Genomic DNA, 72,089 nt, shown 5'->3' with positions numbered 1-72,089 from the left:
AGTAATGGAGCACATTGAGGAGTTCCAAAAATTGAACATAAGGGTAAAAGATATTCCAGAGGAGCATAGGATTGATGTGTTCATAGGGTCTTTAAAGGATAATATCCAACATGATGTTCGCCTTTGGGAACCTGATTCATTAGAGAAGGCATTTAGGTTAGCAAGAAAAATGGAAAGAAAAATTATGGCAACCAGGAAGCATGCCACTCACAACTATAAAGACGGAAGTGTTGTTGCCCCTAGTCTTCCACAACCTATAAGGTTGACACCACAACAATTGGAAGAAAAAAGAGCAAAAGGGCTTTGTTATAGTTGTGATAGCAAATACACTAAAGGTCATAAGTGTGCTGAGAAGAAATTATTCTACATAGATTGTGAAGAGGAAGAGGAAACGGAGCAAGAAAGGTCAAAAGAAGAAGATATACTCTAGGAACAAAGCCTAGATGAAGAACAAATAAATCCGACCATATCTTGTTATGCATTGGCGGGAATTACCACTCCTCAAACCATCAATATAGAAGGACAAATCAAGAAGAAAAAGGTAATAGTGTTGATTGATTCAGGAAGCACCCACAATTTTATTCATTGTAGGGTAGCAAAAGAATTGAATTGCTTCCTATATCCAGCACCAGAGTGTCAAGTGATGATTGGAAATGGAGGAACAATAAATTTCTCTGGAAAGTGTCGTAATATCAAGCTATCCATGGGAGAATATGTATTGACTAGCCCAATGCTTTCCATTCCAATGGGAGGTGCTGATGTTGTACTAGGAGTCCAATGGCTACAATCCTTGGGTACAATAGCTTTTAATTTTCAAGAACTTTTCATCAAATTTTCTACGGAAGGAAAGGAAGTTGAATTAAGGGGTATTGCAGGGAAACCAGGAAAGATAATCAGCTCTAATGGCATGACTAAGCTTCTTAAAAAGGAGCAAAGAGGTGTAATTGCACAATTATGTTCGCTAGATGTTTCCACAATGGAATCATCTATTTCTCCAGATCTCCAAAATGTCCTGGACAATCATTCCAAGGTATTTGAGACTCCAAAAGGTCTCCCACCTATGCGTGATCATGATCATGCTATTCATCTTATTCCAGGAAGTGTTCCTCCAAACATCAGGCCGTACATATATCCCTATGCCCAAAAAAGTGAAATTGAACGTATGGTTGCAGAAATGCTAGAGGTTGGTATAATTCAACCAAGTCAAAGGTCTTTCTCAGCTCCAGTAGTATTGGTGCATAAGAAGGATGGATCATGGTGCATGTGTCCGGATTATAGGGAGCTCAACAAGCTCACTATTAAAGATAAGTTCCCCATTCCTGTTATTGATGAATTATTGGATGAATTTCATGGATCAATTTACTTCACCAAGTTGGATCTTCGTTCGGGATATCATCAAATCAGAATGATGATTGAAGACATTCTAAAAACGACATTTAGAACTCATGAGGGTCATTATGAATTTTTGGTCATGCCTTTTGGCCTTACGAATGCACCTTCAACATTTCAAGGTTTGATGAATTCAATTTTCAAACCATTCCTTAGAAAATTTGTGTTAGTATTTTTTGATGATATAGTAATCTACAGCAAGTCTTGGAAGGATCATGTTGAACATGTTGACAGGGTGCTACAACTATTGGAGGAGAAACAATTATATGCAAAAAGATCCAAATGTTTCTTTGGAGTCCAGGAGGTGGAATATTTGGGTCATATTGTATCTCATGAAGGAGTTAAGGTAGACCCTAGCAAAATTAAAGCCATTAAGGAATGGAAAATCCCCACATCCATAAAGCATCTGCGAGGATTTCTTGGGTTGACAGGGTATTATTGCAAGTTTTTTAAGAATTATGGGAGAATAGCAGCACCTCTAACAACATTTTTGAAGAAAGATTCATTTTCATGGACTCCAGAAGCAACAAAGGCCTTTGAACATCTTAAAGAGGCAATGTGCCAAGCACCGGTCTTAGCTACTCCGGACTTCACAAAAACCTTTATTGTGGAATGCGATGCTTCAGGAAATGGAATTGGTGTTGTTCTAATGCAAGATGAAAGACCCATTGCTTTTGAAAGTCGTCCAATCAAGGGAAAGTTTTTAAGCAAATCTATTTATGAGAAGGAAATGTTGGCAATACTCCATGCACTTAACAAATGGCAACCCTACCTAATGGGAAGACACTTCAAGGTAAAAACGGATCATGACCTTAAATACCTTTTAGAACAAAGATTATCCTCTGAAGAGCAACAAAAGTGGGTCACAAAGATGTTGGGTTATGACTTTGAAATCATCTACAAAAAAGGGAAGCAAAATGTGGTGGCAGATGCACTCTCAAGAAAGGATGAGGATGTGGAAGCATTGTTGTGTGCCATTTCTATTATCCAACCGGATTGGATAAATGAAGCAAGGGAGGAATGGAAGAACGACGAAGAAGTATGGGCACTTATTCGAAAGCTACAACAAGATTCCAGTACTTCTGATACATTTAGCTGGAAAAATGATTCATTATGGTACAAAGATCACTTATACCTCTATAAGAATTCCCAGCTAAAACAAAATATTCTTATGGAATTGCACACTTCTCCCTTAGGAGGGCACTCAGGATTTTTAAAACCTTATCACAGGGTTAAGAAGAAATTTTTTTGGGATGGCCTTAAATCAGATATTCAAAAGTTTGTGGCGGAATGTTTGGTTTTCCAGCAAAATAAAGTTGAAACAATTAAGACACCGGGTCTATTACAACCTTTATCCATTCCAAGCCAATGTTGGGAGGAGGTTTAAATGGATTTTATCACAGGTTTACCCAAGTCTAAGGGAAATAGTGTCATCATGGTGGTAGTCAACAAACTTACCAAGTATGCACACTTTTGTGCATTATCACATCCATGTAAAGCCAGTACAGTTTCTACTGCATTTATGGAAACAGTTCAAAAGCTACATGGAAACCCAAAGATTATTGTAAGTGACAGAGATCCCATTTTCACTGGAAATTTTTGGATAGAATTATTTTCTTGTCTTGGTACTCAGTTAGCTCATAACTCATCTTATCATCCTCAATCTGATGGGCAAACTGAGATAGTAAACAAATGTTTGGAAGGATATCTTCGTTGCTTTGTATCTGATAAACAGACACAATGGGTCAAATGGTTGCCTATGGCTGAATGGTGGTATAACACTTCCTTCCATACAACAACAAAAATGACCCCATTTATGGCAATTTATGGGTATCAACCACCATCCATCACATCATATTTAAGAGAAAATTCTAAGGTTCAGGCAGTGGAACATCACATCGAACATCAACAACAAGTCCTCCAACTCTTAAAGGATAACCTCGTGTTGGCACAAAATAGAATGAAACAACAGGCAGATCAACATCGCAGTGAAAGAAGTTTTGATGTAGGTGATTGGGTATTCCTACAGCTACAACCATATAAGCAAATGTCCCTAAAGCAAGCTAAGAAGGATAATAAATTATCACCAAAGTATTATGGTCCGTACAAGGTGTTGCAAAAGATTGGTACTATGGCATACAAATTGGAGCTTCTGGCAGCTTCTCGATTGCACCCACTTTTCCATGTTTCATGTTTAAAGAAGGTTATAGGTGACAAGCTCCCAATTCAAACAATATTGCCAGAACTTGACGAGGAAGGAAAAATTATATTGGAACCGGAAGCAGTCACAGAAACAAGAACTCGATAGCTACGAAATCGATCAATTTCAAAGTATCTTATCAAGTGGAAGAACTTATCCGCTGAAGATTCCACATGGGAGGATGATAATTTTATGCAGAAGTATCTAGAACTACTCAAGCGTTGAGGACAACACTTTTTTTGAAGGAGAGGGGCATGTTGGGTCCCTATAATACTAGTGATTACCCCATTACTATTGTAGTTATACCCCTTATTTATATTGTTGTGCCCCTATTACCCCCATATTGTTATTTATGTGCCCCATAGAATCCCTCTATTGTTATTTTTGTGGCTTTATATTATTATTGTTAGGTCGGCTAGATTATATTGTGACTCCTTAGACTCCTATATATAGAAAGGAGGTTTTGTCATTTGTATCATCCAAGAATTTTTCATTTATGTAATGTAAAGGAGGTTGCCCCCTCGAAGAGGCTGAATTCTAAGGCGTGGATCTCTCTTTTCTATCTTTTTGTGAGCTGGTTTCATAACACATGGAATTTCCCAAGGTGTTCATGTGTGAAAGGTTATGCAAAATCTATTTGATCCCATCAAATATTACCATAAAAAAATCCCTAGGTTTTCCCATGGTAATCCAAAGGACAAAAAGCTATAAAAAGGCAAGGATCCTAATTAGTCTAGTGTGCAAGAGTTTTGGATCAAATTGGATTATAATTTTTCATATTTTGGTTTCTCTATTCTTTGTTTTGGCATAGATCTAAAGAAGACAATGATAACAACTGAAACCCATGTTACCAAATAGTTTTGATAATGGAGGATTGAAGGAATGTGTACATTATGTTTAGCCTGAAGATCACTTTGAACCTTTGCACACAATTCATTTATATCTATCCTAAATGCATAATGTTTCCATTGGTTTTGTTTTTAAATGTTACTATGCTTGGTTGCACTGAATTCTTTAGGATTGATTGCAACGATTAGGTTGTTGTTTTGGCAAAGATCAGTGTGTTTTTTCAAAAAATATGTAGAGATATATGTGTTGTTTTGACAAGTACTATCTATCAATGACAAAAGCATAAATGATAGAGTTTGCCTACGAGTTTGATGGTGTTTCTCTTGCGGAAGATGATTGAATTTTCAACTATAATGGAAAAGGTTTTTGTATTTCTAATGTTGTGATTTGTGTTGAAAAATGTAACTAGATTTGGTCTTCTTAAATGTATTTGAGTCATTATGTAATCTAGTTATCAAAAGAATGAAAAATATTTTTTATTTTTTATGTTTCCTACAATGACTTATTAAAGCATGGGTTTCATGCTTGGGTCATATTTTACTAGTCAAAGTCCTCGTTGTGGACTCCTAGGATTTATATTGAGTCATTAGAGTCATTGTACATTTTATGAGACCCTTATTGGGCTTTTGAATCATGTAAAAAGGTTTATTATTGAATCAAATAAGGTATTTGACACATCCATACCAAGTCGGCCTCAAAGAGATCAAGTCGACCTCAAAATTGGCAAATCGATCTCACCTAAAGCCTGTATATGCAAATAGTTCGAATTCATTTGGAGGCATCTCTCTCACAAGTTCAATATCCAAGTGGAGGAGGCAGAAAAAGTATGGAATTCTAGGAAGAGAAGAAGAAGCATTGGAAGGATCAAGGTCGAAGGTTTTGGTCTATTTATTTCTCTCTCTTATGTGAAGTTACTCAGCCAGTTGTTGGATCGAAGTTCCAATGTTGGAAGGGTCCAAATTGTGAAAGTGGTAGGCCAAAGATTTCGCTGCTGGAAGGTTGAAATTTTGGATTTGCTGGGTCGAAGAGTTTTTGTTGCAAAGTCGAAGATCTATGTCGAAGTTGCTGGAAGGAGAGGTCGACTCCGTGGTCGGAGGACGTCTGTGTCTAGGTTGAAGAGTCTTGTATTTTCTCAAGAAAACTATTGAAGGAAGAGATTTTGACTGGGTTTTCCCCTATATAGGGGTCTTTCCCTGGGAGAGTGCCTATATCTTGTGTCTAGTATTTTTGTGATCTTCATACACACATAATTTGGTAATTTATTAATGAAATATAATATAGAAAATAAGTAAAAGAAGCCAACTTAATTTAGAAGTAATTATTAAGAAATAGAAATATAACCCTAACTCTACTAACATTGATTTCTCAATATGGTATTAGAGCTAAGGTCAAGTAAGATTGAAGATCACTCTATTTTCTCGAAGGAAATGGTTACTCCCTCTATGATAAGTTACATGAGAATGGGATTCAATACTGCAGGAAGTTGGATCAATAATATCTTCTACTATTTATTTAACAAGGTCAAAATTAAAGTGTTCTTAGTCGCACTTACAGGTTCACTTAATGATGATAATTCATGGACTATTAATAGTGATGCATCAAGGAATATAATAGGGGAGAGTAAACATATTAAAACTCTATCAATGGAACCATATTCTCATGCAGTGGAATTGGGAGACAACAAAAGTTATGCTGTTAGAGGTCTGGTATCAACATCTTTGAAGCTAGAGAATGGAGTTAAGCTACATCTCAACAATATAATTTATGTTTCAGGTTTGAAAAACAAATTTCTTTCATCCTTACAAGATAAAGGGGATATAGTTTCTTTTGTTGATGGAAAGGTTTTAGTTTGGGGAAAATATTCAAGTATAGATAAAGCTAAGGTTATTGGAGTTCATGAAGGAAGCTTGTATAGATTCTTAACACCGTCTCCTCAAGCTCTAGTTCATATGGAAATCAATCCCATTGTGCTATGGAATAGAAGATATGATCATATAAACTACAAGGTAATTCCCACTCTTAATCAATTGGTTCATGGCATCCCCAACATCAAATAATATCGTGAAGGAGTTTGCAAGGGATTTTATTTGGGAAAACATAGAAGAAATCCATTTACAAATAGTGAAACAAGGTCTAAATAAATATTATACCTCATTCATTCTCATGTGTGTGGGCCTATGTCTAACAAATCACTTGGAGGTCAACTTTACTATGTAACATTCATTGATGATAACTCTAGAAAGACATGGCTCTACCTTCTCAAGGAAAAGGATGAATTATTTGAGAAATTCAAGGAGTTTAGATATGCAATGGAAACCCTAACTGAAAGGAAAATAAAGACTTTGAGATCTAAAAATGGTGGGGAATACACTTCTAAATAATTGATTGCATATTGTAAAGAAGTGGGAATTAAGAGGTAGCTCATTGTTCCCTACTATCCTGAACTAAATGGAGTGGCCAAAAGAAAGAATAGGAAAATTGAAGAAGGTATACGAACAATGCTCCTTGATCAAGACTTACCAAAGTTTCTATGGGGAGAAGCAACAATGACAACAATATATATTCAAAATATAAGTCCTCATTGAATTCTTGAGAATATGACACCTCAGGAAGAATTCACAAGGAAGCAGTCTAGTGTGGACCATCTCTAAATATTTGGGAGTCCTACTTATATCCACATTCCAAAGGACAAATGAAATAATTTAGATTCTACAACAATAAAAGGGATATTTGTTGGCTATAGTCTCTCCTCAAAAGCATATAGAATCTACATCAAGAGAGGAAGACATATTGAAGAAAGTACATATGTTATATCTGATGAAAACCATGGCTACAAAAGATCCAAAGATATCCCTATTGATTCTGATGAAGAAGATATACCCATTTTTGAGGACAAAGAAGTACACCACGACAATCCATTTATAATTCAAGAAGAATAAGAAGGATCAAGTGAGACTATTCAACCTGTGATCATACCAAATGCTAGGAAGATGACAAATTGTTTAAAAGCTACTCTTGAAGATGTTGAAGGACATGGATCTTTGAAAGGAACCTTTAGAGAAAGAAAAAGGCCAAAACGATATTCTAGATATGCTGCATATATGACAAAATTGATTGAAGCTAAAACATATACATTTGAAGATGTTGTTCATCAATTAGTATGGAAGAAGGCAATGTAGGAATAATATCAATCCATCATGAATAATTTGGTTTGGGAAATCATTCCTAGACCTAGTGAGAAATTGATTGTCACCTCTAAAAGTATCTACTTGATCAAGCACATTGTTGATGGAAGTAGAGACAAATACAAAGCTATATTTGTTTCAAGGGGTTTCTCTCAAAAATAAGTCATATAGTGTGAAGAAACATTTGCACCCACTCCCAAGTATACTACAATTAGATCTTTGGTTTCATTGGATGCTACAATGGGATCAAATATCCATCAAATGGATGTAAAGGAAACATTTCTTAATGGGACCATCAATGAGGAAGTATACATTAAAATACCTAAAGGCTTTGAGGTAAATAGAAAAGACACTCATGTTTGTAGACTCAAGAAGGTCCTATATGGTTTGAAGCAAGCTCCTAGGGCATAGTATGCAAGAATGTATGCATAACTTCTAAGAATTGGGTTCGCAAAAAGTATTGTTGATCCAAATATTTACATCAAGGTTGTGGATAATCAACCAGTCATTATTCTAATATACGTGGATTATATTTTCATTATAGGTGTGGAGAAAAGGACATAAGAATGAAATAATATGCTGAGAACCGAATTTGAGATGAAGGATGTGGGACGGATGGACTATTACCTAGGTTTGGAAGTATGGTAGAATCATGAGGAGATATCTATGGCAAGGAAATTATATCATCAAGTTCTTGCAGAAATTTACAATGATGGATTCTAAGCCCATGACTCCTCATATGATCACCAATATTAAGAATGTTAGGAGCTCTGACTCAGGTTGCATAGATCCTACCTCCTATCATAATTTTCTAGGTTCTTTGATGTATCTGGTAAATACTAGGTCAGATATATCTTCTGTTGTGAACATTATTACTCAGTTTCAGTTTAAGCATCGTCATGATCACTAGATAACTACCAAGAATATATTGAGATATATTCATGGAAATATACATCACTACCTAAAGTATGATAGCAAAGAAGTCAAGATGATTGACTTCACAGATTCTGATTGTGGTGGCAGTGAGACTGATGGAAGAAGCACTACAGGTGTATTCTTTAGTTTAGGATATGCCATGATCTCATAGATTAGTAGAAAGAAAGATATTGTTGCTTTGATTAGTGCTAAAGTAGAGTATGTGGCTGCATGTGATTTAGGAAAGGAGGTTGTATGGTTGAGGAAGCTTCTAACATATTTGGTCAAGAAGCCTTTGGGTCCTAATGTGATAAAATGTGATAATCAAAGTTGCATCAAGATGTCTGAAGATCTCGTGTTTCATGCTAGGATGAAGCATATCAAAAATAAGTTCCACTAAATTAGGAACTTGGTGCAGTATGGGATCGTGAAGTTACAGTATGTCTCATCCGATGATTAGGTAGATGATATATTAATGAAGTCTCTTCCTCATAATAAATTTTAATATCTCAGAAACATTCTTGGTTTAGTAGATATTGGTGAGCTTGTTGATGATGATAAAATTTTGGAAGAGATTTGGTGAGGCTTTGTGTGTGATGTTATCACCCAGGTTGTTCCCTTTGACTCCCAAGGGAATACGGCCGGGGTAACCACTAACCAATCTTTGGATTACAGTTTCTAGCCAAATTGTAATCAGAGAGGGCTCTCTCTTTATGACTTGTCTCTATTTTGATAGTATTTTATGCTAGCTTTAATGTTCAAGGTTTCATGGTTCTGTTTTATGTTTTGGTTGAGGGATGTCTTCTGCATCTAAGGTGTAGGTTTTAGGCAGTATTAATCCATTGGGAAATGGAGTCTATGGCTACAGGTTGTCTGAAATATTGAGGTGACTTGCTGAAACTACAGGGCCTTTTAAATATCTCATGGAACAAATCTGAAATTGTGATTATGAGGTGTGTTCAACCAGTGAAAAGCAATTAAGAATTTTCCACTGAGCTAGGTGTGAGAAATAGATATGTTGCACAGGAGCAAACTTGAATTCCTGAAACAACAAAATTGTGAAAGCGTATTGTTTGAAAGTGCAGCAATTGAGAATTACACTTTATGACTATAACTGAAGAAAACAATGATAATAACATAGATTGAGTTCAGGGTATTGTGTGAATAAATCCAGGAACTATTCTTTTTCTTTGCTATTAACTATGAAACATGGAAATCATGAATGAGCTATGAAAAGATAACAAAAACACATAACGAGAGTTCGAAGAAGACTTATTGTGCCATGAAACATGCAGGAATCCTGTAACATTCAGCAAAACACCACAATGACTCAGATCACGCAGAGCTTTGGAAATTCCATCAGCTTTTGTATTAATCGTCTGGAAATTTACAGCATAAGAAACTCTTGAAGAGAGATCAACGACAACCCCTGCAAGATTATGCGAGGGGGGAATATATACAATTGGTCATACAAAATATCTGGAGCGTTGAGTCATATTCGAAATGAATACGTTCACCAACTTTTCAAGATAGTAGATAAGAAAGTTATTACATCATCGAATATATGATAAGTGCTCTTTATGTATGTCAGAAGATATTTTGACCTTTGGAGGTCACTGAGTCGGTCTAAACGTTCTGCTTTAATTCTGGAAAATGTGCCTTTATGGCTGTCGTGCTGTAGCTTTCGGCCCTGTCACCTGTAGCTCTCAATCTTGCTTTGTTGGCCTGAATAGTTCTGCTGAGTTGGCTCAGCCTTTACTTTTTCATGCATGCTGATTTTACCAATTTTTCCTGTGCATGATCACTTATGAATTTGAATAATAAAAACAAAACTTGATTTACAGGCTCTGGCTTACAATATCAGCTGTATCATTTTGGTCCAGTATTCCTGTGTGGGCAATTGGTGTCTCAGAATTGCCTCTAATGTCTCATCTGCCTCTGTGTATTTGTAGAAATTGGGAGGCACTTCAAACAGATGTTTGATTTCATCCATGATAAAGAATAAGTTCTCTACCCTGTTGTAGAGACTTTGTCCTGTTGCTGGCCCTGTTTCCTCTGAGGCGCTGGCCTTTTCTTTGATCTGACTTGTGGCAAAGGTGTTCACCCTCTTGGCATACTACTCATGTGTAAGTAGCTTTCCTGTGCTGTTCAGTAAGCCAGGAAGACCTCTGTTTTGTAATGCCACAAATTTGTCCATGAATCTATTGACCTTTGTCTGCATGTCCTGGGTCCTTCTATCTAGTGTCTGCACCAGGCTTCTTAGTGTTAGGACCCTTTTTATTAACAAAATAGTCTCAGTCCTGTTGGAGATTCCCATAGTTCCCAACTGAGCACTTGTTCTGTTGTTAAGCACATTGATCATTCTATTGGCAACCTCAGGCATATTGCTTAGAGATGCCCTAGCTCTTTGGATTTCCCTGTGTGCTTTTGCAATGAGCTCCATCTGCTCATGAATTGTCTCAATATATTGCCATTGATCAGTGATGGATTGGCCAATATTGGCCCATAGCACTGTCTTGAGCTCAGCCACTACTTTATCCAGTTTGAGATCCTTTTCCAGCTCCTTTATCTTCTCCTTGAGTGCCTTTAGTAGAGGTTTGCTCAGTAGCTTTGGCTGCTTGCTGATTGGCTGTGGAGGAAGAGGTAGCAACTCCCACTTGAGTGCTTGGAACAGTAAACACCTGTGAACAAAGCTCTAGGTCAGCCATCTTTTTCAGATTTCTCAGTGCTCTTTGATTTAACTCTTCTTGGGTGAGAGGCTCCTCTAAGGTTCCTCTCCTCCACTTTGTTTGATTTTCATACTTTTCTATATGAGGAATCCTTACATGGTCATAACTGGCCAGCCTATATTTGACCCTTCTTAGGCTTATGAAGTGAGCGGGGTCATATGGTTTCCAAAGGAAACTGGTTTGCAAGCCAAGTGATTGTAACATTCTATCCGCCTCTTGCCAACCTTCCTCCATTTTGTTGTAGATAAAGTGGCCTAATTGGTTCCTGACCTTGAGATGTACTTTCTTGCCTCTTCCTGAAAAGTGTAGCACATCAGCATTCCCAAATTGCCTAAAGTATTCCAGGGCAAACAGTCTCATGGGCACATATTTGGGCAATCTGTATGGGGGCAACTCACACCCATATATCCTTATAACTGTGTGGTTCTGGTAGAAGCACCAGTCCCCAATGCTGTATAATTTAGACAACTGAAGTACCCTTTGCATCTCATCAGTTAGTCTTGGAGGAGGTGAGCTCATCAGCAGAGACATGGCTGGGTGGATGAAGAGATCTATGAACTCACGTTAAGTATATGGAGAGTGAGATCTGTGATGGAAAACAGAGGACCAATAAACCACTGACCTTGGATTGCCTTGGGCATCCACTCTTTTCACAGCAAAAGAGAACTTTTCATGTTGATAATATAGGATTAAGTGGTAGATGTAAGAGGTGTATCTGAACACCTTTTCTCTTGCCAAGTTCATCAACTGCTCATGTATTTGATCAGAGATGTAGGTGGCATAGTCATAGCAGATTGGAGACTTGCCAGGAGAGAACATGAGCATGACCACCAGCACAGTTTCATCAACAAATTCAATTGAATTATAGCCCAGAATGGGACTAATCATGTCTGCAAGATCTCTGCCCAATTGGTTGAGGTATACTTGGTTAAGAGGAGGATACTTCAAAGTGTCAGATTCAATGTACAGCTGATTGAGTTTGGTGACCTGAGCATCTTTCAACCTAGCTCCTTGATTTGTCAAATCTATTAGTGATAAAGGAACTAATTTCTTCTCAGTCTTGAAGTGCAGCATCTCTTTGATAGCTTCAGGGGTGATATAGAAAACAATTGAGCCTGATGGGTCAAGCACAGCCCTCTGAGTAGGGTCATAGCATTCGGCACATAGGTGGATGAGGTCAGGGAACTGTCTGACCTAAGGGAGTTTGAAAATGGGGAGGAAAGAATCCCATATGCCCAATAAATCTGTTCCACTCTCATGTTTATCTTTCAATTCATTTAGCAGGTGGATGTGGAACTTGGTTTTCGACAGCATTTCCTCTGCTATTTGATAATCCAGGTCTGCTAGAGGTTGCCATTCCAATTCTCTCTGAGGGGAATTTAAAGGAGCTTTGTTCAATGCTACAGGAGCTACTGGTGGATCCATGGTTACTTTTAGGATTTCTGTTGTTTATAAACGGGTGTTATTGTGCAGAGCAACACCAGAGACTTTTTCTTTAAAATAAAGGTGAATTACTGATGAACAGAGGGTAAATGATTAATTACAGCAATTGAAATACGGCTCAAGGTATGGATAAGGCAAATGCCTGGCTTTAAACTCTTTTTCACAGCAAATTGGTGCAGTTTAACCTACCAGTCCACGATTGTGCGAACAGAATGTAAGTTTAATGAAAACTCTAGTAATATAAAGCTCAGCTGGTGAATTTCGACCTTACAGTGCAAATGGGGACTAGGCATAGGGGAGTCGCCGGTGAATTATGTGTTTTTCACTGTTTTAAGCTATTTTTGGCGATTCATAGACAAAACCAGGCACAGGAGAGATTTACAGGGATAAATACCTGGAAACTGTTAGCAATGGTCACGAATGAAGGTGGAAATGGCGCGCCAGCGGTCTCCAGGTCGAATTCAGCAGGTTGGCGTGAGTTTGGACGTGGAAGACATGCAGAGAAGACAACAGTCGTTTTTTGTAAAAAGTGCAAAAAACGCGAAAATTTGGCAAAAATATGGATTTTTTGGAACATTGGCGATTTTTTTTGGATGACGTCAGCATGACGTCATCAGGTGGGGTCAATGTCGGATGACGTCAGCATGACGTCATCGAGTGACGTGGCGGCATAAGAGAGGTCCACGGGGATGGTGAGGTGGCAGACAGGTGGAGCAAAGGCGGACGGGGGCACCGACGTGGTGATGACGCTGGCGGTGACGCTGGGAGTGACGCTGGTAGTGACGCTGGCAGGCGGGTTCACCAAAACCGGAAGTGGTTAGCGGTTTCATATTGCACCGCCTTCCATACGGAAGCGGAATTGTCAGAGGGGCCTCTGATACGATGTGGGGGTGACTCGTGGCGGAGGCCTGACGTCACCCTCTGACAAATTTCGGACGGTATCTTTCGGACGTCGGGGCCGGTCCGAAATGCATGAGGGCCGTCGGATGAAAAGGGCCCGATCCGACGGTCGACAGATCGTTGAGGTGGCCGGACGATACGGATGGGGGGCGGGATTAAAATATTATATCTTTTGAGATTTGCGCCCGGCGACAACCTTAGGAAATCGGCGGTTTACATGGTTTTTTCAATGTTTTTTATAAAAATGCGGATAGCGCTAAGACTTTGGGTAAATGGAAAAAGTGGGTTTTTATATGTATTTTGCAATTGAGCGGGTTAAAGGTGAAAATGGGTTTTTTACAAGGTTTTTTAGCCAATGAAGGGTTGAATGGGTTAAATGACTGCTGAAGGGGAAAGAGGGGTAAGGCTTAGGGTTCTCAAACTGACCAGATGTCAATTTAATCCCTAACAGTGAACATATGGCTATAATGCCAAGGGGAGGGATATTTATACAATGCTTGGGGTTTATACACCATAGTGTTATAATAGTAGGGAAAGGGTAACATAGGGGATTTAGATAATAGAAGTTAGGGGTTAATATGGATGGAAAAGGTGAATGAGGAGTGATATCACTAAGTTTATTTGAAAACCACTTAGCTTAGGGAGTAGATCAAAATGAAAAGAATTTTACACAGGAAATGTGGCTTTTAAAGGCATAAGAACCAGCATAAAACCTCAAATTCTTCCATGAATCTTAATTGATGAAGGGATGTTAGTAATGAATGTGAAAGGGAAAAGTGGGAAGTTAGAGATGCTCCTTTGCTTTGCTGCAACATGATGGAGAAGAATACCTTCTCAATGCATTGATATTCATTTTTTTTTAAACAGTTTATTAAACACTCAATTGAAAGGAATGACATTTCTGCAACCCCATCTTCCTACCCATCTACTTGCCTAGCATTTTTTGTTTCTTCATGGAGGGTGCACTTAGACTTGCAGACCCTTATGTGCCCTTTCTTTTCTTTGGCTGTTTCCCTTTGATTTTTTATTCAAGGCTACCGTTATAGCTTCCAAGGTCCCAGATTAAGCAGTTGGGAACCTTAATTCTCTACCTAAGCTACTGGTCTGCCAAGATTAAACAGTTTGGACAGACTTCTTTCTCTATTCTACAACAGAAAATTGAAACATGGCATGATCCAGATTAGGCTGTTGGACCATCCATCAAAATTGGGACAACATCAAGCTATATACACACATTGTCTTCTCTTGGAAATATGGGATCTTTGCATCACCAAAGCAGAGCATATTTGGAACCTTCTTTGCCAATCATGAAATATGAAACCTATTGGTATAGGTAGCTAACAGTGGCTCCACATGGGGATGGCTTTTCATTTGAAAGGCCAAGAACAGCAGGTCAGAATGCCTTGGTCCTTGACTTCTTGTATCAAAACTTGGAGTATTCCTCCATGAAAACCCAAAATTGCACTCTTCCCATCTTGGTAAAGCTTTAAACTTATTTGGCTTTTGCTGATAACTTAAAAAAACTTGAGAAACTGCATTTTTACATGTCAACAAAAAGTAATATATACACCTGGATATTTACAAGGGAAACTTAGGCTGTACTCATGGATGGTAGTCAAAATAGTGCTTCAACATCCTGCCATTTACAGGACCTTCATCCAAATAAGCTTCATAAAGACTTTTAAGGAAGTAAGTATTGTTTCCTTGTACTGCTTGAATAGCAAATGGTCCTTTCCAAAGGGAATCAAACTTCCCATGTTTTCCATTGTCTTCCCTTCTTGAATCCCACTTGAGGACTTTGTCTCCAATATTGAAATCTTCTGCCTTAGTCCTTCTATCAAAATCCTTTTTTAATTTTTCTTGTAAAACTTGAACTCTGCTGTAAACTTGATCTCTAGTTTGCTGCAAACATATTATTTGATTTATCCTTCTCTGCATATCATTTGGTTCAGCTTGACTTTCTTGAAGTAGTTTCATAACAGGAACCCCTAGTGATGAAGGGAATTTGGCTTCTAGTCCATAGACTAACTCATATGGGCTGACCCCAATCGATCTCTTGGTTGTTAGTCTATCTGCCCATAAGGCATTCACAAGCTTCTTGTGCCAGTTCTTTTTATTTTCTTCTAACACCTTCTTTATGATGTTTACCAGGCTTTTATTTGATGATTCAGCAAGCCCATTTCCTTGAGGATAGTATGCAGTAGAATGGCCCAAGGTAATGTGGAATTTGTGGTAGAAATTTACCATCTTCTTAGATCTGAAGGCAGCAGCATTGTCTGTTATTATTTTATCAGGACAGCCAAATCTAGAAAGAATATTGGTCTCAAGGAACTGAATGATAGTGGAATCATTTGCTTCTCTGCATGGAACATCTTCAATCCATTTAGTAAAGTAGTCTGTGGCTGTTAGAATCCATCTATGTTGGCCTGAAGATGAGGGATGAATTTCCCCAATGAAATCCAAGCCCCATTGTTGAAAAGGTCTCTCTGTTGCAATAGGCCTCAAAGGAAGTGGCAGTAACTTTCTCTTCCCCTCAAACACTTGACATTTATGACATGAGGTGGTGAATTTCTTGACATCAGAGAAAACAGTGGGCCAATAGTAACCAGCCCTCAGTATTTTATCCACAGTGGACTTCCAATACAAGTGTCCACCACAGTCACCTGCATGAAATTCTTTGGTGACATTGTTAGTCTCATTCTCAATCAAGCAGTTTGACAGTATACCCTCATGGTTTTTCCAAAGCAAATTTCCATCCATTACACAAAATTTTGAAGCTTTCATTTTTAGGAATCTACACTTAGTTCTGGACAATCCTGGTGGAGCACACAGGTTTTGTAACTCATAACATATATCAGAATACCAAGGGGATTGTTCAAAGGCTACATTGATCTTTGGAGTCGCCAGATCCGGTTCATTGTGCAGCTGGTTTATGTCTAGGGCTTGGAAGTTTGCTTCTGTCATTAGTTTGGCCAAACCTTGCCCTTTTATTAGTTTTGTAGGTTTTATTTCAATGTCAAATTCCAAGATGTTGGCAATCCATTTTCCTCTTCTGCCCTCTAAATTTTCTTGAGTGAGTATGTCTTTTACAATGGGACTTGGCACATAAGCTATAACATGGGAATAAAGGATGTAAATCCTAAAGTCTTTAATGGTCTTGACCAAAGCATAAGCTTGTTTCTCCATGATCTGATATTTCAGAGGTGCATCTCTGAGAGCTCTACTAAAGAAAGCAATAGGTTTCTCGTTTCCTTGGTCATCTTTCTGTAATAGAACAGCAGCAATAGTATGCTGAGAGGCAAAAGAGAAAATGATAAATTCCCTCTCAAATTGAGGATTTGTTAAGACTGGAGTTTGGGTAAGGGCCAATTTTATGCCTTCAAAGCTTGATTTTCTTCTACTGTCCATTTCACTTTCGAATCCTTTTTTAGCATGTTGTTCAATAATCTGATCAGTTCTGCTAAGTTTGGGATAAGCCTTCTTAAGAAATTAATCTTCCCTAAGAAGGCTTGCAATTCTTTGATGTTTCTTGGGTGGGGCATTTGCAAGATAGCTTGTATCCTGTCTGGGTCAATTCTGATGCCATCCTTTGAAATAATATGTCCTAACAACTTACCTTCTCCATTACAAACAGTGATTTCTTTGGATTCAAGGAAATTCCATATTTCCTACATGTTAGGAAGATCTGTCTCAAGTGTTTCAAATGTTCTTGGTCTGATTTTGAGAAAGGTGTGAGGTCATCCAAATAAATGACAAGGAATTCATGAATCTCTTTGGCAAAAGCAATATCCATTGCTCTTTGAAATGTTGCCCCTGCATTCTTCAATCCAAAAGGCATTTTTACATATTTGAAAGTTCCCCATGGGGTTGTGAATGCAGTTTTGTCTTGATCATCAGGGTGCACTAGGATTTGATTAAAACCTGAGAATCCATCAAGTAGTGAGATCCTTGATGCTCCTACCACTCTTTGGAGAATGTGATCCATCTTAGGTAAGGGATAGTTGTCTTTGAGGGACACTTGATTTAGGTTTCTAAGATCAACACAAAGTCTTATTTCACCAGTTTTCTTTCTTGTAGGTACCAAATTTGAGATCCAATCAGAAAACCTGATTGGCGCTATGATACCAGCTTTAAACATTTTTTGTACCTCTTTCTCAATTGCAGGGAGAAGCATGGGGTTTATTCTTCTCAATTTTTGCTTAAATGGCTTTTGATTTTGCTTGAGAGGGATGGTATGTTGGATAACAGAGGTGTCATAGGATTTTAAGTCCTCATAACTCCATGCAAAGACATCCTGGAACTCTTTGAAAAGGTCAATGTATTTGGGCTTCTGATCAGGAGGTAGGGATGCAGACAATTTTATTATCTTGGGCTTTTCCATGGTTCCAATGTTGCATTCTACAATGGCAGAGTTAAGGGGCTGCATTTTTGGTTTTCTAGGGACATCATTTGAATCAAAAATATCCTCTAGTGGAGCTAGGCCTGTTGGAAGAAAATTTTCTTTCAATTGTATCACTTCAGCCTCAGCATCAGCCATTTCTTCACAACTGATTTGTTGAATTTCTTGTATGTTGTCTTTGTTGAAAATTGTTGGTTGTAGGATTTGGTTAGCTGTTTTAGGTGATATTGGATTGTGATTCTGTTGATCAGGTATTTGTGATTGACTTGCTCTTTCAAGTATTTGTGATTGACTTGCTCTTTCAAGTATTTGTGATTGACTTGGTTCCTCAATGTCAATATTTGGTCCTGCAAATTCTTGTTGCAAGGTCAAGAAATTATTTATTTGTGCATCATCTTCAAATACTTGCCAGTCCTTGACATTGTTTGGGACAGAAGGTCTGTGTTTTACCTCAGCTATAATGCAATGGTGGGGCTCAAAAGGTAGCTTGCAGGTACTTGCAAATGTGGCCAAGCTATGGGCATGCAGGTTATGGGTTCTGGGAATCTTGGTAATCTGAAATTCAGTGAAGGACTGTAGTAGTTCAACGACAACAGATCTATAAGAGCTCAGTCTTTTATCATTAGTAACAAAATTTCCCTTTACTTGTTGGATAATCAAGTCTGAATCTCCCATAATTGAAACCTTTATGGCTTGTAAGGATTTTACTAGCTTAAGGCCTAGCAAGAGAGCTTCATATTCTGCCATATTGTTGGTGCATCTGAAGTTTAACCTATAGGCTCGGCCCTCTGCATGACTATTTTGTTCATTATGTATCCAAACCCCTGCTCCTGCCCCTAACTTGTTGACTGACCCATCAAATTCAAGGAACCATAGGATCTCTTGTTCTAGGGGAGACTTAATGACTTCTTTGTAAGTTGGAATTGTAAGTTGAAGATCTGGTTTTTCATTTGGTTTGTCTTTTAGGATAGTCTCATCTCTTGATTGGTCAGCCATTATTTCTGGGGTAGCAGTTTGTTCATTAATGTCCTGCTCTTGTTTGAGTGTCTTGGTTTCATCATTATTTGTAAGACATGTATTATCATTGAAGAGAATGTATGAGTCTATATCAGAATGAACAACATATATGGGAAAATTTTGAGGTTTTTCTTGACTGCTGACCATGTATTTCATAAGTGTTTCTCTGTATAGTCTTTTTGGTTGCCCAAAGACAGAGATAGTGGCATATGACATGTCCAACTGCAAGGAACCTTGGAGTTTAGCCCCCCATGACCTTGATAACAGCATTCCATATTTGGGTGGGATATCAACAACTACAACATCCATCAGGATTGTCTTATTGGGATATTGGATGAGTGAGACACAAAGATCTTTTATGAGACCTAAACACTTAACTTGGCTGGAGTCAAATGAGAATAGGTCCTTATATGGTCTTGTAATATCTAGATTCAATCTTTCCATGACTGATTTAGACATCAAGTTGTGAGAGGCACATGAGTCAAACATTGCATTGTGTAATATCTTATCATGAACATGTAAACTGACATAAAAAGGTAGGATACCTGCAACAACTGTCTTTCCATCGACTTCTGGACCGAAAAGCAATTCTGGGGTGTCATCTAACACATTTACATTATCTTCATTACGAGTTAGCTGAAGGGACTTCTTGATTTGTTGCCTATAAATGTCATGCTTGGCTAGTTCTGAAAGGGGAACAGCTACCTTCAATTTGCCAATTTTAGCTTCTAAGTCAAAGGGTCTTTCAGATTGGATCATGGTGTTGTGGGTGGCAGCCTTTTCCTTGTTTACCAAGTCTTCCTCTTGTTTCTTTTCTTGATCTGGAAGCTTGTCCTTCTTACTCATTTCTTGAGAAGTGTTGCTTGGATTGGGCTGCAAGGGTGAGGAATCTACTGGTTGCTGTTTTGAGGGAGAAGTTTCAGCTATTTCCTCAACGGTTACCTCATCTGTAATTGGACCAGTTTTGTCACTTGGTTCTGTGATAATAGCTTTCTTAGGCTGTGTAGTGTCCTTTGTCTTGTCAGGCTGTGTCACATTTATGGTTCTGCTTCTTAGCTTATATTGTTTATGAACTTCATAAACAGCTGTGTCATAACCTTGTTTAAAGTCAAATGATTCACCTGACCTGGTTTGGAATTGCTGAATGTCATCATCCACATGATCTTCTTGACTTAGAAAAACTTGCTGCTCATCATTCAGGCTCATCAGGTTAATGTGGGTTTCATATGTTTGTTCATCCGAAGTGGATGCCTCAGTATAGTTTTCCTGGAAAGGAGGTCTTATGTCTGGGTCAGAACCGGCCTTGCCAGCGTTTGGGTTTTGATTTCTCCTAAAATTTGGATTCCTGTTAGGGTTATTTTGTGGTGCTTCCCATGATGATTTTCTCTCAACTGATTCTACTCTATCCCCCAACCTCTTCATACCAGTGAGTATTGCATCCAATTTTTGATCAAAGGCTGAGGGTTCATCTTTGAAGGTGGTTCTCTTTTCCAATCTTGCCCTGTTTCTTTTGGCAATCAGGTTAGCCTCTACTGTGAGAGCAACCTTCTGGGCATCTTCAAGGGTTTCAGGGGCTCTTTCCTTCAATTGATAGGCCATATCAGGGTCAAAACCATCAGGAAATTTGTACAAGGCTAAATCAGTTGGAGGTCTTAAATTCTGTGGTATTGCATTATATACATTGTTGAATCTTGCAGAATACTCCAAGACAGTCTCTTGGGGACCTCTTTTGATTGTATCATATTCATCAAGTATGTGCAAGGGATCTTTCTTCTTCTCCCATCTGTTAGTAAAGGCTTGATAAATTTCATCAGGAGTTGTGATGGTATTTGCAGCCAGTGATCTAGACCAAGTCCTTACATCCCCTGTCAAGCTCTGAACAAAGATTCTCATTCTCACACTATCATCATCTATTTCATAGTTCTCAAAATGGTCTTGCATCCTCTTGGCATGTTGAATTGCTATGAAAGGGCCAGTGGAGTCAAAGTATGAGATCTTGGATTGGTACTCATGAGGTAGAGCTGCAGCATTAGCAGGCAACTGCAGGGGTGCATATCTATTAGCCATATTTGCAGGATTTATAGGGTTAATTGGGACAACTGGGATGGGGTGAACAACTGGTACAACAGGGGTGGTTGGAACGGTGGAAACTAGAGTGTTGGTCAAGGGAATATGTGCAGTGGATGGAGGTGTGAAAGGAGGACTTTGAGAGGTAGATGGTGAACTGGGGGAATCAAGGGTAGATCGAAATAGAACCTTGATTGGAGTTGGAACTGGTTCGGGGTAAGCTGTCTCAGGGCTCAAATCAGTAGGATTTTCCTGCCTTTGCTGCCTCCTGATGATTTTGGGGATTGTATTGGGGTTTTCAAAAATAGCTGGTGGATTAGGGTCAGGATTTGACCTAGTGTGCCTAATTTCCTTTTTAGGAGCCAGCTTCTGAACTTCTTTTTGGTATTTTTAGGATATTTTTAGGACTGTTTTAAGGGACTTCTCAAGCTTTTAGAACCACTGTCTATGGACAGACAACAGTTGAAAAACAATATGCTTTGTCCCCAGTGGAGTCGCCAATTATGTTATCACCCAGGTTGTTCCCTTTGACTCCCAAGGGAATACGGCCGGGGTAACCACTAACCAATCTTTGGATTACAGTTTCTAGCCAAACTGTAATCAGAGAGGGCTCTCTCTTTATGACTTGTCTCTGTTTTGATAGTATTTTAGGCTAGCTATAATTTTCAAGGTTTCAGGGTTCTGTTTTATGTTTTGGTTGAGGGATGTCTTCTGCATCTAAGGTGTAGGTTTCAGGCAGTATTAATCCATTGGGCAATGGAGTCTATGGCTACAGGTTGTCTGAAATATTGAGGTGACTTGCTGAAACTGCAGGGCCTTTTAAATATCTCATGGAACAAATCTGAAATTGTGATTATGAGGTGTGTTCAACCAGTGAAAAGCAATTAAGAATTTTCCACTCAGCTGGGTGTGAGAAATAGATATGTTGCACAGGAGCAAACTTGAATTCCTGAAACAAAAAAATTGTGAAAGCGTATAGTTTGAAAGTGCAGCAATTGAGAATTACACTTTATGACTATAACTGAAGAAAACACTAATAATAGCATAGATTGAGTTCAGGGTATTGTGTGAATAAATCCAGGAACTATTCTTCTTCTTTGCTATTAATTGTGAAACATGGAAATCATGAATGAGCTATGAAAATATAACAAAAACACATAACGAGAGTTCGAAGAAGACTTATTGTGCCATGAAACACGCATGAATCCTGTAACATTCAGCAAAACACCACAATGACTTAGATCACGCAGAGCTTTGGAAATTCCATCAGCTTTTGTATTAATAGTCTGGAAATTTACAGCATAAGAAACTCTTGAAGAGAGATCAACGACAACCCCTGCAAGATTATGCGAGGGGGGAATATATACAATTGGTCATACAAAATATCTGGAGCGTTGAGTCATCTTCGAAATGAATACGTTCACCAACTTGTCAAGATAGTAGATAAGAAAGCTATTACATCATTGAATATAAGATAAGTGCTCTTTATGTATGTCAGAAGATATTTTGACCTTTGGAGGTCACTGAGTTGGTCTGAGCGTTCTACTTTAATTCTAGAAAATGTGCATTTATGGCTATCGTGCTGTAGTTTTCGGCCCTGTCACCTGTAGCTGTCAATCTTGCTTTGTTGGCCTGAATAGTTCTGCTGAGTTGGCTCAACGTTTACTTTTTCATGCATGCTGATTTTACCAATTTTTCCTGTGCATGATCACTTATGAATTTGAATAGTAAAAACAAAACTTGATTTACAGGCTTTGGCTTACAATATCAGCTGTATCATTTTGGTCCAGTATTCCTGTGTGGGCAATTGGTGTCTCAGAATTGCCTCTAATGTCTCATCTGCCTCTGTGTATTTGTAGAAATTGGGAGGCACTTCAAACAGATGTTTGATTTCATCCATGATAAAGAATAAGTTCTCTACCCTGTTGTAGAGACTTTGTCCTATTGCTGGCCCTGTTTCCTCTGAGGTGCTGGACTTTTCTGTGATCTGACTTGTGGCAAAGGTGTTCACCCTCTTGGCATACTGCTCATGTGTAAGTAGCTTTCCTGCGCTATTCAGTAAGCCAGGAAGACCTTTGTTTTGTAATGCCACAAATTTGTCCATGAATCTATTGACCTCTGCCTGCATGTCCTGGGTCCTTCTATCTAGTGTCTGCACCAGGCTTCTTAGTGTTAGGACCCTTTTTATTAAAAAAATAGTCTCAGTCTTGTTGGAGATTCCCATAGTTCCGAACCGAGCACTTGTTCTTTTGTTAAGCACATTGATCATTCTATTGGCAACCTCAAGCATATTGCCTAGAGATGCCCTAGCTCTTTGGATTTCCCTATGTGCTTTTGCAATGAGCTCCATCTGCTCATGAATTGTCTCAATATATTGCCATTGATCAGTGATGGATTGGCCAATATTGGCCCATAGCACTGTCTTGAGCTCAGCCACTACTTTATCCAGTTTGAGCTCCTTTTCCAGCTCCTTTATCTTCTCCTTGAGTGCCTTTAGTAGAGGTTTGCTCAGTATCTTTGGCTGCTTGCTGATTGGCTATGGAGGAAGAGGCAGCAGCTCCCACTTGAGTGCTTGGAAGAGTAAACACCTATGAACAAAGCTCTAGGTCAACCATATTTTTCAAATTTCTTAGTGCTCTTTGATTTAACTCTTCTTGTGTGAGAGGCTCCTCTAAGGTTCCTCTCCTCCACTTTGTTTGATTTGCATACCTTTCTATATGAGGAATCCTTATGTAGTCATAACTGGCCAGCCTATATTTGACCCTTCTTGGGCTTATGAAGTGAGTGGGGTCATATGGTTTCCAAAGGAAACTGGTTTGCAAGCCAAGTGATTGTAACATTCTATCCGCCTCTTGCGAACCGTCCTCCCTTTTGTTGTAGATAAAGTGGCCTAATTGGTTCCTGGCCTTGAGCTGTGCTTTCTTGCCTCTGCCTGAAAAGTGTAGCACATCAGCATTCCCAAATTGCCTGAAGTATTCCAAGGAAAACAGTCTCATGGGCACATATTTGGGCAATCTGTATGGGGGAAACTCACACCCATATATCCTTATAACTGTGTGGTTCTGGTAGAAGTACCAGTCCCCAATGCTGTATAATTTAGACAACTGAAGTACCCTTTGCATCTCATCAGTTAGTCTTGGAGGAGGTGAGCTCATCAGCAGAGACATGGCTGGGTGGATGAAGAGATCTATGAACTCACAGTAAGTATATGGAGAGTGAGATCTGTGATGGAAAACAGAGGACCAATAAACCACTGACCTTGGATTGCCTTGGGCATCCACTCCTTTCACAGCAAAAGATAACTTTTCATGTTGATAATATAGGATTAAGTGGTATATGTAAGAGGTGTATCTGAACACCTTTTCTCTTGCCAAGTTCATCAATTGCTCATGTATTTTATCAGAGATGTAGGTGGCATAGTCATAGCAGATTGGAGACTTGCGAGGAGAGAACATGAGCATGACCACCATCACAGTTTCATCAACAAATTCAATTGAATTATAGCCCAGAATGGGACTAATCATGTCTGCAAGATCTCTGCCCAATTGGTTGAGGTATACTTGGTTAAGAGGAGGATACTTCACAGTGTCAGATTCAATGTACAGCTGATTGAGTTTGGTGACCTGAGCATCTGTCAACCTAGCTCCTTGATTTATCAAATCTATTAGTGATAAAGGAACTAGTTTCTTCTCAGTATTGAAGTGCAGCATCTCTTTGATAGCTTCAGGGGTGATATAGAAAACAACTGAGCCTGATGGGTCAAGCACAACCCTCTGAGTAGGGTCATAGCATTCGGCACATAGGTGGATGAGGTCAGGGAACTGTCTGACCTGAGGGAGTTTGAAAATGGGGAGCAAAGAATCCCATATGCCCAATACATCTGTTCCACTCTCATGTTTAGCTTTCAATTCATTTAGCAGGTGGATGTGGAACTTGGTTTTCGACAACATTTCCTCTGCTATTTGATAATCCAGGTTTGCTAGAGGTTGCCATTCCAATTCTCTCTGAGGGGCATTTAAAGGAGCTATGTTCAATGCTACAGGAGCTACTGGTGGATCCATGGTTACTTTTAGGATTTCTGTTGTTTATAAACGGGTGTTACTGTGCAGAGCAACACCAAAGAATTTTTCTTTAAAAGAAAGGTGAATTACTGATGAACAGAGGATAAATGATTAATTACAGCAATTGAAATACTTTTCAAGGTATGGATAAGGCAAATGCCTGGCTTTAAACTCTTTTTCACAGCAAATTGGTGCCGTTTAAGCTACCAGTCCACGATTGCGCAAACAGAATGTAAGTTTTATGAAAACTCTAGTAATATAAAGCTCAGCTGGTGAATTTCGACCTTACAGTGCAAATGGGGACTAGGCACAGTGGAGTCGCCGGTGAATTATGTGTTTTTCACTGTTTTAAGCTATTTTTGGCGATTCACAGACAAAACCAGGCGCAGGAGGGATTTACAGGGATAAATACCTGGCAACTGTTAGCAATGGTCACAAATGCAGGTGGAAAGGGCGCGCCAGCGGTCTCCAGGTCGAATTCAGCAGGTTGGCGTGAGTTTGGACGTGGAAGACATGCAGAGAAGACAACAATCGTTTTTTGTAAAAAGTGCAAAAAACGCGAAATTTTGGCAAAAATATGGATTTTTTGGAACATTGGCGCTTTTTTTTGGATGACGTCAATAGGTGGGGTCAAGGTCAGATGACGTCAGCATGACATCATCGTGTGACGTGGCAGCATAAGAGAGGTCCACGGGTATGGTGAGGTGGCAGACAGGTGGAGCAAAGGCGGACGGGGGCGCCGACGCGGTGATGACGCTGGCGGTGACGCTGGCAGTGACGCTGGCAGGCGGGTTCACCGAAACCAGAAGTGGTTAGCGGTTTCATATCGCACCGCCTTCCATACAGAAGCGGAATTGTCAGACCGGCCTCCGATACGATGTGGGGGTGATGCGTGGCAGAGGCTTGACGTCACCCTCTGACAAATTTCGGACAGTATCTTTCGGACGTCGGGGCCGGTCCGAAATGCACGAGGACCGTCGGATGAAAAGGGTCTGATCCGACGGTCGACGGATCGTTGAGGTGGCCGGACGATACGGATGGGGGGCGGGATTAAAATATTATATCTTTTGAGATTTGCGCCCGGCGGGAACCTTAGGAAATCGGCGGTTTACATGGTTTTTTCAATGTTTTTTATAAAAATGCGGATAGCGCTAAGACTTTGGGTAAATGGAAAAAGTGGGTTTTATATGTATTTTGCAATTGAGCGGGTTAAAGGCGAAAATGGGTTTTTTACAAGGTTTTTTTTAGCCAATGAAGGATTGAATGGGTTAAATGACTGCTGAAGGGGAAAGAGGGGTAAGGCTTAGGGTTCTCAAACTGACCAGATGTCAATTTAATCCCTAACAGTGAAAATATGGCTATAATTCCAAGGGGAGGGATATTTATACAATGCTTGGGGTTTATACACCATAGTGTTATAATAGTAGGGAAATGGTAACATAGGGGATTTAGATAATAGAAGTTAGGGGTTAATATGGATGGAAAAGGTGAATGAGGAGTGATATCACTAAGTTTATTTGAAAACCACCTAGCTTATGGAGTAGATCAAAATGAAAAGAATTTTACACAGGAAATGTGGCTTTTAAAGGCATAAGAACCAGCATAAAACCTCAAATTCTTCCATGAATCTTAACTGATGAAGGGATGTTAGTAATGAATGTGAAAGGGAAAAGTGGGAAGTTAGAGATGCTCCTTTGCTTTGCTGTAACATGATGGAGAAGAAGACCTTCTCAATCCATTGATATTCTTTTTTTAAACAGGTTATTAAGCACTCAATTGAAAGGAATGACATTTCTGCAACCCCATCTGCCTACCCATCTACTTGCCTAGCATTTTTTGTTTCTTCATGGAGGGTGCACTTAGACTTGTAGACCCTTATGTGCCCTTTCTTTTCTTTGGCTGTTTCCTTTTGATTTTCTATTCAAGGCTACCCTTATAGCTTCCAAGGTCCCAGATTAAGCAGTTGGGAACCTTAATTCTCTACCTAAGCTACTGGTCTGCCAAGATTAAACAGTTTGGATAGACTTCTTTCTCTATTCTACAACAGAAAATTGAAACATGGCATGATCCAGATTAGGCTGTTGGACCATCCATCAAAATTGGGACAACATCAAGCTATATACACACATTGTCTTCTCTTGGAAATATGGGATCTTTGCATCACCAAAGCAGAGCATATTTGGAACTTTCTTTGCCAATCATGAAATATGAAACATATTGGTATAGGTAGCTAACATGTGAGAAACATTCCCTGGGAAGACATCACGTCAGAAATATGTGTTGATGTCTACATCCAAAAGTAGGGATGGTGGAATTGGTCATAGAGCTCCCATCTCGAATACACACCTCAATCCCTAGGTTGACGATTAGCAAGTAAGCATGATGGTACCTAGAGAGGCTGAAAGTTTTACTCCATCGTAGCACCACCTAGATAGATTTCTTTGGTCAAGAATCTAGTCCATGGTATTTTGGTGCCTAAACTCTTTATAGTTCATATGTTTTGAGATATTCCTTGTACTTATATATGTTATTATGAATACCTCCCTAGTCAAGAGGGAGTGTTGAAGAATGTATCTAGGTTTGGCCTTCAGAAATGTATTTGAGTCATTATGTAATGTACTTATCAAAAGAATGAGAAATATTTTCTTAATTATTGCTACAATGTCTTATTAAAGCATGGGTTTCATGCTTCAATAATATTTTATTAATCAAAGTCCCCGTTGTGAACTCCTAGGATTTATATTAAGTTATTAGAGTCATTGTAATTTTTATTAGACCCTTCTTGGGCTTTTGAATAATGTAAAAAGTTTTATTATTGAGTCAAATAAGGTATTTTCAACCTCCACACCATGTCAACCTCAAACATATCAAGTTGACCTCAAACTGGGCAACTCTAGCTCACCCGAAGCCTATATATACAAGTAGTTCGAATTCATTTGGAGGCATCTCTCTCACAAGTTCGATATCTAAATGAAGGAGGTGGAAAACGTGTGAGATTCCAAGAAGAGAAGAAGACGTGATAGAAGGATTAAGGTCAAAGGTTTTGGGCTATCTATTTCTCTATCTTATGAAAATTTACTAGATCGATTATTAGATCGATGTTTTATTGTTGGAAGGGTCAAAATTCTGAAAGTGTTGGGTCGAAGATTCTATTGCTAGAATATCAAAATTCTATATTTACTAGGTTGAAGTGTTGTTGTTGCAAGGTCGAAGATCTAGGTTGAATTTGTTGGAAGGAGACGTTGACTTGGTGGTTGAAGAAGGTCTATGTCTAGGTTGAACCTTCTTGAATTATCTCAGGAAAACTATTGACAGAATATATTTTGAGTGGGTTTTCCCTGGAAAAGTGCCTACATCTTGTGGCTTGTGTTTTTGTGATATTCATACACACATAATTTTGTAATTGCTTGATGAACGATAATATAACAAAGAATTAAAATAAGCCAACTTAATTCACAAGAAATTATCAAGAAAGAGAAATCTAACCCTAACTATACTAGCATTGATTTCTCAACATGGTATTACAGCTAAGGTCAAGGAAAATTAAATATCACTTTATTGGTTCAAAGGAAATGGATACTCACTCTATGATAAGTTATCAATATTGCAATAAAATGGATCAAGAATATCTTCTACTATTTATTCAACAATGTCAAAAGTGAAGGGTTCTTAGCTGTACTTACAGGTTCACTTAATGATGATAATGCATGGACTATTGAAAATGGAGCATCAAGGCATATGACAGGGGAGTGTAAACAACTTGACACTCTATCAAAGGAATCATCTTCTCATTCATTGGAATTGGGAGACAACACAATCTATGATGTTAGAGGCCTGGGATCAAGATCTTAGAAGCTGGATAATGGAGCTAATCTGTATCTCAACAATATACTTTATGTTCCAAGTCTAAAAAATAATTGTCTTTCAATTTCTTTCTTAGAATACAAAGGGGATAGGTTTTATTTTATTGATGGAGAGTTTTTGGTTTCGTGAAAAGGTTAAATTATTGATAAATCTATGGTTATTGGAGTTCATGAAGGAAGCTTATATAAAGTCATAACACCATCTCCTCAAGCTCTAGTTGATATGGAAATCAATACCACTAAGATATGGAATAGAATACATGGTCATCTACATTACAAGGTCATTTCCACTCTGAATCAACTGGCTCATGGCATCGCCAATATCAAAGACTATCGTGAAGGAGTTTTCAAGGGATGTGATTTGGGTAAACACACAAGAAAATGATTTATAAATAGTGAAACAAGGTCTAAAGAAATATTAGAGCTCGTTCATTCTGATGCTTGTGGAATATGTCTGAAAAATCACTTGGAGGTTATCTTTACTATGCAACATTAATTGATGATCACTATAGAAAGACATGGCTCTACCTTCTCAAGAAAAAGGATGAAGTAATTAATAAATTGAAGGAGTTTAGATCTGCAGTGAAAACCCTATCCCAAAGAAAAATAAAAATTTGAGATCCAATAATAGTGTGGAATACACTTCTAAATAATTGATTGCATATTGTAAAGAAGTAGAACTTAGAGGGATCACATTGTTCTCTACTATCTCAAACAAAAGGGAGTGCCCAGAAGAAAGAATAGGACAATTGAAGAAGTTATATTACAATGCTCCTTAATCAAGACTTACCAAAATTTCTATGGGGAGAGGAAACAATGATAATAGTATATATTCAGAACAGAAGTCCTCATAGAATTCTTGAGAATATGACACTTGTGGAAGAATTCACAGGGAATGTGTCAAGTGTCGACCATCTTTGAATCTTTGGGAGTGCTACCTATATCGACGTTCCAAAGGACAAATGAAAGAAGTTAGATTCTGCAAGCATCAAAGGGATCTTCATTGGCTATAGTCCCTCCTCAAAATCATGCCTACTATTAGAGTCAGTATTTCCATACTTCCATTAGTTATCAAAACTCCTCTTTTCATATTCATATTAAGGTATTGCTCAGAAATGTTTGTCATTCCACCTAGGTCTTCATTCAAAAATTTACTCACTGATGGTAGCCCTAGTCAAAAACCTCACTCTCCCTCAAAAATATATACTTGTTGGCACACCTTCATGTCTTAGTGATCATACATCAATTATGAAATCTTATTTCATCGTGTCTTTATGTCAGTCAAGTTACCATGAAATTTGTTGACTCAAGGTTCCCAAGCTATTAACTCAATGTTCCAAAGAAGACAAGGCATCAAAAGATCTATTTATAAAAGGAAATAGTCAAAGTGAAAGGGTAAAGTTTCAAGAAGTTAAGTGAATGCCAAAGGGAGTTGTATTTTCCCAAGGGTGTCTAAATCATCATTTTCCACAAGCATTAAACCCTGATTCCCTCTCCCACTGAGCTCGAGTCGGATATGGAATCAAAGAAATATGAGTATAGGAGGCATAAGGGAGGTCATTTAAGAAAATATGGGGTCATTTTAGCTCATAAACATCATGTCTCCATAATTTTTCAAGAAGTCATTCCAAGAGACAAATCATTTGCCACACATAGGGCCAGTGTTTCTTCAAACTATGTTTCTGACCAAACAGAAATGAATTTTACAAAAGTGAGAAAGGTATTTTCCATCATAGACCAAGGAAAAAAACCCTCCTTCCATTTTTATACAGGTGTTATGGTTTGGGAGAAATCTCAAAAATACAGTTGCTACAAGAGAGTTGCTACACTTCTGGAGTGACCTTGGGAAAATCAATTTTTCTTCTAGTTGGAGTGTCCACATGAATTTCTTGATAAGTAAAATGATTACTAGACAAAAAAATATTTCCAATGAGCTATCATGAGCTCAATTTGGAGTTGAGGTCCAAAAGTTTCCTGTAAGATCACACATCATTTTTGCACCCTCACTATGTGCTTTTTGACCAGTCTTGGTAGAATTGATTTTTTAGGGGCTATACTTGATCATTTGTAGTGCTTGATAGGTCCATTGTGTATCTAAGAGAGAGATATTTCCAACGAGCTATAATGAGCTCAATTTTCACTCCGGGAAGGCACTCAAAAGTTGGCTTGAAGATGGAGCTGTACACTTGACACTCTGAGGGCACACTTTTTTCCGGCACTATGCACCTCCTTCTAGCACTAAGCTTTGGCACTATGCACTTTCCAAAGAGAGGGCACACTTCCTTGTGGTGTAGGAATTTACAGGGTAAGTTCCTCAGATAGAAAACTAAAGGACAACACTCACAAACAGACCATAGATCAATACACGAGTATTGTTGACATGGTTAAAACCCTCAAAGAGGGAAACAGTCCATGGCCTGAGCCAACGAGACCACTTCAGGAAATTTATTAATAAAGGAATGAAAATTTACATAATATTCTCTCATGAACGGTTACCCTACAAATGATGCTCCATTCTCTTTAAATAGAGATCATGGACCAATCAGGTGTTAAGCCAAAGATCAAGTGTCGGTAATATCAAGGATACTAGCTTCTATGGCACCATGATACTTTGCTTCTACTGAGGAAAGAGAAATGGCACTTTTTTTCTTGCAAACCCATGTAATAGGTCCTGAACCAAGAGTGAACACATAACCTGTAGTAGACTTCCGATCATCAGGGTCACCAACCCATCCAGAATCAATGAAACCAACCAATAGAGGAGATGCTTCTGCACTGTAATAAATCCCAAATTCAACTATGCTTCAAACATAATGAAGTATTCTTTTAGCTATTTCCAATGAATTTCATGTGGGTTTTTCATAAACCAAGTAGTAAGGCCAACAACAAAGGAATGGTCAGGACGAGTATGCGTCAGATAAAAAAAATTTCCTACAAGTTTACGGTATAAGGTAGCATCAACTTTAGGGGAAGTAAAATTGACTAAAATTTTGGCTCCAAACGCAAAGGGAGAAGGGGTTGGCTTATAGTCTTCCATGTGAAAATGGCGTATAAGATCACATGCATAATTGGACTAGGAAAGGGAAATACCTTCCTTGGATTGCGAGAATTGAAGACCAAGAAAATAATGCAAGTGTCCTAAGTATGTCATTTCAAACTTCTTTTTAAGGCTCGAATTCACATGGTTTATAAGGTTGGGATCCCTACCAGTAAGGATAAGATCATCAACATAAAGAACAAGAATCATAAGAGACTTGCCCACTTTCTTGGTGTAGATAGTATTGTCTGAATGACATCTAGAAAATCCAGTTTCTAAAAGAAAGCTATCCATTTTGGCATACCAAGCCCGAGGGGCTTGCTTGAGACCATAAAGGGATTTCCTAAGATGACATACAGGGCTAGAGTCTGTTTGTACAAAGACAAAAAGGTGTTCCATATAGACTTCTTCATGCAAATTCCCATGCAAGAAGGAAGATTTAACATCCATCTGATGGACTTCCCATTTGAAAGAGGCAGCAAGGGAAAGAACAAGGTGGATAGAGTTTTTTTTGGCAACAGGGGAGAAGATTTCAGTATAGTCAATGCCTTCAACTTGTGAAAAACCCTTAGCAACAAGACGATCTTTATGTTTATCAATTTTTCCATTTGGTCCATAATTGGTTCTGTAAACCCATTTGCATCTAACACACTTTCATCCCTTTGGAAGGGGAACATGATCCCATGTATCATTTACCAATAATGAACAATATTCTTCGTTCATAGCTGCGACCCAATCTGGATGGCCTAAAGCTTCTGCAAGGGTGTTAGGATCATAATTCACTGAATCTTGAGCTATCAAAGAATAGGCTCTATCGAACTGATAACGTGTACATTGTTGATCTGTAGGATCACCGGTAAGAGCACCTGCTGCATCTCGAGTAGCATGGAACCATTTTGGAAACTGAGGAGCTTAAGGAGGATCCTGAGAAGGTGGGGGAGGATTTTCATCCTCGCTGTCATCATTTGAAGAAGAAATATTTTCGAAAGTAGAGGGGATAGAGAGAGGTGGCACATCTGCAGAACTAGGATCGTAGGCCAATATATTTTCAGCAAACTTTACATCTCTTCTAATGATAACATTTTTGGACTTCAGTGGAATAAGTCTATATCCTTTGACATCTTCATAATATCCAACAAAAATACATTTTTCACTCTTAGGTTCTAGAGCTTTATGTTTCTCATCTAGAATATGGGCCCATGCTTCACTTCCAAAAACACGAAAGTGACTTACAACTGGTTTAATTGAGCTCCATGCTTCTTCTGGAGTGATATTATTTAAAACCTTAGTAGGAGTGCGATTGACTATATAATTTGCACAATTAATTACTTTTGCCGAAAAACTAAGACTAAGTTGTTTAGATTGAAGCATACAATTAGCCATTTCCTTTAAGGTGTGATTCTTCCTTTCAGCTACACCATTTTGTTGTGGAGTATATGGAATAGTATGTTGCATTTGAATTCCATTCTCAGTGCAAAAGTTGATGAATTTGTTGTTAACATATTCTCCGCCATTATCAGATCTGAACTTAAGAATTTGATGTCCAGATTGTTTTTCAACAAAGGCCTTAAAGGCCAAGAACTTGTCAAATACTTCACTCTTGAGTTTTAAGAAGTATACCCAAGTGCGTCGGGAGAAATCATCAATGAAAGTTAAGAAATACTTGTAGCGAGAGAATGAAACAACTGGAAGTGGACCACATAAATCACTATGCACAAGCTATAAAGGGGTTGAGGTGTGCCAATAGGCACGTTTTTCAAAACTATCCCGATGATGTTTTACGAGTACACATCTGAAACAAACACCATCTCTGCAAGATACCATTGGAAGACCTGTCACCATAATTTGTTTACAGAGTTTCTAAAGGGAGCGATATTTTAAGTGACCAAATTGCTCATGCCAAAGTTTACTCACTTCATCATTATGAGCAACAAATACCGAGGGAAGATTTGATGACCCAAAATTGTTAAACTTATACAACCTTGTAGAATCATCAGCAATGCTAGTAGCTAAAATCTGTCTAGGATCTCTTAGGTCCTTAATTACAACATCGTGAGGTGAAATTCAACGATTTTACCTTCACCTGAATGAGTTATCTGATATATAGATCGAAGGTTGTAGGATAAGGTTGGAACACATAATACATCATTAAATTGACCATTGTTTATATGAACAGTTCCAATCCCTACAACACGAAGAGATTTATCATCACCAACATGTATAATTTTGGTGTTACAATCATTTAAAGAAGAAAACATGGCTTTGTTTTTGGCCATGTGATAAGAAGCTCTAGAATCAATGAGCCACTCATGAGAATGAGAAGAAGAAGATACATTTAGGGCATATCCAGACCGAGATGCTTGACAACCACATGCAGAAAGTGCTATTCCTAAATATGAAGTTGAAGTTGTTGAGTGCCAAGGAAAATTTTAAGGATGGAAAATTTTCTTGAAGTTTAAAACATTGGCGAATCTCACTAATCCCTAATATGCAAATTATAAATGTTTATTGATATATTTGTAAAATTAATCAAATTTATAATTATTTTATATATAGTCTCTATATAATGTTGGCGATTTTTAAGGTAAAATAATTTTATATTCTAAAATTTGGGCGAATCGTCTTTTATAAAATTGGAAATTGGCGAATCTTTTTTGTGGAAAAATCATGGAAAATTAGCCCACTGGGCGAACATTAGCCCCTAAAATTTTCCATCAATGAGTGCTCCAAATGGATGTTATGCTTCTTCATTGTTGCTTCCAAGGCTTCCATCTTCTTAAAGCATTTGGATTCTAAGTGGCCATCTTGATTACAAAAGTGGCAATGTCTGTCAGTCTTCTTCCCTTTATTTTTATTTGCCTTATCATTTTGTTGAAATGATTTTTCATTTTGGGACTGAAATTGCTTAGGAGCCTTGTTTGGTTTAGGACCATTCTTTTTAGGATATGATTTCTTAGGATTCTTTGAATTTGGTTTTTGCTGAGTGGCCAAGGCTTTCTTAGAAGAGTTTCCAAGATTAAGAAGACCAAGATGTAAGATTTTTTCTTTTTCTCTTATTAAAGAATCATGAAAGGCATCAAAGAAAGGGGACTTGTAATGTTGTCCTTGAGAAATGAAGCCTTCTCTTGTAGAATGGATGGTGGAAACAAGCACAGAGTAGGCTAGTCCCAACTTAGTAAGAATGGAATAGACAAGGTTACCATATTCTATCTTAACCCTAACACCTTCCAAGAGAAGTCTAAGGGCCTTGAACTTGGACAAAAAATCTTCAATGAAAGTAAAATTATTGGGTTCCAATGTAAGGAACTCATTTTTGAGTTGATGGGCTCTAAGTTCATTTTTAATTTAGAAAACATGAGTGATATGTTTCATTTCTTCATTAGGAGTATCAAGTTTTGTGATATGGAACCTAAGGTCTAGAGAAATAGACATCACTATCAACGCACATGCTTGATCTTGCCTATTTTCCCATTTGGCTGCCTTATCTTCATCTTTCAGTTTGGTTTCTTGGCTTGAGGCTATTTTGTAAAGACCTTTACTTCTAAGTAAATCCACAATGTAGGACCACCATTGGAAGTAGTTGGTGTTGTCAAGAATAACTTGGCATGGAATTTCCATTTTAATAGAAACTAAAGCTATAGATGTTGGAACTAAGTGTTCCAATGGAAAGATCTCAAAAAATTAGGTTGATTAAAAAAAAACGGCTCTAAAAATGGCTTCCGGATGAAGAAGTTATGGCTTTTTGAAGAAACATTGTTGAAGATGCTGATGAAGCACGAGAATGTGTGGAAATCAATGATAATTTTATATTTAAAAAAAATCCGCCCCCTTTCCAAAATTAATCTAATTAGCTCAACAGAAAGAAATACTTGAACTCAAGAACTCTACTTTCATAAAGTAGCTTTGGAGCAAGTGAGCTAGATTAAAAGGTTAGTAGTTTTTGGAAAAGAGGAGGGGATTTTTTTTATTAGTCACTGAAGCTTTGAGGTGCATGATTACTTGAGAAAGCTCTTTTTTTTCATACAAAACAAAAAACAAAAAACCCAACATGGAACCTACAAAAAAAAACAAACCTTATGGCTTGAAGTTAACTTTAGTCGAAAACTAAATATTTTCCCCAATGTTTCTACTTCCTTTCTATTTCTAATTTGCCTAGATCACACAGAGTCATGAGGTAAAGAGCATACACAGAAATGAAAGGTACAGATCCAGTAAACAAAGAAGAAGAGATAAATAAACTGAAATAAACAGAGATAAAATAACTAGAAACTACAAATAAACATTATATACCTCCAGATCTTAAAAATGATGTAGCTAGGGTTACTAGAAACATTTTTGCATCAAAAGAAAGGGGTTCCTCACTAGAACAAATGCTCCTAACACAATAGAGTAGTCCTCTCGGCTTGAAAGTAGTCAGTAATAGTAGATCTAGGAAACGATTGTTGGATGCAGTTCTACCGGCTTCAGATTTTGATCACCAATGGATGCGGCCCTCAAATAGCTCTGATACCATGTAGGAATTTACAGGGTAAGTTCCTCAGATAGAACACCAAAGGACACTGCTCACAAGAAAATCATAGATCAATACACCAGTATTTTTGACGTGGTTAAAACCCTCAAAGAGGGAAACAGCCCATGGCCTGAGCCAACGCGGCCACTTTAGGCAATTTATTAATAAAAGAATGAAAATTTACATAAGATTCTCTCATGAATGGTTACCCTACAAATGACCCTCCATGCTCTTTAAATAGAGATCATGGACCAATCGGGTGTTAAGCCACAGATCAAGTGTCAGTAATACCAAGGAGTTAATGAACCATCAGACCACTGCATATTGTGACCATCGGATTGTAAGTTACAAAAGTACATGGTAAAGAAGCACATTTTACCTAACTCGACACCAGACCAAGTTATACTTAGCTATTTCCTATGTGTGAGAATATCCTAACATGTGGCATTGCTCACTTGCCTAGGAAAGCAAGAAACAATTCTAGACTTTGCCAAATTTCCTTCTAAGCTTCAGCAATGTTGTCTTCAACCTCCTGTAACGAAGTGACAGTTAAATATATCATTCTTCTTCCTCCTGCAGTCATTCCTTATGGTATTTTTCAAGTTTCATTAAATATTTGGTGTTCTACTCATTTCAAACATAAGTATCTCCCTCAAATCACCATTTGCACTCTCAATTCCAAAATTTCATTCCCCTACACTTTCATACCCTTCCCTCATTACAATTCCCTTTCCCTAAACCCTTTGTCCCAATACCCTAAGCCCTAGGTGCTACAACTACCTAAGATCCCAACCCCCAACCTGTAAATAATTTCCCCATCCTAAATTCCATCATATTACTACTCCCTGTCCCCTCGCCCCTTTCATAAATCCCTAACACCATCTCCCTCAATTTCCCTTTCCCATTACTTATTCCTAAAAATCACATTCCACCAACATCATACCTCCCTAAATTAAGACATTATGCCAAAAGAGAAAGAAATGCAAGGGAAAAGATCAAGGTAACAAAGGTGAAAATTGAAACACTAACTCACCAAGAAGAGAAAAGGAAACTTGATACACTTGCAGAGGCTTCACTCCAATCCTAGCCAAACCAACATCATCCACTTCACCAATTTTGAAGCATTTTGGCTCATTTTTGAAAATTTTGTCTTTTTTGTGTGTTTTTAGACAATGTTATATCAGCAACATGGTCAAACACGTAGTGCCCTGGGTGCTACACACTTTTTTTGGGCACTTTTTGAGAAAATGGAGACCACCACTAGATGAAAAATGAAAAATACATCTAAGAAAGCCATGTTTCCAGCCTTAGTTTGCCAAACTAGTAGGTCAAAAAGGAAAAAAAAAAACAAAAAATCATGTTTTTCCTTAATTTTGGCCTTGGCGCTATGCACAAAACAGGGTTGGGAGAATGAACTTTTTGAGGGTCAAATCGAGTCCATTTTTGAAACTGAAGGCACATTTGGAAACTAGCTAGAACAAGATCTCAATGAGCTATATTGTGCTCAATTTGGACACCGAGAAGGAAGTCAACATCAGTCTACAAGATGGAGGGTGCACTTGACACTATGACGGTGCACTTGACAGAAAAATGGCACACTTGACCATTTGCTGATATTTTTGAATTTTCACTGTAATTTTGACTTTCCTCTCAGAAGTTGATGTTTTCACTTATGTAATTAAGGATGGTAAGTGTAACAATGATGTGGATAGTTACCTAGGGGTAGATTCATCAGGTAAAAGTTATCATCAAGTCAAATGAATCAGTTTTAATGTAATTAGGGAGGAGTCACTTAGAGCTCCCTACACTCTAGGTATCAGTTCATATTTTTGTGGATCTCTTCCTCAACTTAGGGATTCGACCCCCAAGAATGAGATAAGGTTGTTTTGATGTCTATATCTTCCCTTTTTCACTCTTTTCAGGGGTTGGACTCATTTGGATGTTGTAGTATTGATTAGAGACACTATTGTATTATAATTTGGCCAGTTTAATAGATGAGTTGAAGATATTTCTTTGGGATACTTGTGATATGAATGTTTAGAATTGTTTGTTGTATGTTATCATTTGTATGAATTCTTTGTAAGTTCATAAACCATTTCATGTCTGTTATATGGAAATTTTCATGTTGATAGGCAGAATACGTGTTTGATCATGCTCTGTTTTGGGAAAGTTACCATAATTTATCCATTTTTCTTCAGTTTAGGAACGATACATCTCCTATGCTCTTCCTAACTCCTCATCACTCTTAAACCATATCACCAAATCACCTTTTAATTGTTAAGACTTCTGCCTACCTTGCCGCTTTAAATTTTTGCAATCATATCTTATTTTCCCTGACCTAGTTTTTGACCTAATATCCTCATCCAACAATAACCCAATCAAATCAAATTAAAACAACCCTCTGCACTTTATACCTAGCCTAAAACGCTAATCTACCTAGCCTTCTTGGCTGTGATTCTTTGGAGAGATCCCTCTATGGCTTATTAGGGCTAGCTGCCAAGTCAAAGGCTGGTCTGTGGTTAACTCAGCTGGACTCTTCCTCAGTCTTGGAGATCTAGAGGAGTGATAAAACCTAAAAAATACCCAAAGCTATCCCTATTGATTTTGATGAAGATGATATACCACTATTCAAAGATGAAGAAGTACATGAAAATCCCTCTAAAACCAAAGAAAAAGAAGATGGACCAAGTGAGGCTATTCAATCTGTGATCATACCAAACACTAGGAAGAGGCCAAATTGGTTAAAAAATATTCTTGAAGATGTTGAAGGACATGGAGCTACAAAAGAAACATTTAGAGAAAGAAAAAGGTCAAAAAGGTATTCTGGATATGCTACATAAATGACAAAACTGATTAAAGTTAAACCATCTACATTTGAAGAAGTTTGTCATCAATAAGTATAGAATAAGGTAATGCAGGAATAATATCAACCGATCATAAAGAATGGGGTTTGGGAAATCGTTCCAGGACCTAGTGAAAAATCGATTTTCACCTACAAATGGATCTAAAATAACAAGCACATTGTTGATGGAAGTATAGATAAATACAAAGATAAATCTTTTGCAAGGGGTTTCTCTCAAAAAGAAGGCAAGACTACGAGGAAACCTTTGCAACCAGCGCCAGGTATACTACCATGAGATATTTGGTTTCATTATCTAGTACAATGGAATGGAATATCCATCAAATGGATGTAATTACAACATTTTTGAATGGGACCATCGATGAGGAAGTATACATTGAAAAACCCGAAGCCTTTGAAGGAAATAAAAGGACACTCATGTTTTTGAACTCGAGAAGGCCATATATGGTTTGAAGCAAGCTCCTAGGGAATTGTTGGGCATGGAATCCCCCCAAGGCATGTTGTGGGGCTTAAAGCCCAAGTTTTGACCAAATCCTTTTGTAAAAGCTCTGTGAATTGTGGGTGCAGAGCGCAAAATCATAATAGAGTCACAGTGTTGTCTGCCCTAGTTTTTGTAATGTAATGTCAGCTGGATAGACTTACCCATGATTCGCGGACCATGGGATTATATAAATAAATCGAGGCTCTAAGTAGAAAAGGGAGACGAAATATGGGGAATGATAAGTCTAAGTGATCGATTCGGAGTGTAAAGTGTGTCTTTGGGTCATAGAGTAGGAGAAGGCTCTGCAGCTAAGTGCGCAGAGGCCTAGTAGTCCGTAGCTGAGTGCGCGAACCCCTGTAGTTGAGTGCGTAGGGTAGGTCAAGTCTGTAACCATTGGAAAAATCAATAAAGAGAAGTTTACCATATTTCTATGTATCTTTTCCTATTTTAATGTATGATTGGGTATAATTTGCAAGTATATTGTTTATTTGTTGCGCGAACTCATATGAATGTTTTGTATAAATAAATATAGCATAAGACATCCAAGTACACGAAGGTAATTAACTGGTATAGGAATATAAGTAAGATCTCAGGTAATAGTGGAGAGCGCTGCTGTAGCAGTGCGGAAGCTCCAAAACCCCTCGTTAGGGTTGCGCAAAGGCAGTGTATCAGACCGTGAGGAACAAGTAAGTGTGCGAAGTGACCTACACGCAAGGATGAACAGTTGGACCAGTCAAACCTCTCAGACATCTCAAGGGTGTGGAAACCTGGTTCCAGCACCCTCCCTTACTACTTTGGGTGAGACCTCAATCTGCACTCCACGGAATGTTTCCAAAAGGGCCATTAGTACAGGGATTTGTTTGGCTAATTAACTCCGAACTTAGGTCAGGCCCCAACAAGCCAAAAAATGGTTCCATTCTTAGGACTGGGATCTGCATAGAGATTTCTGATGTCGTATCACTCGAATTCAATGAAAGGAATTGAAGATTAGTTGTACAGGAATATTCATGAGTTCATGGCATAGGAAAACAAGAATCGACTACTATCAAAGGAAGAGTGGTTAGACTACTACTTATTTACAAAGATCCACAAAATTTTCTTCATGTCCTTCCCCACTAAGCTATACGAGTGGATCACGAAGCTAGCAAATAGCCAAGGAAGGTGTAAAATTGATAGACCTATTGTGTGGACTCCAAAATTGGTGTGCAGATTGGAAGCATCATAAGACAATATCGTGTGCGCTATTGATCATTGGCTCGATCGAATCATAGGAGAATCCATCATTGATTTCATGGTAGATACTTCAGTCAGTTATAGTGAGGCAGAATGATGCTTCCTCAAAGGACCGCGAGGTAAGTATGTTAAATATTTGAACACTTGGATTAAAATGCTATTGTGTGAAAAATGGGTTATGCGAATAAATGGATGTTTGGGGCTACGCGGAGTGGGAGAATCTACAGAAACGAAGGTAGCACATAACTAGAAACTAGCCCCTTGATTTCACCTCTGTGAGGGGCGAAGAATAGCTCGTGAAGGTCTCGCCAAGAAGTGTAATAAATATGATAAGGCAGAGAATTTTGCGCATACCACCCCCACCCACACCACCGCAAGTTTCACCATCTTCGCCCATACCACCTCCACCATCACCGCGAAGCAATATGGAGAGTGCGATAAAGCTACCAGTGTTCAATGGAGTAGGTAATGATGATCCGGACCAGCTTTGGTTCATGATAAAAGCTGTATGGGAAGCGCAGGGAGTCACAGATTACAACATAAAGAAGGAAACATTGGTCAGCGCTCTATAGGATCGCGTGTTGACTTGGTATATTAAGAATTCCAATGACAGTTTGAATGCAGGGATCAGGGATATCCAAGCTGTGCTAAACAAAGAATTTAGCAAGAAAAATTCAGAGGCAAAGTCGATCATTGGGTTCAAGGAAATGACAATGCTACTAGGCGAGACCCCTTGGGTGTTGGACCAAAGACTGAAGTGCACAATTCGCGAAGCTAACATGATGTTAACTAATGGGCAACATCACTAATGGTTTGTAGCATCGTTAACATCGCATTTACAGAATGCATTGTTACAATAGAGGATAACCACTTAGGCTGAGGCCTTGGAGGTCGCGATGAGATTACACGAGACCTGGATATGGGATACCAACCTAGAAGTTCAACAGATTCATGAACAGTTAAAAAACTTGTGCCTTGATATGCAGAGTTTGAAACAAGACAGGAGAACCCGCCTAGAGATGTGCGATGAGGTATGGTGTGTAAAATGTAAGGGCTAGGGGCATGACAAGGACCATTGCCTGGTGTTCGCAAATTACCTTGCGAGAGGAGGGTCAATGCCATTGAGACCAGGGGCACAAGCAGGACCGAGCGTGGTGCATGCACTATGGTGCGTGATTTGTTAGATAGGAGGAAATCATACTATAGATAATTTCCATCTATTAAAAAAGTATACACAAAATTCGCAATAGTTGTTCTGTAATTTTTGTAGGTCAGTAGGACATGATGAGTGCACCTATAGAAGTTATGAGCTGATGATGGATCAAACTCCTACCTACAGAGTTCAGGTTAAAACACAGCCCCTCAATCAAAATGTAGGAATGGCACACACTAGATTTCAGGGGCGCTGACAAGGTTGAGGTGGAGGGGGGCCAGGAAGAAGTCACGGACGACTGATATGTTACAATTACAGAGGGCCAGGGCATTATGCCCATGATTGTATGAATCCAACGTGATCATCATGCTTGTACTGTACATTGTTTGATCATGAGATGGAGGATTCTCCCACACTAATAGCGAGGTTGGACGATAAAGGAGCACTCCAACCTCCTCCTACTTAGAACCTACAAATGATGAGCTCTGAGTTGCGTGAGGAAGACCCTAATGTAAATATCGTGCTCCGGAGTGGAATTGCGACAGGGGATGACAAAGGAAAATAGCCTGAAGAAAGTACTTGGGTTAGCAAGGCTCCAATGAAGGAACCAAAATTTGATTTGGAGCACGCTAAGGAGACCTTCATGGAAGCTAACAGGAGCTTCGCTCATGCCTCCACTTCAGGAAGTTGTTGAGCATGGGAGAAGGTATTTTATTATCATTTATTTTGTCATATTTTCTTTAAAACTCATAACCTATTTACATCATGAACTAGGTAGATAATAAGAACTTATGATAAAATCTATAGGATTTATATGTAACGTGAAATAAATAATAATTACCCTTTTCTTATGCATGAAAAGGACAAAACGGAAGACTATCATCCCAAAGGAAAAGACAGGACAAAGTTAACTATTGTCCCTTTGATAGGGAACCGCATGCAAACAAGGCGATCGAAATTGGAGCGTATCAGCCAAGAAAGGGAAAAGGAGATACCAAATCGGTGCAAGAGAACAAGAGGATAACTAAGAATTAACAGTTTGGCGAATCCCTCATAATCATTTGATCTTGAGGGATCGCTATCTTAACGATTTTTTGTATCATGGATATCTCTGCTCGGCTGTTATAAGAAGGGGCAGAACTGCTAGCCTGGGGGACGAACTATTGTTCTTTTTATGAAATTCTCATTTGTATTTGAAATTTTGATCACTGACTCTTGTTGAAGAGTGATTCACTGTAACTCTGTTTAATGCTTTAATATAAATATGGTTGATGTTCCATCATGGATTCTGGAGTACTCTCAAGCGGTGTGTCCCTAGAGGCTAAGGGCCTGGCCCTGGTGGAATACTTGATCCTGTACCATTATTTCCAATTCGTGTGTGGTTTGATCTTCTTTATTAGCTCTATTCAGTAATCTGATGTGATTTTCTGTTTTACATAATGGTTCTGTTGTATTTTGTTTATACTCGACTAAGTAATGTTGTTCTCTATAACAGGAATGTTGCGCTGTTCATTTTGACTTCATAACACATTGTTGTTCCTTTAACCATTGATATAACGTTGTTGTTCCTTACAGATTGACATTGTTTTTCGATTACAAAGTAACTGTGATGTACATTCATAAATCAGTATTACTGTATTTATCTATGGTCTACACTTAAACATGATTGTTGTTCAATTGGGATTGTTGTTCCATTGCGAATCATAATTGCTACTCTTTATAACTATGATTATACTTGTTGTATCAAAGCCAGATTACTGTTCCTTTCAATATTAAGCGTGTCGTGTGTGATATTCGACTTGGTTTGTCATACAAGTTGTTGTTCTATATTTCATTTCCGTTTACTGCCCAATTTATCTTTAGAGTAAAGATTGTTACTTAATTCCTGTAGGATATAATTACTGTTGCATTCATTTCCCTAGGTTAAAGTTTTGTTGTTCAATCCTGTTCATAAGAATAGTTGTTGTTCCATTTCCTGTCATTTGAATTATCAATGCTTTAGTGCACAAAACGATCTGAGATTGTAGTGAGAATTGACATATGTTGTCTGGTTCCCAGATTGATGATCTTTTCCTTGATTGTCTTTTCATTACATCAGTTTACAGAGGGAAGAGTTACCATTACTGTACCCTTGACTGATAAATTGCTATAGCTTTCTGAGTGCATGATTTGATTTTTGAGTTTCTTTTTTGTAAGTAGATCTTATTTCAAGCATCCATTTACTCTTGTATTTAGAGCACTATACTACTAGCATTACTCTGACAAATGACCACCTCAAACTAAGTACACTCTTTGAGATAAAAAATCGTTCCTGGGTTGACAGGCTAATGTAGGGTAAATAGAGGTGAAAAATACCCTTTTTACTGCTCGACATTTTGGCGCCATTGCCGAGGAAGAGTGTAGCCATTTGTTTCTTTTCCAGAGTGATGTAAGAACCTGCTAGGAGAGAACTGGGTTTTAAAAATGGAAGGTAAGAACTTACGTATGGAGCATGTAATAGCCCTGCTCCCCTGCCCACTTTCCCGTATATTTGTTGTTTTTTTTTGGGTAGGAATTAGCATTTGATTTGTGTGCATGACTAAGTAGAAAAACCCTGAAAAGAATCCTAAACCACTACCCAAGTCTGATAAAGCTATGAGGCCGGTGACCCTTGGCGGATCGACCTTTATAGACGAAATCCTTAAGAAAGCAGAATCTCAGCCTTCAGTAGGACCTAGAAAAGTTGCTTCTAGACAACGTACTAGTTCCCTTCAGGCCACAGGATCAACATCTGTAGCCTTTGCTGAGGTGCATAGTTAAACCGAAGAGCAGTATTTTCAAGAAATTGAGAATTCTAGCCCAAAATCATTTCAAGAAGGGAACCTTAGCAACTTCTGTGAAGCGAGAGGAGAAACAAGGGAAACTGAAGAACCAAGATCTCCTCTTGGGATAATGCAACCATTAAGTAGCCCAAATAAGGGAAGTGCTGAAAAATCATTTATAATGAAATTGAAGATCCTCAAGAACCAGAATCCCTCCAGACATTAGGCACTCTCATCATCCCAAATAAAGGAAGTGTTGTTAAGGCCATTACTGTTGAAGCCATTCCCCCACGATAGCCTAGGAATACCCTCCTAGATATCCTAGAAGGTTATTGGCATATATTTGACCAAATGGCCCAAAACCAGCCAAACACCCAAACCTCTACACTCCAATATCCCATTGTGGATACTGCAGCTAATGCACCTATGAAAGCAATTCCTCTCCAGCATATCCCTACATTGCATGGCCTTACATCAGAAGATCCAGATGCATTATTATTTGAATTTGATGTGTTTTGTAGACGATATGACTATACCACCGATCCCCAAAAATTGAAATTGTTTCCCTCTACATTAAAAGGGGATGCTTTAAGATGGTTTATGGGATTGGGTGGTGGTGTTATAAACAATTGGGATCAAATGAAAGATGTTTTTCTAAAGAAATATTAGGACTATTACAGGTCTAGAGAATTATAAGATGAAATATTTCAGATGGTAGCTAGACCGAATGAAACATTAGAATAATATGTTGAATGTTTCCAGTATAATCTTCAAATATCTCCTTATGCACATTAACCTTACCTGATAATTTATTAAAGACAACATTAATTAGAGGAATGAAGGAACAGTGGATTGAAACACTAAATATTATAGGAAAAGGAGATATTTATTAGGAAAATTTTATTGACATTATTTATTTATGTATCAAGAGCTCAAGAGGTAACACAAGAATAAAACCAACAGAACATGACGGGTTTAGAAGAGACACCAAGATCTCTGCAGAAGGAGTAACTCGTGCAGAAATTGGAAATTTATTAGAAAATTTTAAAACTAACATATTGGGGACTCTGACAACACAAATTGATATTATGCAGGCCAAACAGAAGCAAGCGGAGGCAGAACAAAATTTGGCAATCTTCTGTCCCAGATGCAGAAAGAAACATAGCCACAAGGAGTGTCCATTAGATGTAGTTCAAGTTTGCACCGTTTGTAGAAAAGACCACTCTACAGAGAGCTATGCCTCACTTCCTGGATCGAAAGCAGTATACAAGGAAGCAGAAGAAGAGCCAAAACCAGTGTACCTACAAAATTAGCGCCGTCAATGGTAGCTGCGACAATCAGGTATGTTCCCAGACCCAACTTCTTCTTTTCAGCCTCCACAATATCATGCTCAGCAATATAATACAATGTGGCAAAATCAACCTCCCTTCTCAAATTGATCACAAGAACCATTTCCTTCATCATCACCTTGGCCAAACCAAGCAAGTCAACCAAATTGGCCAAATTTTCTCTATACCCCACCATATTGGCAAAACAATGTATATCCAGCACAATGGTCCCCTCCTACTTCATAGAGTCAAGCCTGGCAAACAAATTGGAAAATATCGATGAATCATCTAGTAGGAACCATTTCACTCCCTCAACCTACACTGCCAGCATTACAACAAAACCCCCAATGTAACTTAAGACTGCAAATCCCAACCTAGCCCAACCCTAATCCAAATAATATACTAGTTCAATCTATCCAAATAATTGAAACACCAGAACTAGAAACTGATCTAAAGGAGTGTAATGATCTTCAATTAAGATCTGGATGCATTATAGAAATAGAGGGAGATAAAACCACTCAAGTTGAGAATTAGTTACCTATAGAACAACCACCACAAGAAGGCGATGTGATCAGACAACAAACTCATGATCAAGCAACCACATCTTCTCCCCCATTCCCATAATGATTAATTATACCTTGACCTATACAACATCTTGATTTTGACATTCTGGGAGAACTGAAAAATTTGTACATAAAAATCCCACTCCTCCAAGCCATCAAAGACATCCCAATATATACAAATATTATCAAAGAGATATTTATAAAAAAACCAAGGAGGAGAAAAACAAATAACCCAACAGTCCAAGTAGTTAGTACCTTATTCGATCTATTATCAGGAAAAGAAACACCTGTTAAATATGAAGACCTAGGAAATCCAATAGTAACAATACAAATCAATGGAAAAACCTTTTCAAATGACTTAGTTGATCTAGGAGCTCCAATCAATATCTTAACAACGACCACTTGTCAAAAACTAAGCATTACATCAGTAGAACCAACTTCCACTTTATTAGAACTGGCTCACTGATCTGTGGTTAGGCCAGAAGGAAAACTACATGACATCATGGTATCCATTGATTCCTGGGAGTATCCTGTCGATTTTCTAATAATAAACCCCAAAAACCGACTTGATGGACATCCATTGATTTTAGTCCAACCTTGGCTTGCAACTGTTGATGCTTATATCGGTTGCCGACAAGGCAGTATGACCATAACGAGAGGGGCTAATATCAAGAATCTAGCTTTATATCCTCCAGCCCATCCAAGTGTCAAAATAATAAGAACTAACAAACATCCTATATCATACCTCACTGAAAATATTAGATCCCCATTAACCATAGAAGATGCCCTCGATTTCAAAGATCAAATGGAGGATGATTTCATTAACAATTTTATTAGCCAAGATGAATCTAGATCCCACATACAATGTCACATGACAGAAGCAACATTTGATAATGAATTAGAAGAAGATCCTCTTAAAGAAAATCATGATCAAATAATACCTACTACCTCTGTCTCAAATAGAAAAATTGTAGAAATCGAGCCAAGAAAAACTTTAAACATTAATGGCAACCTGACTCCCGAACAAGAAGAGAAGCTAATCCAACTACTGAGAAAATACAAAGAAGCATTTGCATGGGATTACCCTGACATGAAACAAATCGATCCCCAGTTATGTACACAACACATTAACATAGAGAAGGATGCAAGAACTATTCTCCAACCAAAAAGGAGACTTAACCCTCTGTTAGGACTCCAATTTGACCATTTTTGACCTTGTATTTTTGCTATAATATTACCCTCTTCAGTCCATACGTTGAAAGCTTTGATTATATAATGATCTAATCATTCCAAGGTATGAAGTAACTCTCCACATTACTATATGTTTAAGTTTTCATTACATATTCATGTTATCTTTATAATTATCTTTGAGAAGTTAACCAAGTTGCTAAGTAACCGTTGAATTGTTTAAAGTCTGCAGAAATTATAATTTGTAGCTGCTGCAACACCAGAAACAGCAACTACGTAGTTGCTGCAACACCAGAAACAACAACTACGCAGTTGCTGCAACACCAGCAACAAAAACTATCTAAAGCAGGGAAAACATTATTTTGCAACAACCAGAATACCGGAAATGACAAACAACAACTATCAGAAGATCGACAGAGTTCCATGCTGACACAGCACGATCAACAACTGTCCAGAAAGGGTAAGACACGGTTACAGTTGCTAAAACACCAGGAACAACATGAGTTTACTAAATCAACAACAATGAAGTGGAAAAGGATAGTATGAGGATTCCAAGAAGATGGTTGAAGTTTGTTTACCAGTTGTGTAACAGTAAGAGACCCAAGAAGGAATACACCGTCACACTATTGTAACGGCATCCTATAACAAGGATGGATTTCTTATTTTTGACAAAAAGATTTAACTGAATGAACTACGACGGTCTATTGTAATAGATGTATCCTCTATAAAGAGGATACATCTACATTAGAAAGGGGGAAAGAAAAAGGAAAAAAGTTGTAAGGGAAATTTTGAAAAACAAAAGCAAGTCTGAATCTTTATTGTAACTGGAGATTTTGGCAGATGAATAAAAGGTTGTTCTGAGCATCTAATCTAGCATTTGTGTTTTGGGGAATCTTGTGAGAAGGACAAGGCCCACCTTCTTCACAAGATTCACCCATTTATTTCCTGTTAGTGTGTGAGTGTGTTTGATAATTTCCTTTTGCTGGTACACTGTTTGGATTCTGTAGCATTACCTCTGATAATTTCCTTTTGTTGATACTATGTTTTGTTAATTGCTTGATATTGTAAAAGAATACTTCACTGGTGATTTGGAATTGTAGTGTGTATTAGCAACTTGGTTACAGGGGCAGGTGCTAAACATCCTTACCCTGAGGATGGTCCTGATCCTCTGCTAATAGAAGAGCCATTATTTCCCTTTGTAGATTTGTATTCTTAGTTAACTTCTTTCATTTTATCTCTGCAATATACTTTAACTGTTATAACATAGAATAAGGAGTTTGACAGAAAATAGAATTGTGTATACTACAGCTTTTAATGCTTTTAGAATTAAGTACATACAGTACGAGGTCACCTTTGAAATAAAAGGACTTTCCTGGGTTGACAAAGTAATGTGGTACTCGACTGTTTAATCAATAAACAATTCAAGTAGCCAACATTTTGGCGTCGTTGCTGGGGAAGGCGACTAGAGATTTTAAAAGCATTAATGATTTCCTTTAAGGAATAACAGGTGCATGAGAGGACGCAGGAAACCTAATTTCACAGGTAGCAAAGGCGGAGGAGGAAGAAAAACTTTTATTGACGAAATTATTTCAAAGGCCGAGACATCATAGAGGACGAGTTCCTAGAGACCACATATCCAGTATTCCTCACAAACAGATCGACAGACGGAGGAAGTACTAGGACCTGAAAGGAAGTGGGAAGTACCAAAATACACTGAGGAACCGGTAGAAGAACCTGAAGAGACAGAAGATACAGAAGATAAAGCAAGCGATTCAGGAAAAAGACCAATGGAGGATAACAGAGCAGAAGGAAGGGGGGAAAGCTCACTCTCTACCCTGGAGTTCCCTATTGGGGAGCTCCCGAGAGGAGCAACCCCTATGAAGAAAATTCCACTTTCAGCATTACCCAACTTTCATGGGTTATCCTCTGAAGACCCGGATGAATTCCTCTTTGAATTTGATATACTATGTAGGAGTTATGATTATGTGAGCCCTAAGAAACTAAAACTGTTTCCAGCAACACTGAAAGGGAATGCGTTAAGGTGGTTTATGAGCTTAGGAGCTCAGGCAATCACTACCTGGGATCAGATGAAAGAAATCTTTCTGGCCAAATATCAGGATTACTTTCGAACAAGAGAGAGGAAGGAAGAGTTGTTTAAAATGGTTGAGAAGGAGGATGAGAATTTGGAGGTTTTTGTGGAAAGACTGCAGTATAATCTGCAGCGGTCTGACCACCCTACCATGAGTAAAGATATTCTGAAAACAATACTGCTGAAAGGGGTACGAGATGAGTGCTTGGACATGTTGAATATGCTTAGAAAATGTGACATTTCCAAGGAACCATTTGATGAAATTATCAACCTTTGCATGAGATGTTCAAGAGGAGCAGTAAGCAAATCAAAAAGCAGGGACAACGTATATTCAAGAGTCCAGAAGTCAGCAAGTGGAGGAGCAACAAGGGCCGAAATAGGTAATTTGTTGGAAGAATTTAAAATTGAGATGTTAAGCTCTTTTGGTTCACAAATTGATGCTCTGCAGGTAAAAAAGAAACAGGGAGAAGTAGAAGCTACCCTAGCTATTTCTTGTTCTAAATGCAGAGAAAAACACCCACTCAGGGAATGCCCACTAGATAAGGTACCAATCTGCATGATCTGTGAAAAGGACCATGAGACCCAGCAATGACCCTCTCTGCCTGGAATAAAAGCAGCATTGCAGTCAACTGAAGAAGAGGCTGAAGTAGTGTACCTGATGACACAGAGGAGGCAATGGCCACAAAGACAAGGTATGAATTCTAACACAGCATTTATTCGTTGGAATAATCATTCTCCTTTTCAAACAAATTACCCACCCATGAACCAAATGCAGTACCCACCCTTTAATACGATGAATTTTCTACCCATACAGCAACCAAGTCTTCATTTTCCTGATCCTACCATATGGAATCCTTGGGCTCCCTAGCAATCATATTTTAATCAATGAAATCCAAACTAGGCAGGCCAACAGATGCCATTTCCTCAGCATCAACAGTCTCTTTCATTACCATCCAATACTCCTCCAAATAACCAAGAAATTAGACCACAGCTGCCTGTGCAACCCAACCCCAACCCAAATAACAATAAAGCTCTGCAAGCAATTGATATTCAAAATCAGCCTGTCTCCCCCATGGAATGTAACGATATCCATCTTCGCTTAGGGAGAGTTGTTGAACCCATCATTGATGACATTACTGACTTTGATAAAGAGGAAGTTGGAAAAGAAAAACCAGCTAACAATAATGTTGAAACAGTTGAATCAACATCTAACAACAATGATCAAACAACAGATCCGCCATTCCCTAAATGTCTGGCTCTCACCAAAACACTTGAGCAACCTGCTTTTAACCTTTTAGGCGAACTATAGAATTTATATGTTAAAATTCCATTGTTGCAAGTGCTAATAGATGTTCCCATTTATGCTAGGACTGTTAGAGATATTTGCATAAAAAAAACCTGGAAGAAAAGCTAAGGACCCCCTCACAGTTCATGTGATGGGAGAGCTGTCTGCTTTAATGACAGGAAAAGATCCTCTTGTGAAATATGGTGACCTTGGTCACCCTACAGTAACAGTTCAGGTTGGAAAAACTTTTGTCTCTAAAGTTATAGTAGATTTAGGTGTTGCAATAAACATTATGACACTTGAAACAACACAATTGCTGCAGTTAAAAAACTTTATTAGGGAAACTCCAACCATTCTAGAGCTAGCTGATCGCTCTACAATTAAACCTGAGGGAGTCATTGAAGATCTAATAATTTCTGTAGAATCCTGGAATTACCCAGCTGATTTTGTGGTGTTACAAACTAAAACAAAGTTGGAGGGTCATCCACTGGTTCTAGGAAGACCTTGGCTAGCTACAGCAGATGCTTTCATCAGCTGTAGATCAGGATCAATGACCATCTCTAATGGGCAGGAAACCAAACAGCTTGCCCTTTATCCTCATGCTACACCCATGATTAATAATGACAACTCTGTATGGGTAGATTATGAGGATGAAGAAACCCAACCTATCTTGAATATCGGACAAGCTTTAACTTTCAAAAACTCTACCGAAGATGAATTAATCAGCAACTTCATTTCTGAACCTTCTTCGGTCAGCCCAGAAATGTATAATCACTTCACTGCAATCTTGGAATCTAAATCTCAGCAGAACCTGAAAACTAAAAATTTATCTCAGACAATAGTAGGCAGTCCCTCCAAAAGTACAACAATAGAAATTGAGCCTGACAAAACATTAAATATAAATCCTAACTTAACTGATAATGAAAAACAACAGTTAATAAAGTTACTCCGGGAAAATAAAGAAGAATTTGCATGGGATTATACAGACATGAAGGGGATCTCTCCTGAGCTATGCACCCACTGCATTTATAGTAAAGAAGGATCCTTCCCATTCTATCAACCCCAGCGGCAGATGAATCCCAATCTAAGGGAAATTGTGAAGGAGGAACTTCAAAAACTGCTGAATGCAGGATTTATATACCCTATATCTGATAGTGAGTGGGTTTCCCCACTTGTAATTGTACCCAAGAAAAATGGCAAATGGAGAGTATGTGTGGATTACAGAGCTCTGAATAAAGCCACCCAGAAAGACCATTTCCCTTTACCATTCATTGATCAAGTATTAGATAATTTGGCAGGTAAGAAATTCTTTTCATTTTTGGATGGATTTAGTGGATATAATCAGATTAAGATTGCACCCCAAGACCAGGACAAGACCACGTTTAATAGCCCATGGGGGACCTTTTCTTACAGGGTCCTTCCATTTGGGCTATGTAATGCTCCAGCAACATTTCAGAGAGCAGTGATAGGGATTTTTTCTGATATGCTAAATGTTTCCTTACAAATATTTATGGATGACTTTACTCCTTATGGAGTGACTTTTGAGGATGCACTGCAAAATCTTGAAAAAGTACTTAAGCGATGTGTAGAAGCACACCTTGCCTTAATCACTGAAAAATTCCATATGATGATGAATCAAGGTATTGTATTGGGTCACTTTATCTCAATCCTAGGAATTCAAGTTGATCCAGCCAAAATACAGGTAATTCAAACACTCCCTATCCCGAAAACACAAACTGATGTAAGAAGCTTTTTAGGACATGCTGGATACTATAGAAGATTTATTAAGAATTTTTCCAAAATAGCTTCTCCTCTATTTTTGTTATTAAAAAAAAAATGTTGAATTTAAGTGGACTGATGATTGTGAAAAAGCATTTAATGAACTTAAACATCAGTTGTCTACAGCTCCCATTTTGAGAGGACCTGATTGGGAACTACCCTTTCATATATCCTCTGATGCCTCAGATACTGCAATTGGAGCTATCTTGTGCCAAGAAGAAAACAGTATTCCCTATGCAATTTATTTTATCAGTAAGAATATGACACCATCTGAGCTGAATTATACAGTCATTGAGAAGGAATTCCTAGCAGTCATTTATACTATCAAGAAGTTTCGACATTATATTACTGGCTACACTACTTTTGTGCATACTGACCACTCGGCCATTAAATATCTAATGAATAAATCAGTTACAAATGCTCGAGTTACCAAATGGTTATTATTATTACAAGAATTTGACATCACAATTGTAGATAGGCAAGGAAAAGAAAATGTAGTTGCTGACTTCCTTTCTTGATTAAAAACCGATGAAAACATTCGAGTAGATGATTCTTTTACTGATGAATATTTATTTGCAGTATCTGCTCACTCACCTGGGTATGCAGACATTGCCAACTATTTAGTTGTAGGAAAATTACCGTCGGACCTATCACACAGGGAAAAAAGAAAGATCATCCAGCGAAGTGCTAGGTACAACTGGATAAGCGGGTGTCTTTTCCACACAAGACTCGATCAAGAAATCTGGAGATGCATTGGTGAAGATGAAATTTATGATGTATTAAAAGCTTGTCACGATGGCCCTTGTGGAGGGCATTTTGCAGACAAAAAAATAGCACACAAGGTACTCAGAATGGGTTATTATTGGCCCTCACTCTTCAAAGATGCAAGGAAATATGTGAAGGCCTGTGATAGCTGTCAAAGAATGGGCCAGCCTAATAACAGGGATGAAATGCCACTCAATCCCCAGGTAATTCTTGAACCTTTTGAGAGACGGGCATTAGATTTTATAGGTCCCATTAATCCCCCATCCAATCAAAGAGTGTACATATTAGTATGCACAGATTATATGACTAAATGGGTAGAAGCTAAGGCACTCCTTAAAGCTAATGAGGAAGCAGTACTAACATTTTTATTTGAAGAGATCTTTGTTAGGTTTGGATTGCCCAGAGAATTAGTCACGGATGGAAGACCTCCTTTCAACTCTCATGGCTTCAAGGATACACTTCAGAAATATCATATTAAGCACAAAATGACTACACCTTATCACCCCCAGGAAAATGGGTAGGTAGAAAGCACCAATAAAGTCATAGAAGCCATCTTGACAAAAACAATAAAGGAGAATAGAAGGGACTGGTTTCAAAGGTTGCCTGAGGCATTATGGGCCTACAGAACTACTTGGAGGAATACTACGGGCTTTTCACTTTATGAATTAGTTTTTGGAAAAAATGTTGTTTTCCCTGTAGAGTTTGAAATAAAAACTTTAAGAACTGCTTTAGATGTTAACCTTGACTTGACTGATGCACAAACATCCAGGTTGCAGCAGCTTCAGGAATGGGACGAGAAGAGACTGGATGACATCCATCAAACAACCATGATACAACAACAAAGAAGCAGGTGGCATGACAGAACCATCAAGCAAAAGTAGTTCCAGAAAGGTAACTGGGCTCTACTCTATGAATCCCGTTTCGAGAATTTCCAAGGTAAGTTAAGAACAAGGTGGTTAGGGCCTTATGAAGTGGATGTTGTTTTTCCAAATGGGACAGTCAGACTTTTAACGATTGATGATAGTAGAACACCACTACTAGTGAATGGGTATCGACTCCGTTTGTATCAGCGGCCTGTTTCTAAAGAAGATTTTAAAGCTACTTGCATGACAGTTATACACTATGCTTCCCTAGGGGAACTTGCTGTCCCTCAAGGCACTTAAATTTTTGTTCATTTATGCATTTTTTTTTTAGATTAGATATTCTTTTCAACTAATAATCCCTGCCAAGGGTTGCCATATTACAATTCATTATTTTGCAGATCTTAGCTTTGGAAAATGGTTGAGAACAAAAGCTTCAAAGGAATCACTTTGCGGACTTGGGAACCCCGGTGCTGCAACACCACTCCCCATTGCTGCAACACCATTTCCCGTTGCTGCAACACCATTTCCCGTTGCTGCAACACCATTTCCCGTTGCTGCAACACCATTTCTCGTTGCTGCAACACCATTTCCCGTTGCTGCAACACCAACTCCCGTTGCTACAACACCAACCCTAATTGCTGCAACACCAACTCCCGTTGCTGTAACACCACTTCCCGATGCCGTAATGCCTTTTTCAGTATTTCTCTCATTTATAAAAGCACCAGTTTCTCCACTTCAGCTCCCAAGAAATGAATTATTATTTGCATAAAACATACCATTTCCTACCAAAAGAACCAGCCATACACTATGATGATTACAATCCTCCACTATTACTTCCCGACAGTACTAAAAATCACTGGTATTCTCATACTTTTAGACCCGCTTTAATCATTATGAATCCAGCAAAAGACAAGACAAGACTTTTCGACGCAGCAACTAAAAAGGTAAAACATAAAGGTACGCATGATTATGTATGGATATTAAATAATAGTTAATGTGGAGACGTTGATAGGACTACTGAATAATTGTACTTCCAATCATATCACTTACTCGTAGCTTTTCGGGGGGGATTACCAAAGCGTTGTCATAATTGTATAGCACACCAACTGTTGCCGCCGTTAACTCTCCCGGTAATATGTAAAAGTCATCTCATCATGTCATGTTACCTTTTGCAACAATTTACTCTGGACTGAACTCGGAAGCTCGGCTCTGTACTGAGAATTTTCACTGAAACATCAGCTATGGGAGGAAATCTCATCACATACGAACCTGGCACAACAACACTTCTTGAGCTCTATCCCAAGGCCTATCAAATCTTCCTGCAAGCGGGATGGCTAGATTATTTTAGGAGACTTCCAGATTTCGACGCACAACAAGTCCTTGAGTTTGCATGCAATTTAACAGAGGGGTTTTCCGTCATTCAGGGAGTTCCAATTCCAGTCACAGAGGAAGTCATAGCCCAAGTTACCGGGCTACTAGCTAATGGCACGCGATGGTTCAGTAGAAAGCACCTGATCCTCAATGCGCAGCAGGATTTTCTTCAACTAGGCGAGCAGGTGGAACCCAAGGGCAGAGGCGTAGCACTTCAATCACTGCCTCAACCATGGCCAAAAATTGCTGAGTTTGTAAAGCAATACCTGACGTGCGAAGGCCGATACCAGGTAATTTACCAGCATGATTTTGTCTTCTTGAATCACTTGAGGCATGGTCAGTTGATAAATATGCCATATTATCTATTGGGATGTCTTAAAAATATATCATGTTACACTGTCAATGCAAAGTGTCAGCTCCATTCCTTGAAACACCACCGTCTAGCTCAATTATTGATCAATAAAGGCCTTGCCTTAAATAATCCCCCTCCCCTCATTAATCCCCACCAAGAGGCAGAAATCCCTCAGCCAGAGCAGGAAATTCCTCATCAGGAAGAGGAAATTCCTCACCAAGTTGAGGACATACCTCAGCAGGATGAAGAAATCCCTCAGCCAGAGCAGGAAATTCCTCATCAGGAAGAGGAAATTCCTCACCAAGTTGAGGACATACCTCAGCAGGATGAAGAAATCCCTCAGCAAACACAAGATATTTCAGAAAAAATACCTGAAGAAATTCCTCAGCAAACAGACGATATTCCAGATAAAATAGTCAAAGAAATCCTCCAGCAAACTCCCCCACAAGTTGCTGAAAATGTACAATCAGCAGTAGAAATACCCATGCAAACAACCCCATCCCCCAATAAAACCGACCCATCAGTTCCTATACTTGGTATTTCTACCGACGACTCTGATGATAACATCCCTATTACCCCTCTCAAACGAAAGATGCAGCATAAAAATGAAACCCCGCCGAAAAGAAGAAGAACTATGGCTTCGGCTAAAGCAGCTGCTATTTCTGCCACTACCCCTATTTTAAAGAAAGCTAGCCGAAAAAGAAAAATGTATGAATTCCCTACCTCTCTACCCAAGCAAAGGACTCGGTCATCTATAACAGCTGAATCCCCTAGCCCCACTCTCCCTAGTTCCCCACCCATCATGTTAAAAACCCGTACTCCCACTAGCCCTGGAAACTCCCCTCCCTCACCCTCGGGGGCTCAGATGCAAAGTGTTCACAGTGTCGTGACATTATCTTTTGAGGAAGTTGTCGCAAAAGAACCAGCTGTCGACACCCAAGGTAATATTGGCCAAGTGGCTGCAACACAAGAAACAACCACTACCCCACCAGGTGACACACAAGAACCACCTGTTGGGGGTATAAATGTTCAAATGAATGTTGAAACACAACCTCTGCCTCCACTGGAACCTGTCGCTCCACAAGCTTAGCCAACCATATCTGCCCTGCAGGAAGAAATTGAATTTCTGAAATCCCAAATTCACGATTATCAGGAAGAAATAATAAGGGTCAAAGAAGCTTATCAAAATGAACGTAACCTGCACATTTTAGCACGGGTAGCATCTGCAGCGGAGAAGAGTAAAGAGAATGAATATATGTGCGCAAACTGTCGTGAGATATACACTCAAGCAGGATACAAGGTAGTTGCAGAACCAATGATTGGAGTCATCCCAGAACCTTCTGTTATTGTGGTTGAAATGAAAGAACTTGCTGTTACACAAGTTGCAGAAGCAAAAACAGAACCACCACAACCCTCCGCTGAAACAGAGCAACCTGCTGCAACATAAGAACCAGCAGGCTCTCCAAAAACGGTGCAGGAGCAAACAGAGCAACCTGCTGCAACACAAGAACCAACAGGCTCTCCAAAAATGGTGCAGGAGAAAACAGAGCAACCTGCTGCAACATAAGAACCAGCAGGCTCTCCAAAGACGGTGCAGGAGAAAACAGAGCAACCTGCTGCAACACAAGAACCAGCAGGCTCTCCAAAAACTATACAGGTGGAAACAGAGCAACCTGCTGTAACACAAGAACCAACAGGATCTCCAAAAAGTGTAAAGAAAGAAGTAGAAGAACTTGTTGTAACTCAAGAACCAGCAGGCTCCACAAAAGTTATGGAACAAGAAAAATAAGCATTGGCTATTACACAGGAATCAGCAGGAAATGGAGAAGAAGACATGAAATCACCCCGACCTACTCAAACTGTTATGGAACAAGAGAAAGACGCATTGGATGTTTCACAGGAATCAGCAGGGAATGGAGAAGAAGACATAAAATCACCCCGACCTACCCAAACTGTTATGAAACAAGAAAAGGAAGCATTGGCTGTTACACAGGAATCGACAAGGAATGGAGAAGAAGACATAAAATCACCCCGACCTACCCAAATTGTTATGGAACAAGAAGAAGAAACATTGGCTGGAAATGGAAAAGAAGACATCGAATCACCTCGGCCTACTCCAATTATCACAGAGCAGAAAATTCTTGTTGATGCCTTTACACAAACTAAATCTCCCCCTGCCAGTGATGCATGCATAGAGACCGCTAGTTTTCAAGAATTAAAGGGAGAATGGTGGAGAGAATATGAGCTGTCACAAGGGAAAGCATTCCAACAACAAAAGGGAATCTGGTTCAATTATGCATATAAGAATTGGGAAGCACTTGAGTAGTCTAGAGCTCAGTACAAAGAAATTAAGGAACTAAAAGCTAGACTGTCCCAGATTTTTGAGTTGGTTCAAAGAATAATTGCTACAAGAAAACCTTCTTTCAACTATGCAACATTTTTGAGAGAACGACTAACATTCTTACAGATAAAGGTAGTTAGAGATGGTAGACCTCATCAGGTGATTACATCAGAACAATTTATTGAAACCTTTGTAGGGGCACCCAAAAATTATCAGAATCTATTGTGTGAGCTTTATCTCCACAACGAAGCCATGTCTGAAGACAGAAAAATGAATATACTCCCTCTTGTTGGCGACATACTGTTGGCATTATGATACATATGTTGTACTTGATGGCAACCCACTCATCTCAGATAATAAATTATAGTGTAGAGAAAAGTTTACGCACTTATATGCAGAGAAAAGTTTATTTCATATAGAGAAAAAGTTCACGCACTTTTATGCAGAGAAAATTTTATTTCATGTAGAGAAAATTTCACGCACTTTTATGCAGAGAAAAGTTTATTTCATGTAGAGAAAAAGTTCACACGCTTTCATGCAAGGAAAAGCGCGTATATGTTGGAGAACTTACCTTTGGTCCATGGTAGTTAGTCCTTGGTATTTGAACCTATGAGGAAAAGCGCGTATATGTTGGAGAACTTACCTTTGGTCCATGGTAGTTAGTCTTTGGTATTTGAACCTATGAGGAAAAGCGTGTATATGTTGGAGAAATTACCTTTGGTCCATGGTAGTTAGTCCTTGGTATTTGAACCTATGGTTTTGGACCATGGTACGCACTTTCATGCAAGGAAAAGCGCGTATATGTTGGAGAACTTACCTTTGGTCCATGGTAGTTAGTCCTTGGTATTTGAACCTATGGTTTTGGCCCGTGGTATTGCATCCAAAAGTGTTGATATCACGTACTTTCATAGTTGGTTCATGGTATTAGTCCAACATTTTTTTGATCCTATGGTTTTGGCCCGTGGTATTGTGAAATGCCTAAGACTATAAAAGAGGAAGGAGATCATTTGGCAAAGCATCTTCTGAATTATCAAATATCTGATAAAGTGCTAGATGTGGAATATTGTGATTGGGTTTTGGTGCAGATCTGGATCTGAATGAAGAAGGAACCTGAGCGTAAGGAGAAGGATAAGTTCTATTGATGGGTCAAAATCTTAAGGCTGGAATAGTGGTATCTCTATATGATTTTGATCTGTGATATGTGGCATACGCTTGATCTATAAATCTAATAATCTGGGTCTGAATTATTGATGCATGTTTTATTTTACACATGTTATGATATGGGTATGTCTGATGTAACAACTGCAAAGTTATAAGGAAATATTTGCAGATCAGTATGCGGGTTGGCTTTGGGGAAATCAGAGATTGATGATGCAAGTGTAGTTGATGGGTTTTTGATGTTCTTGGATCCAGTTTGAAAATTTATGAAAAGTGGTCCTTGAAAGAAAAGAAGTAGGGGGTTGTAGCTCCCTTCCAGGAGAGACTGGAAAACGAGAGAGAGTTGTAGCTCTCTGCAGGTTGCAGCCTGCGTACTGGTAAAGGACTGCACCAATACAAAACCATTGTAAAAGGAGTTTCTAATTTGAAAGAAGATAGAGACATATTGCAGCAGGTGGTTTTCACCCACATTGGGTTTCCACCTTACATCTTGTGTTCTTTGGTGTGACTATCTATTTTCTTTGTTCATGCTCATTATTTTATGGTACTGACATGCAAAAATAATTCAAAGAATAAATAAAGAATATTTATTAAAAGAACCTGATAATACTGATTCACCCCCCCTTTCAATATTATTTCCAACAATTGGTATCAGAGCAGGTCCTTCAGAGAAGCTTGATCGCTTGAAGGAAGATCATTCATCATGAGAAACTACGGGAGGGAAGCATCAAACAGGCCACCAATTTTTGATGGGACAAACTTCAATTATTGGAAGGTAAGATTTACTGCCTATCTTCAATCTCTTGGTACAGAAGTTTGGGATATCATAGATACAGGCTACACTTTTCCTTCAGCTACTCCTACAGATACGACTGAAAAGAAGAAATATGAAACAAATGCTAAAGCAATCAATACTCTGTTGGGATGCTTATCTCAAATAGAATTCGTGAAGGTTATGCAATATAAATCCGCAAAAGAAATATGGGACAAGATTGTCTTCAGCTACGAAGGAGATGAACAGGTAAAGCGTGCTAAACATCAAACCCTCAGGATTCAGTATGAGAATCTCAGAATGTATAATGATGAAAGTGTGGCTAACTATTTCCTTTGGGTAGATGAGATTTTTAATTGCATGAAAAACTTTGGTGAAGAAATAAAAGAGGCTATTGTGGTTGAAAACGTTCTAAGATCATTGTCCCCCAAGTTTGAATCTAAAGTGTCTGCAATAGAAGAAAAGGAAAATCTACGAATTCTTACTATGTCTCAGCTACACGGAATTCTAACTGCTTATGAAATGAGAAAGGGAGGTCCATCAGACAGAAGAGAAGCTGCTTTCAAGGCTTCAGGCAAAGGAGACTATTATGAAGCAAGTCACGTGCCAGAAGAACAAGAAGAAGAATCAAATTTTGTCAGAAATCTTCAAAGGGGAACTGGAAGGTTCAGAGGTAAGTGACCTTTTAAATGCTTTGCTTGTGGAAGAGTAGGTCATTATGCTGCAAAATGTCCTCATAAGGATAAAGGAAAGGAACCTGCTAGATGGAACAAGAAACAGATTGCAAATAAGAAAAGCTACTACACTCATGAAGATAGTGATGGTCTATCAAATAGTGACGAAGATGAACGAGGTAATGACTATAAACTCTTAATGGCATTTGAAGATGATGATTACATGGATGCTATAGATGTGGATAAATTTTGTGAAGAAATTTCTAGACTCAAGACATGTATAGAAGAAAAGAATAGGATCATTGATACTCTACAACTTCAAATTGATGAAAAAGAAAATATCTTGAAACGTTAGAAGGCGAAATTGTTGGTCTTAGAAAAGAGATTGAGAAAACAAAGGCTATTGATCTTAAGTTTGTCAAAGGATCTGAAACTCTGGATGAGATCATCAATGTACAATGCTCTCCTCTAAACAAGACAGGTCTGGGCTATAATGGAGAAACTTCTCAAGCATCCACCTCAAAGAGTTATCTTGATGCAGCAAGAAGGAATGAGCAAAAGCACAATGGAGATCACCAAGTAAAGTAGGGACCAATTACAAACAAAGACTATTAGGAAAATCAGGGGCAATCTGTCTTAAGGATGAACAAAAGCTACAACCAGCCATAGGTAAAATCCTCTCAATTTGCTTCAATAATGAATGACAATAGAAATTACAATCGTTTGGCTGGAAGATTTGATAACCACAGAAATTTCTTAAATGGACAATGCTTTTGTTGCCATAACTTTGGTCACAAAGGAGCTCAATGTGTTGCATATAAAATGATCATGACTAGAGAAGCTCAAAAACAAAGAAGTATGACCGGGATTACCAAAAGGACCTATATCAACTTTTCGGTTCTTGAAAATGAAGTTGAATGTTCTATTTGCAATAACTTTGGTCATGAAGATTCTGAATGCACGAGCAGGTTTCAACAGACAAAGGAACAAGCCTCAAGCACCAAAACATGGAGAATAAAGGAACCACAAACAGAAAGATGTGGGATAGCATTTTATGCAGAGGGACAGGAAGATCTATGGTACATTGACAATGGATGTTCGAAGCATATGACAGGTGATAAAGAAAAACTTGAATCATATTCTGCTCTAGAAAAAAGAAAGAAAGTTTCTTTTGGAAATTATACTCCTGCAACTATAAAAGGAAAAGGCACTGCTCCGTTAAAAGAAAAGGTCAAAGCTGGAAATGTTTTGTATGTTTATGGATTGAAACATAATCTTCTAAGTGTCAGCCAGATGTGTGATCAAAGAACCGAGGTGATATTCAGATCAAATGGATGTCTTGCTCGTGATCTTGATACAGGTAAAACAGTGATCAAAGGTAAAATAACTCCAAATAATCTATACATATTTGAAAAAGGACAACAAGAATGCTATCTGAGCAAGGAAGATGAGCACTGGTTATGGCACCAAAGGTTGGGGCATCTAAGCTTTTCACAAATAAGGAAAGCATGCAAATATCAGGAAGTTCGTGGTCTTCCAGATATCAAAGTTCCAGACAACACCATATGCAAATCATGTCAGTTTGGAAAGCAAACCAGAACTACCTTTCTGGAAAAGGAAGGTTCAGCTAGCATGCCTCTTGATCTAGTACATACAGATACATGTGGTCCATTCAGGAAAAGGACACCTCGAGGAGAAGAATACTTGATATTATTCATTGACGATTCCTCCAGGTTTTTCTGGTTAGGACTTATGAAGCACAAAGATGAAGCATTCGAAAAATTCAAATCCTTTAAAGCCTTGGTTGAAAATGAATCAGGATACAAAATTAAGTGTCTTAGATCCGATAGAGGTGGGGAGTTTACCTCAAATGAATTTTTTGATTTCTGTGAAGAACATGGGATAAGAAGAGAATTCTCTATAGCTAGAACTCCTCAGCAAAATGGAGTGGTGGAAAGAATGAACAGAACTGTCCAACAAATGGCTCATGCTATGCTTGATGAATCTGGAACTCCCACAACTTTTTGGGGTGAAGCAGCACATGCTGCGGTTATTATTCTCAACAAAACAAATGTCCGAGTGAACAACACTCAAACCCCTCATGAGCTCTGGTATGGTGAGACTCCTTCCGTAAATCACTTCAAAATCTTTGGGAGCAAATGCTATATTAAAAATACTGATGAGCAACTTGGAAAACTTGAACCTAGAGCAGATGAAGGCATCCTTCTTGGTTATTCTCCACACAGCAAAGCATACAAGTGCTATAATAAAAGACTTGGAAGAATTGTTGACAGCATTGATGTAGTGGTTGATGAGAAGGGATACATTCCTAGGCAAGTAAATCATGAAGATATCGAAGAAGATGAAGGCCGTCCTCAAAGACAGAATGATGAAGAAGAAGAACCTCAAGAAGAACCAGAGGAGCAGATAAGGATAGAAGAGAAGACTCCATCTAGATATGTTCAAAAGAATCATCCAGAATCTCAGATTTTGGGATAGAAAGAAGCAGGTGTACAAACAAGAAGAACAATTGCAGAAGCTTCAAGCTATTTGGCATTACTCTCTTCCACTGAACCACAAAATGTGAAAGAGGCATGCAGAGATGAATGTTGGGTCAAAGCAATGGATGAAGAACTTGAGCAGATCGAAAAGAACAACACTTGGGAGCTGGTTCCTAGACCAAAGGATAAGAATGTTATAGGAACAAAATGGGTCTTCAAAAATAAATTGAATGAAAATGGAGAAGTAATTAGAAACAAGGCCAGACTTGTTTATAAAGGGTATGCGCAACAAGAAGGAATAGATTTTGAAGAAAATTTTGCTCCTGTTGCAAGACTTGAGGCCATCCGAATATTCCTTGCTCTCTCAAGCTTTCAAAACTTCAAAGTATTTCAAATGGACATGAAATCAACCTTTCTGAATGGAGACTTGGAAGAAGAAGTATACATTGACCAGCCAGATGGTTTCATTCTTGGAAATTATCCAAATCTTGTATGCAGATTGAAAAAGGCTCTCTATGGCCTCAAACAAGCTCCAAGGGCTTGGTACTATCGTTTGGACAAATATCTTCATCAACAAGGTTTTTCCAAAGGATCAGCAGACAACAATCTTTATATAAAAGTTGAAAATGACAAATTGCTGATACTTGTTGTGTATGTAGATGACATTATCTTTGGCAGCAATGAAGAAGCTATGAGTCAAAGCTTTGCCTTGGTGATGCAGAAAGAATTCGAAATGTCCTTGCTGGGAGAACTGACATATTTTCTTGCTTTGCAAATCCAATAAAATGAAGGAGGGATCTTCTTGTCTCAAACCAAGTATCTCAAGTAGATTTTGAAGAAATATAGTATGGAAGAAGCAAAACCAATATGTACACCCATGGTCATAGGATGTAACCTCAGTGCAAATGATGAATCAACAGTAGTGCATCAACCAACTTACAGATCTATGATTGGAAGTCTACTTTATTTGACAGGTACCTGACAAGACATCATCCATGCAGTGGGAATAGTTGGAAGATTTTAGGAAAATCCAAAGGAAACTCATCTTCAGGCAGTAAAGAGAATCTTCAAATATCTTCAAGGGACTCAAAACTATGGCTTATGGTATCCTAGAGATACAGATCTCACACTTCATGCTTATACAAATGCAGATTGGGCTGGAAGCGTGAATGACAGGAAAAGCACAAGTGGTGGTGCATTCTTTATGGGTTCCAGATTAGTATCTTGGTTCAGCAAGAAACAGAGTTTGATTTCCTTGTCTAGCTGAAGAAGAATATGTTGCTACTGCATCTTGCTGCACTCAACTCCTTTGGATGATGCAGACCTTGCAGGATTTTCAAATCACTTGTAGACCACCCATCTCCATCTTATGTGATAATACAAGTGCAATCAACATTTCAAAGAACCCAGTCATGCATTCTAAAACCAAGCACATACCAATCAAGTATCACTTTCTCCAGGAACAAGTGCTTGAACAAAAGGTCAAGTTGGAGAATGTTCCTTCTAAGGAACAGGTTTCTGATATACTCACCAAACCATTGCCTAGGGAGACCTTTGAATACCTCAAGCAAAAGCTGGGGGTTGTTGATGCATCATCTTGTTGTTGAATCTCTTCTGATTGTTGGTTGTACGCAAGGTTCATATGCGTGCATGTGTTGGGTTGCGGATTGGTCAAAGATCGAATGGCACAGGTTCAGGGGGAGCATATCATGCATTGTTGGCATTATGGAGGAAGTACAGAAGGAGATCATGGATGCTGGTCTGAATATTGCTGCAATACGTCTCTATCTCTTTCATGGTCATGGATTATGGTTCTTCTTTGCCGATCTGGTTTATAGTCAGGGGGAGCATGTTCTTAGGGGGAGCATAACCCTTTGCCCTTGATGTCAAAGGGGGAGAGTGATTGGTTGTTGTTGCCATCAAGTCCAAAGGGGGGGATTGTTGGCATTATGATACATATGTTGTACTTGATGGCAACCCACTCATCTCAGATAATAAATTATAGTGTAGAGAAAAGGTCACGCACTTATATGCAGAGAAAAGTTTATTTCATATAGAGAAAAAGTTCATGCACTTTTATGCAGAGAAAAGTTTATTTCATGTAGAGAAAAGTTCACGCACTTTTATGCAGAGAAAAGTTTATTTCATGTAGAGAAAAAGTTCACGCACTTTCATGTAAGGAAAAGCGTGTATATGTTGGAGAACTTACCTTTGGTCCATGGTAGTTAGTCCTTGGTATTTGAACCTATGGTTTTGGACCATGGTACGCACTTTCATGCAAGGAAAAGCGCGTATATGTTGGAGAACTTACCTTTGGTCCATGGTAGTTAGTCCTTGGTATTTGAACCTATGGTTTTGGCCCGTGGTATTGCATCCAAAAGTGTTGATCTCACGTACTTTCATGGTTGGTTCATGGTATTAGTCCAACAGTTTTTTGATCCTATGGTTTTGGCCCGTGGTATTGTGAAAGGCCTAAGACTATAAAAGAGGAAGGAGATCATTTGGCAAAGCATCTTCTGAATTATCGAATATCTGATAAAGTGCTAGATGTGGAATATTGTGATTGGGTTTTGGTGCAGATCTGGATCTGAATGAAGAAGCAACCTGAGCGTAAGGAGAAGGATAAGTTGTATTGATGGGTCAAAATCTTAAGGCTAGAATAGTGGTATCTCTATATGATTTTGATCTGCGATATGTGGCATACGCTTGATCTATAAATCTAATAATCTGGGTCTGAATTATTGATGCATGTTTTATTTTACACATGTTATGATTTGGGTATGTCTGATGTAACAACGGCAAAGTTATAAGGAAATATTTGCAGATCTATATGTGGGTTGGCTTTGGTGAAATCGGAGATTGATGATGCTAGTGTAGTTGATGGGTTTTTGATTTTCTTGGATCCAGTTTGAAAATTTATGAAAAGTGGTCCTTGAAAGAAAAGAAGTAGGGGGTTGTAGCTCCCTTCCAGGAGAGACTGGAAAACGAGAGAGAGTTGTAGCTCTCTGCAGGTTGCAGCCTTCGTACTGGTAAAGGACTGCACCAGTACAAAACCATTGTAAAAGGAGTTTCTAATTTGAAAGAAGATAGAGACATATTGCAGCAGGTGGTTTTCACCGACATTGGGTTTCCACCTTACATCTTGTGTTCTTTGGTGTGACTATCTGTTTTCTTTGTTCATGCTCATTATTTTATGGTACTGACATGCAAAAATAATTCAAAGAATAAATAAAGAATATTTATTAAAAGAACTTGATAATACTGATTCAACCCCCCTCTCAGTATTATTTCCAACACATACAACTCAGAGCTTTCATTTCTTTCTAGCCAACCAACTCACTTGGAAAAATGCCTTCATCTCAGCACAACATAGTGAACAGAACTGTCTCCTTTGGATTAGGGCTAAACCTCAAAATGTAGCTACTTTCATTGCACAGCACCGAAGAATGTTAAGTGAACCTGGAATGACTGATCACATTAGGCAACTACAAGCAGTGGTCTTGCGAGATTGCCAACACTATGTGAAAACGAAGGCACCTTTGGCTATTAAAACCAACAACCTATTCTGGGAAAGTTGTCCCAAGGAAAGGCAGGAGTATCATCCCTACAATCCACCTAATCTACAGGCAGCAATTTCAAGGGTACCTTACTATGTTAGATGTATGTAACAATGTGCTGAAAAATGGATTGGCTATAGATTTAAATTTCCCCTCTTATGGTTATCTGTTCAGCAATACAAGGGTCAGTTTGGATCAGCCAAAAAGGAAGAGGTGGTAGCATGGAGGCAACTAGAGACTGTCTGTGTGTTCAGAGACAAGTTTGATAACACTTTCTATAGCTACTGTATCAATAATTTACACTATTCATCCCAGTACTCTGACTCAGATTCAGAGTAAGCATTGCATGAGGACATGCAACCCTTTCAGTTGGGGGGATGTTAGGACTCCAAATTGACCATTTTTGACCTTGTATTTTTGCTATAATATTACCCTCTTTAGTCCATAAGTTGAAAGCTTTGATTATATAATGATCAAATCATTCCAAGGTATGAAGTAACTCTCCGCATTACTATATGTTTAATTATTCATTACATATTCATGTTATCTTTATAATTATCTTTGAGAAGTTAACCAAGTTGCTAAGTAACCGTTGAACTGTCTAAAGTCTACAAAAATTATAATTTGTAGTTGCTGCAACACCAGAAACAACAACTACGTAGTTGCGGTAACACGAGAAACAGCAACTACGCACTTGCTGCAACACCAGCAACAACAACTATCTAAAGCAGGGAAAACGTTATTTTGCAACAACTGGAATACCGGAAATGACAAACAGCAACTATCTGAAGATCGACAGAGTTCCATGTTGACACAGCACGATCAACAACTGTCCAGAAAGGGTAAGACACGATTACAGTTGCTAAAACACCAGGAACAGCATGAGTTTACTAAATCAGCAAAAATGAAGCGGCAAAGGATAGTACGAGGATTCCAAGAAGACGGATGAAGTTTGTTCACCAGCTGTGTAACAGTAAGAGACCCAAGAAGGAATACATCGTAACATTGTTGTAACGACATCCTGTAACAAGGATGGATTTCTTATTTTTGACAAAAAGGTTTAATTGGATGAACTACGAAGGTCTATTGTAATAGATGTCTCCTCTATAAAGAGGAGACATATACATTAGAAAGGGGGGAAGAAAAAGGAAACAAGTTGTAAGGGAAATTTTTAACAGCAAAAAGCAAGTCTGAATCTTTATTGTAACTGGACATTTTGGCAGATGAATAAAAGGTTGTTCTGAGCATCTAATCCAGCATTTGTGTTCTGGAGAATCTTGTGAGAAGGATAGGGCCCACCTTCTTCACAAGATTCACCCATTTATTTCCTGTTAGTGTGTGAGTCTGTTTGATAATTTCCTTTTGCTGGTACTCTTTTTGGATTCTGTAGCATTACCTCTGATAATTTCCTTTTGCTGATACTCTGTTTTGTTAATTGCCTGATATTGTAAAAGAATACTTCACTGGTGATTTGGAATTGCAGTGTGTATTAGCAACTTGGTTACAGGGGCAGGTGCTGAACATCCTTACCCTGAGGATAGGGTCCTAATCCTCTGCTAACAGAACAACCATTATTTCTCTTTATAGATTTGTATTCTTAGTTAACTGCTTTCATTTTATCTCTGCAATATACTTTAACTGTTATAACATAGAGTAAGGATTTTGACAGAAAATAGAATTGTGTATACTATAGCTTTTAATGCTTTTAGAATTAAGTACATATAGTATGAGGTCACCTTTGAAATAAAAGGACTTTCCCGAGTTGACAAAGTAATGTCGTACTCGACTGTTTAATCAATAAACAATTCAAGTAGCCAACACCCTCATCTAAAAGAAATTGTAAAAGCTAAACTTTAAAAAATTTTAGATTCGAACTTCATCTACCCTATCTCTGATAGCAAATGGGTCTCTCCACTTATTGTGGTGCCAAACAAGAATGGAAAATGAAGGATTTGTGTAGATTATAGAGAGCTAAATAAAGCAACACAAAAATACCACTTTCCCCTTCCATTCATTGACCGGGTATTAGACACTTTAGCAAGAAATAAATTCTTTTCTTTCTTAGATGGCTTCAGTGGATACAATTAGATTTAGATTGCCCCTGAAGACCAAGGCAAAACTACTTTTACATGTGCTTGGGGAACATTTTCCTACAGAGTTTTACCTTTTGGCTTATGCAATGCCCCTGCCACATTTCAAAGGGCTATCCTCAACATATTTTCAGGTTTAATAAATGAAGGGCTCAAAGTATACATGGATGATTTTACACCATACGGAGATGATTTCGACCCAACATTGGACACATTCAAAAAAGTGCTGCAACGGTGCATTGCCACTAGGCTCTGTTTGAGCCATGAAAAATGCTATATGATGATGACTCAAGGACTTATTTTAGGCCATTATATCTCACCAACTGGAATACAGGTAGATCTGGCCAAAATTCAAATAATTTTTCTAATTCCCACTCCTACCACTCAGACAGAGGTACGCAGCTTTCTTGGATTTTCTGGTTATTATAGAAGATTTATAGAACATTTTTCTCATATTACTGCACCTTTATATGCACTAACAGGTAATGTTGACTTTGTTTGGACATATAAATGTGGCCATGCTTTTGAGGATCTAAAAAAGCTTGTGTCAACATCCCCAGTACTTAGAGGTCCAAATTGGGACCTACCATTTCAAGTTTCATCAGATGCTTCAGATACAGCTATTGGAGTAGTCCTTGGGTAGGAAGAAGATAAAAAACCATATGCAATTTATTATATTAGCAAGAATTTATCTCCGGCTGAATTGAACTATACTGTTACTGAAAAGGAATTTTTAGCTGTAATATATGTTGTCAATAAATTTAGGCACTATATCACTGGATATCCTATTATCTTATATACAGATCACTCTGCCATAAAATATTTACCAAATAAACCGATCACAAATGGTAGAGTAACCAGATGGCTGATTTTATTGCAAGAATTTGATATCACAATAAAGGACCGTCCTAGAAAAGAAAATCTTGTAGCTAACTTTCTCTCACGAATTCCAAAACTAGTGGATGTAGTAGCAGTTGAGATGAACATTTGTTCGTTATCATTGTTAAAACACCCTAGTATGTTGACGTTGCAAATTATTTAGTAGTAATAAAATTACGGAAACATCTAACCCCCAATGAACGAAAATAGATTGTCCAGCGTAGTACTCGATTTTCTTGGATTGGGGGCTACCTGTTCCATACAGGGGCAGATATGCACATCAGGAGATGCATCCGTGAAGATGAAATTTTTGACATTTTGAAAGCTTGTCACGATGGACCATGTGGCGGACATTTTGCGGATCAAGGAACTAGTCACAAGGTGCTACAAACAGGGTATTATTGGCTCACGATCTTTAAAGATGCAAAGAAGTTCGTCCAAGCTTGTGACAACTGCCAAAGAGTAGGACGCCCTCGACAGTCCGAAGAAATGCCCCTGAACCCACAGCTATTCATTGAACCATTCGAACGATGGGCCCTCGATTTTGTTGGTCCAATTAACCCATCATCGAACTAGAAAACATATATTTTGGTAGCAAAAGAATATGTCACCAAATGGGTTGAAGTAGAGGCATTGCCGAGAGCTACAGAGGATTCTGTCATACAGTTCTTGTTCCATATATTTGTGTGATATGGCCTCCCAAGAGATATAATTGCGGATTGAGAATGATAGTTTGTTGGTAACAAAATTGCTTCAACACTAAAAAGCTATCTTATCTAGCATAAAATTACTACTCCATGCCACCCACAGGTAAATGGTTAAGTAGAAAGCACCAATAAAATAATAGAAGCAATCCTGACAAAAACCATTGCGTCACACAGACAGGATTGGGTTACAAGATTGTTAGAAGCCTTGTGGGCTTACAGAACAACATGGAGAAGCACTACCAGTTATTCACCATACCAGCTAGTATTTGGAAAGGAACCCATCTTTCCGAAAGAATTCAAAATACAGACACTGCTAGCAAAACAAGAAGTCAGTCTAGATTTAAATGAGGCACAGATTATTAGATTACCGAAGACCAATGAGCTAGATGAAATCAAGCTCTATGCCCTTCAACACACTATGTTGATCCAACAACAGCGAGCTAAATGGCACGACGCCCTCATTAAAAAGAAAGTCTTCCACAAAGGAGATTGGGCGCTCCTATACAATTCCAAGTTTCAGGATTTTTCGGGGAAACTTCAGACTTGTTGGCTGGGGCCATACGAAATCCAAAAGGTACATGATAATGGAACCATTACTCTAACCACCATTAATGGATCTGGACATACCTTTAAGGAAAACGACCACTGCCTTCAATTATACTGCAAACCACTTACTTGGGAATCCTTCTACTAGCAACTCTGCGAAGACTCTGACATGCAGATTTTGGTGGAGGA

Source organism: Pinus tabuliformis, chromosome 3_1, assembly GCF_031772625.1.
Source record: "Pinus tabuliformis cultivar Carrire ecotype Pingquan chromosome 3_1, CPIR1, whole genome shotgun sequence".
Lineage (NCBI taxonomy): Eukaryota > Viridiplantae > Streptophyta > Pinopsida > Pinales > Pinaceae > Pinus > Pinus tabuliformis.
Note: the sequence above shows the minus strand (reverse complement) of the source record.